A 72,089-nucleotide genomic window follows, 5' to 3' on the forward strand; every position below is an offset into this window, starting at 1 on the left:
TAAATCCACTTCCCTGAAGGGGGAGAGAACAAGTTTTTTTATAATCATGGGGGTTGAGATTACATACCTATTGATGAAAAGGGCAGTAAAACTGATGACTATTCATGAAGAAAGATGGAGAATGTGCATTGAGCAAACATATGTAACAAACATTCCTGGGGTGGAGACTTAACACTAGCAAGGCAAAATTTAGCCCCTCATGTCAGAAAGTTATCTTAGGACAAGGAGAAGAGACTATGGGCATGCTTCGAGAGCCAGTATAAAAATGGATGGGGTCTTGGGTTTCTTATCTCGGGTAAGGAATGCAGGATCTTGCTTTTTCATAGGCTGGAGCCATATCAGTTGACCTTGAGCCCAGGTTTCTGCAGAGACAGAATTCTGCTTATTAGGAGAAAACAGTTCTCTGAAAAACAAGCTTTCAACTGTTAGTTTCAACTTCATTAAACATATGGGGCACAGTTTCACTGCGAATAAAACACAGCCTTATTAAAGCAGTTGTGCCTTACCTTACAAACAGATGCATTTGAATGACTTCATTTCCATGTATTTTCAGCAACAGCTATAGTTTGCAAAATGTAAAATCTAGTATATTCAATAAAATATAATATCTACTATTGTTTTTCCTCAATGTAAAGCACAGTGTACATTTGTTAGTTCAGCAATCTCATAAGTAGGTAGAAAGAACTTTCAGAGTTAAAAATTGATGCCAAGTCCTTTTTTGAAGGATTATAGGTTAAAAACCAACCATTAATATGGAAGTGCCTTGATTCTTGCCATTCCTGCAGTACTTTAGGCTAAAGCAAAACTTAGAAATTGAAAGCTCACAGTTGCCATCTGCTGACACATTTGTGAATCACATGCAGTTAGCATCAACCAATAGCTGATTGATACATTAGTATCTTGTTCAGACTTTTGTTTTCTTCATTTTCAAAACCCATTAGGCAAATTTTATACATGTGTTTCCCGCCTCCCCCCAAAAAAACTATTCCCAAATTAAACATATTTATTTCAAACGATTAGTTTGTACTGAAGACATTTTATTTTTTTATATTTCTTAAAGATTTTATTTATTTATTCATGAGAGACAGAGAAGGCAGAGAGAGAAACAGCCTCCATGCAGGAAGCCTGATGTGGGACCGGATCCTGGGACCCCAGGATCATGTCCCGGGCTGAAGACGGAGCTAAACTGCTGAGCCACCTGGGCTGCCCTGTACTGAAGACATTTTAATCCTTCCTACTGACAAAAGAAATTGCAGGGGGACGTGAGTAGCTCAGATTCTGGATTTCAGTTCAGGTCATGACATCAAGCTCCATCATGAGCTCTTAACTCAGTATGAAGTCTGCTTGAGATTTTCTCTTTCTCTCTCCCCCTCTGTCCTTCTCCCCACTTACCTGTTCTCTAAAATAAATAAATGATTTTTTTAAAAAAAATATTTAAGATTGCAAGTTCGTATCTCAGTAAACATAGTTCTTATCTAGAGCAAATTTTATCAAAATATTTTAAGAGGGTAGTATATTGAAATCTTTCATTGTTTTAAGTTGAATCAAATGTTTGTGTATATAAATTGCTTATAAGGGTAGTACATTGAAAGAGGAGCTAAAATTAATCATGCTAATAACACCAAAACAAAAAGTTCATTCCCAGAGATGAGGCCAAGTTATTCTCCAGTTTTTATTCATACTCTTACATGAATTTTCCTCTTAGGTCCAGGGCCCTGCCTTGCTCTTCATTCAAGGAAGTTATAACCTCCTGCTCCCTAGTTCAGCTTTACAGCCTTCATCAGGCTGACCAAGAATATTCTAATCGATGTGTTCATCATGGACTCCAAAAAGGACATATTATTTAACATTTACTATGGGCCAGTCACTGTGCTTAGTATGACACTACCATTATCTCGTTTACTCCACAGAGCTTCTCCATATCATTATACTTCTACCCTACAGATTAGGAAGTTGAAGTTTAAAAAGACTAGCCAAATTACAGAGCCAAAACTGACACCCATATCACCAGATGCTAGCACCTGGATTTTACCAGCCATGCCATACTGTGAAATACTTTCTGCAAGACCCCGAGCCCTCACACTTTGGCCTAAACTGGTAATTCTTTGACACCTTTCCAAGCCTGTTAGAAAGGACTAGTACTTACCAGTTTTTCTGATTCCTGCTTTCCCATTTGCTTTTAGGCAAAGGCTAATTAAAATAAGCACTCATTTTCTTAACTCTTAAAATTTCTTCCTTTATAATCTTTGGCCACGTGTATAGGAAAAGTGAGGATTTTTAGTGATCCAAAGCATGAGCTATGGAATGAGTCACGCCTGGGTTAAATTCCTTGATTAGCAGCTGTGTATCCTTGGAAAGCTCATTGATTTGCTCATTCAAGAAATATGCGCTAGGCACTAACTAGGTTTCCAGCTTTTTACAATACAGATAGGATTGTTACCTTCATGGGGCCAACATTTTAAAATCTTCCCTCTATTATAGTTTTCTCATCTGTAAAAGTATATAATAATTGTAGTAAGTATATAAAGATTCTGTGTTGGTGATTTGTATAAAGTACTTACCGCAGTGCCTGGCAGTTTTGCCATAAAGTTCAGGTATGATGATCATGATCATGGTGGTGGTTGTGATGTTGATGAAATCACTCATTCCAACAATGTGAAACAAATAATGCATAAAGGTGATGAAACTTTTGTTGTCAAGACTATTATTACTCTATTGTTGGGGGGTGGGGAACGTTTAGGGATTTCCAGTGCACATTTGGTATAGGACAGAAGTAGCAGATCCTTTCTTAGGCAAAGGACAAAGTACTTGAGATCATAAGCATTTCATGCCTTGGATTGCGCTATGTTCTAGAGTCTAGGCAAGAGATTTTGTTTTCTCTCACACCCTCTCTCGCTCAGAAACATGCGCAGCTGCCAGGAAAGCAAACCTACTCTAGCCTGCTGGAGGATGAGACACATGGAGCCACCCACACCTGACTACAGATGCTTGAGTGAGTCCAGCTGAGCCCAGTCCAAATTTGTATTCACAGAATTAGGAACTGGATTAATGATTGTTATTAAAGCCACCAAATTTGAGAATGGTTTGTTATGCAGCAAAAGCCAATTAATGCAATGATATTTTTACTTGCACTGCCCTTTATATAAAACTATTTTATGGAAATCTTTATACATAGTTCAAACTTTCTAATTCCATTTCTTCAGTAAAGTCTACTCTAATAATTTCACATTTTTTTCTTTAAAAAGTAAGAACTTGGCTAGTAATGTTACACAGTTAGTAACTGGCAGAGCCATGATTCAGACTCAAATAATGTAACTTTAGCACTCAGGCTCCTCACCTTGCACTATATTAAACTGAAAAATTGAGGATATCTTGTAACAACCAAAACACCAACAACAGGAATCCTTTCCTTCATTAAGTTTCTACTTTCTAAAACTATAAAAACAATGCACATTCATTACAGTATATGAAAATTCACACAATTTTAGAAAGCCATTAACTCACTCTCAAGAGATAACTAATATTAACACATGGTATTTATACATCCAGATTCTTTTCTAACCATATAAATGTGCATATTTTCCATAAAAATCAGAGCATATGACACAAATTACTTTGTGATTTATTTCAGCAAACTACCAATTATTGCACATTTATATTGCTCCAGGGATTTAATGATTGTGAGGAACAGAAACATAATACTGTGTGTGTGTGTGCACGTACGCATGTTGGAGAGGAAAAGGTCAATGGTAAGAAAAGGATACAGAGAGTTTCAGGGACACTTTTCTCTCTTTTTTGGCAGGATCAGTGGACATGCAGACTAAGTCACGTCCAAACTTCTCTCTTCTCCTTGTAGAAAAGAGGTTTTCTTAGCACATGCTTTACTTTGACTTGACAGGGTTTTTTTTTTGTGAGACAGCGATCACCAATGCCTGACTTCCTGTGCCACTTTGATCAAATTTTAGGCAAAAAGAAAATGGTATGGTTCAACTACAAGCCCTTGATCAAGTAAACTTTGTGAATTTGTGTGCGGTGGGAGATAGGTGGGAGGAATCTCACTGTACTTCTTTTCTTCTTCTCTGGGTAATAGGTGAAACAGGTTAATTTGGTAAAGTAACTCCATAACAGTGAACATTTACACGTAGGCTAAATCACCTTTTCACACTTCCAAATCATGCAGATCGTGGGTAGCAGCTAACAATCAAGCCAGAACTTTAAAAAACTAAAAAGTAGAAAACAATTTTCAAAATCAAACAAGCAAATCTCTTATGAGCACACAAAGGGTCATAAAACTATCCCATATTTAAAATTTGTGAAAAATAATTTCTGGTGTAGTTGATTTCAAGTAAGTTCATTGTGACTAAATTGTCTTGATGTCCAGCTTGTTTTGACTAAATTGCTCTGGACAAATTTTCATTCAATTCACCTGCAGACAATCTACATGCACCTTGACTGCAGGGAGAAGTTTTGATTAAATGGTCTGGAGACGCTGTTAAGGCATAAGATTTTAAAGCTCTTCAGGTGATTTTGATATTTAGCCAAAGCTGAGAACACTAAACAAAGGGGTCCTGCATAGGACTGTTGGAGGACTTTGCAATCAAATCCAGGTAAAGGCTGTTACATTTCCTACTCATGGGCTCACATTTATCACTGGGCTTTGGGAGCAGTTTCATCCCATTATCATCTTATGCTGAATTTGAAATCAAAGACTACTAGAGAAAATGTTTTTCACTTATCTTATTTGAACTTTCTTCCCATTGAGCAGGGTAGGTACGTTATTATAACAGGCAGAAAACAAGTTGAGAGAGGCTTAGAGACTTTTTTGCAATACCTTGGGGAGGTGGAGGTGTGTTAGAAGTTACCTCACTAACTGCTATGCATTTCTCTTGGCATTTATGCAGTGTAATCCTATTGTATATTTATGTTTAGATTCTATTTCCCCATTAGACTTTGAGCTTTTTATAGCCTGTTATTTCTTTCTTTCTTTTCTTTCTTTTCTTTTCTTTCTATTCATTCATTCATTCATTCATTCATATTTTCCCAGGGAGCAGAAAGTGATGGAAAAGAGAGGTTGCAAGGTGAAAGGGAATCAATGAACTCGGGTGGTGGCTAGCAGAAAAGGTAAAGTGGGGATTGTGATAAATGGGACTCCGGGGCTGGCAGCAGATCCCTATATGGTCTTGTAAGTACCTTAGCCATATTAAGGAGTCTGTGTTACCCTGAGAAACCTGGGGCGCCCATGGGAACAAGTCATGGTTCCATTTGTGTTTGGGAGAAGGGGCTCCCGGGGGTCCTCTTGACCATCAGGACTAAGCTTCCACAGGCACTTCTGCGGTTTGGGAAGTGAGGACAGACAGAAGAATCCCCAATAGGCCGATGTTTCCGCCGTGGACCCCACAAGCCGTGGGGCCGACTCGATATTTGAGGGTACAAGAGAGGCTCCTAGGGGACCAGCCGAGCTGAGCCCTTTGGAAAGTGGTAAGATCTCTTGAGTTAGTTGTTACAGGCTGAGCAGAGAATCCAGACGGGAGAGAGAGATGATGGGTTGATTTTCAGATGTCTCGCAGTTGAGGCATCTGGGCTGCATTTTAGGACTGGATTCCCTGCAGAAAATACATGCCCTAAAATTTTAAAGTTTATTATTTGTATTGTCCACGCTGGCAAAATTTACCAGACCACGTTATTACTGGAAACTATCAAAGTGCGAACCCCTATTAAGTCTACATATTAAATCCAAAAAAGACGTTACGGGGAATCCCCTGGGTGGCGCAGCGGTTTGGCGCCGCCTTCAGCCCAGGGCGTGACCCTGGAGACCTGGGATCGAGACCCGCGTCGGGCTCCCTGCGAGGAGCCTGCTTCTCCCTCTGCCTGTGTCTCTCATGAATAAATAAATAAATAAAATATTAAAAAAAAAAAAAAGACGTTAGCGGACATAAAGGTTTGGCTGCCCCGAGGAGAGGAGGTGGTGGCCGGGCCTGTAGCACGCTCCGGACTTGAGCCGCGGCTCTCCGCTCCCGCCGCCGTCCCGCAGGCGGAAAAGCGGCTGCCCTCTGCTGGTCACAAGCGCGTAACGCGACTCAAGGAGAGCAATTTCCTAGGGGCGGGCCGGCGGGTGGATGACGTGGAACCCGGGCGCCCGCAGGAGGCGGCGGCGCGTGCGTCAGCCGTGGGCGCCGCGGGAAAGCTGGCCGGAGCGCATGGCTGCAGGTTGCTGCGAGTCTCCGCCGCCTAAGGCGGCCTCTGAGGGGCCGGCCGGCGTGTTGCCTTGCCTAGAGCTTCCGACCTACGCGGCGGCTTGTGCGCTGGTGAGTAGCCGTTACTCCTGCCTGGTGGCGGGGCCGCACCGAAGACACATCGCGCTTTCGCCGCGCTACCTTCACCGGAAACGCACCGGTATCCGGGAACAGCTGGACGCGGAGCTGCTGCGCTATTCCGAAAGGTACCGGCCCCTCGGGCCCTTCCTGCGTGCGCCGGCGCACGGGCGGGGGTAGCGACGAGGTAGCGGAAGAGGCGTGAGGGGGCAGGAGCGCCCTGGCCACCTGGACGCCTTCGGGACTCTTCTTCGGGCCCGGAAGGCCGGTACCTGCCTAGTCGGTCCATGTAACAGGCAGGAAGGGGGACGGGCTGGAGGAGCTGCTCTATGGCGTTCAGGGGGAAGAATAGAGCAGGGGCCTAGAAACCCCGTCGGCCCGGGTGCCCCCGCCCCTCCCCCCGCAGAGGGAGAAGCAGGCTCCACGCGGGGAGCGCGACGTGGGGCTCCATCCCGGGTCTCCAGGGTCACGCCCCGGGCTGCGGGCGGCGCTAGACCGCTGGGCCACACGGGCTGCCCGAGAGATACTTCTGCTGGGTTCTCTTGCTTGGGACCTGATCAGGGACGAGAAAAGTACTGTGTTTTTATTTATTTATTCATTCATTCATTCATTCATTCATTCATGATAGAGAGGCAGAGGGAGAAGCAGGCTCCATGCAGGGAGCCCGACACGGGACTCGATCCGGGGACCCCAGGATCACGCCCTGGGCTGAAGGCAGGCGCTAAACCGCTGAACCACCCAGGGATGCCCCCTTTGTTTTGTTTTTAAGAGCAGTTTGATTAATCTAACTGGCCATCCTGTTGGGCTTGGGGGTGAAAAACCTTTGTGGTTCGTTTAATGTGTTCAGAAGAAACGAAGCTACAAGAACGGAGGGTCAAAGGAAGGGGGCATGTGTACTTTAATATTGCAATAGGGCTGCTTTGCCTCAAAAGCAAAGGTTCCGGAGCTGGGACAAGTGGAATTCCTGGGGATTCCTTACTGCACTTCAGAAATTTCATGACATCCTCCCCCCGCCCGCCGCCCCCCCCCCTCGGGAAATTTGCTGTCCGTGTTCTAGGTCAAAGTATCCAAAGTGTTCCCTTTCTCCAGGGATCCTGAACAGGTTAAGAAGCAAGCAAGTCTAGGATGTACGGCTCATTCCAAGCACCAGCACCCTTGTGTGGTGGCTGTTTTATGTACTAGGGACTTGGGATTTAAAAACAAAGAAAAAACAAGATCCCTGTTTCAAGAAACTGTAAGCTCTAGTAAAGATATAAATGTCAGATAAATCGAATGAAATGTTAAAATTTGACAGAGGTCTAAAGTTATATTAAGAGAAAGAGTAGTGAATTTGATATTAGGACCTCTGAGATGGTAGTATTCAAGGCATAAAAAGTGTAACGTAAACGGATAGTAGATAAAAATAGACTGCTTTGGTCAGAGAATTGTAAGTACTATATAATTGGAGTAAGATTTATGTTAAGAGGAAAGAAATTGTGTGCAGTTGAAGAGAGCAGAGGCAGCGTGGGGGATCACTCAGGATGTACATTTTGCTCTTTCCTTCTTATCTACTAGGTTTTTTTTTCCTCTTTGCTTAAGCAGGCTTGGCGCTTCGTCCTCCTAGTGCCCTCCAGTTCTGAAATTTGGTGCACTCTGGAGAGAGTAGTGCATATCCGATCTCTGGGACATGATCAGATACACAGTTGAAGAAGAAACCACGCTTGATAGCATTAGCTGATGGCTTGAGTGAGGCTGTAGACATGGAGACCAATTAAGAGATTGTTACAACTGTCCAAGAGAAAATGACTAGAGAGTATGGAATTGAGAGTTATTAAGGATATAAAAGTGGTCATAAAATCTGGAAAGAGGCATTGTTTGATATACTTACTACTTTCTGGAACCAATCAGTGCTTCCACTTGACAGGCTAGGAGGAAGCCACCTGAAGTGTCCCAAGTCCGAGCCATTACCCCAGAGATATAAGGAACCCATGGACAGTGTGGCCTTATGGAGCAGGTTGCGCTCTGAACAAATGAGGACTGCCCACCACACCCTCCCCTCCCCCACCCCCCAGTACCACTCTGGGTAGTGGGCTACCCCAGTGTGATAAAGACTCGGACTTAGGGCAAATAAAGCAGCACACATTGAACTATACATTTCTAATTAGGGACGAAACCTTGAACTGTAATGTCAATCATTTATCGTGTATAGGTAGATTTACAGACTTTGGCGCCATCAGGAGGAATCAGGAAGACTTGTTTCACTTTGTTTGAGAAATGAGGAAAACCAGAGTGTTGGGAAGTGGAGGAGGGACAATAAAGTATCCCCCAAACTGAGAAGGCACTTTGAGATTTGAAAATGAAGTAGGTGACTCCATACATTTTACACACCCTTCGATTCTGGGTAATTTACTGACATAGGGGACTGGACATGTGATTATCCTGCAGCTGCACAGCTATTCTCCACAAAGTTTGGGCCTTAGTTCACATTTACAGAGTACAAAGGGGTGTGCAGAAGGCATTTTGGTTAGGTCAGAGGTCTAACACAACAGACTTTCTGGTGCCACGTGTGCTCCAGAAGAGGGGGAGGAAAGTGTGTTACCTATAGTAGTTATCTAAACAACTTTAGGGAAAATCAGAACAACTTGTATTCTGGTCAGGGCATATGTTAACCTCCAAGGGGCCTGAAACCTGTGGCCCTGAGGGAGGTCATCACCCGGACATGAACAAGCTGGAGGGCGAAACATGGGGTCAGTATTGTCAGCATTCATATACCTTGATGGCTCCTACAGTGTTTACATGCCATTCTTCTCTGATGACCCTAGAGTCAGATATTGGGAGTTGGGTTGCATGCCTATATCATGGCAGTAATGTAAACAGAAACATGAGGTTAAGATACGTATAAGACCAAAGAAAATACTTAGTAGTTCCTTAGTGACCGTCAAGAGATGAGTCATAAGTGAAGGCACCAGCAAAAGCCATCAAAGCAATTGTGAATTTCAGCATACGTGGTGGCCCACAACAGGGAGAGCTTCCTGAGGCAAGAAGGAGGGACATCAGCAATGCAAGGCTGGGGCAATAAGACAATGTTTGACAGCAGTAGACAAGGCAAATCATTTGACAACACAGTAGCTGTTTGGTCTCCATACCACTGTGGCTTTTCATCATTCCCCATTTTGAGTGACAGGAATGTTTCCAGCTAGTTCGTGCTGAAAAGGGGGGCATAAATCAGGATTGAGGAATGAAACTGCCTTGCATCCAGTTGCAGATACCCCCTAATATGAGGTTGAGCCCCCATCCTTCATAGAGGCATTTTTTTGGAACCGTAATGTGTAGTCTTAGCATCTTATGCCACATTTCATAATGAGGTAAAATCATGTCAGTTCAGTTAAACAGTTGTATCATTTCAGGAGGTGGTCCTGCCAGGTGGGTTTTCAAAGTCTGCCTATAGTGTATAAGTAGTCCAATAGAAATCCAGATATTCAAGGAAACCAGGGAATTCAGAATCTGACTCAGTGTTATAGGAAAACAAAAAACATTTGAGGACAATTAGAACTAGAATCTAACACCCGTAAAGATATGTTACTGAAATATGATTTTTTTTCTTCGCAAAATCCCCCTCATTTCCATCAGCAATAGTCAAGACTAATTCGTTTGTAAAACAAGTCCATTTTTTAGCAAATTCGGCCTAAATAATTATGTAAGTACAACTGGCCACATATGTTCTTTCAGCTCTGTTTTGCTGGAACATTGCATAAAGAATTTCACATTGAGCTTTTAATAGCCATTCAAGGCTAAAAGCCAAGCCAAATACTTGCCATCAGACTTTCTTTCAGTACCCAAAGATCTGATTATTTCCTCACTTCTTGGGGTACCTCAAATATCCTGAGGTTCTTGATTCTGTCAGAAAGCAACCTTCCTTGCTTACCTGGTAAGGCTCCTGGAAACCCTGTAAGCAAGGTACCAGCTGTGCCACTTATTCCAGGGGGGCTTCATTGGCTCCATAAAGTCAACCTTAGTTCCTTAAAACTGGCTATATCTGAGTCTCTGTGCTTGTCTTTCTCAAATGACATTCCAGTCAAAGCCTTAGTAATTGAACTAATTTTCCTAATGGTGACCTATTACAAGAAGGGATTCTTAGTGAATTTATGCAAGTAACTATAATTGCCATGGACATAAAAATACTCAGATCACTTCTTGAATTCTGGAGGGATCAGGTAGGGAAAAAAAGATAAATGTTTTCTTAAATCCTGAAGCGCAAACATTAGAGAACCAGTGATGTTTCAAACAAGAGTCATAAAAACTGTAATCATCCTCAGTTAATTCAGTCTTCTGTTACTAATTCTTTTTTTTTTTTTCCTAATTCTTTTTCAGTTTGAATACAGTTTTCCCATTATTCCCAGAAATTTTTATTTGGCTTAGTTTTATGATCTAAAAGGTATCAGAAACCTGTGTTTGTCAAGTCTTCCCTGTGATTCTCCTTGAAGATGAAACATATTTGTAAGAGCATTAGAACAATAACTGTGACAAAAGACTTAAAGGCCACAGTCAAAGATCATATGAGATTTCATTATAGTGCAGTTGACAAGGAAATCTGGTTATTTCTCTGATAGTACTTCAATAATTAGAATTACAAATAATGATGTTATATCAGGATACTAAACCTTTAGGAATTTCATAGTATTCACCCATGCAATATAACCTAAAAAGATTTATCATCACCTATCTCACAGTGCTTCCCATGTAATTTAACATACCAAATCAATAAGCCTTATTAGCTAAAAAGACTTTACTTAGAATTTGAATTTTCATAAATTTGTTAAAAATATGAGGTTTTAAAGCTCATACCTAGGGGCGCCTAAGTGGCTCAGTGGGTTAAGTGTCTACCTTCAGTGTTGATCCTAGGGTCCTGGGATTGAGCCCCACAAGGGGCTCCCTGGTCAGTGGGGAGTCTGCCTCTCCCTCTCCCTCTGCTCCTCTCCCTCCTCATGCACTCTTGTGTGCACACTGTCTCTAATAAATAAAATCCTAAAGCAATGCCTAAAAAAGACCACAGATCATTACAACACTTAATTACTTATTTAACCTAATGGCAGTAGAAATTCTAAAGGCAAGTACAGAAGATTACATAGTTGTTACCAAAACTTAGCTCTTTTGATATTAAGAAGATTTAGATTTATGAAGTAATTAAAGCCCTGATAGCAAACTTTGTTTTTTCTGGGCAGTTAAAGGAAAAACCTTTTGTATTTTTCTATCAAAAGCAGACCAATATTCTAGGAAAACCCTGTCATTTCAACAGAGTGAAAAATGAAACTCCAATCTTAAACCAGTGTACTTTTAAAACTCATTAATTCCAATCTTCCTTCTGACTGCATATTCTTTTGTAAATATTCCTTTTTCACAGACTTTCTGCAACTTTTTTTTAACATTAAGATTTTTTTCATGTTTTCTCTCTTTAAATAAGCCTCATTTTAGGTAGGACAAATTACTTTGTTTTACCCAAACAAAAATATATTCCCATTTCTTATACTTTATTACCAAAAACATATCACATACCTTATTTTCCTTGCATCTGCACTTGCTTCCTTCATTTCCAGTAGTCTCTTTAAAGATGTTATTTATTTTACTTTTTGAGAGAGCATGAGAACGCATGCTCACAGGAAGAAGGTGCAGAGGTGAGGGAGAGAGAGAATAATACCAAGCAGGACTCCATGCTGAGCACAGAGCCCATTGTGGGGTTTGATCCCTTGACCCTGAGATCACAACCTGAGCCAAAATCAAGAGTGGACACTTGACTGAGCCACCTGAGTGCCCCTCCAATAGTCTAAATGACATTTGTTAGAATTCTTAATGCTTAGAAACTTTACTTTCTAGTGAAAACTAAGTAGTAAGCAATATTAGTTTCAGATGTACAATACGGTGATTTGACAATTCTATATATTACTCAACACACATCATAATAAGTGCACTCTTGATCTCCTTCACCTATCTCACCCATGTCCCCTCTAGTAACCATCACTTTGTTCTCTATAGTTAAGAGTCTGTTTCTTGGCTTGTCTCTTTTTTTCTCTGTTTATTTGTGTTTCCTAAATTCCATATCTGACTAAATTCCACTATTTGTCTTTCTCCAAGTGACATTTTTCACTAGCCTTATACCCTTTCCATCTATCCATGTTTTTGCAAATGGCAAGATTTCATTCTTTTTTATGGCTGAGTAATGTTCCATTGTATATATATGTGTACCACTTTTTATTTATTTATTTTTTAAAGATTTTATTTATTTATTCACGAGAGACAGAGAGAGAGAGAGGCAGAGACATAGGCAGAGGGAGAAGCAGGCTCACTTCAGGGAGCCCAACGTAGGACTTGACAGCAGCACTCCAGGATCACGCCCTGGGCAGAAGGCAGGCGCCAAACTGCTAAGCCACCCAGGCATCCCTATATGATGTACCACTTCTTTATCAGTTCATCTGTTGTTTGGACACTCCGGCTACTTGCATAATTTGGCTATTGTTAATTCTACAATAAACATAGGGATGCATATATCTTTTTGAATTAATGTTTTTGTATTTGAGTATTTTGTATTTGTATTCACCCAGTAGTAAATTACTAGATCATATGGTAATTCTATTTTTAATTTTTTGAAGAACCTCCGTGCTGTTCTCCACAGTGGCTGTACCAGTTTGATTTCCAACAAAAATGCACAAGGATTCATTTTTCTTCACGTTTGCCAAAACTTGTTTCTTGTATTTTTTATTTTGACCTTTGTGACAGGTGTGAGGTGATACTCCATTGTGGTTTTGATTTGCATTTCCCTGATGATGAGTGATGGTAAGCATCTTTTCATGTGTCTTGGCAATCGATATCACTTCTTTGGAAAATGTCTGTTAATGCCTTTTACCCATTTTTAATTGGATTATTGGGGGTTTTTTGGTGCTGACTTACCTAAATTCTTTATATATTTTGGGTATGAATTCTTTGTCAGATAGGTCCATTGCAAATATCTTCTCTCATTCAGTAGGTTATCTTTTAGTTTTTTCCTTTGTTATTCAGAAGCTTTTGATTTTGATGTAGTCGTAGTAGTTTATTTTGCTTTTGTTTCTCTTGCCTCAGGAGACATCTAGAAAAATGTTGCTAGAGGTGATGTCAGAGAAATGACTGCCTTTGCTCTCTTCTAGGATTTTTATGGTTTCAAGTCTCACATGTAGGTCTTCAATCCATTTTGAGTTTATTTTTGTGTATGGTAAGAAAGTGGTCCATTTTCATTGTTTCACATGTAGTGGTCCAGTTTTCCCATCACCATTTGTTGAAGAGACTTTTTCCCATTGGAATTCTTGTCTCCTTTGTTGAAGATTAATTGAGCTATAATAATGGTTTGTTTCTGAGCTGTTCCATTCCATTGATCTTATGTGTCTATTTTTGTGCCACTACGATACTGTTTTGATTATTACAGCTTTGTAGTGTAATTTGGATACACTACTATTGTTTTGGCTATTCAGGATCTTTTGTGGTTGTGTAGAAATTTTAGTATTATTTGTTCTAGTTCTGAGGAAAGTTTTGTTGAGATTTTGATAGGGATTGTATTAAATTTATAGATTGCTTTGGATAGTATGCACATTTTAATACTACTGGTTCTTCCAATTCATTAGCATGGGCTATCTTTCCATTTGTTTACTTTGCCTTCAGTTTCTTTTTTTAGAGAGAGATGGTAGTGGGGGCCAGAGGGAAAGAGGGAGAGAATCCCAAGCAGACTCCATGCTGAGCACAGAGCCCATTGTGGGGCTTGACCTCATGACCCTGAGATCACAACCTGAACTGAAATCAAGACTTGGATGCCTTAACCAACTGTGCTACCAGGCACCCTGTCTTTAGTTTTAAATCAGTGTTTTATAGTCTTTGGAGTACAGGTATTTCACGTCCTTGGTTAAGTTTATTCCTGGGTATTTTATTATTTTTGGTGCAATTATAACTGGAATTGTTTTTTTTTAAATTTCTGTAATGGTATACATTATTCGTGTATAGACATGCAACAGATATCTGTATGTTGATTTTGTATTCTGTGACCTTACTGAATTGATTGATCAGTTCTAGTAGTTTTTGGTGGAGTCTTTTCAGATTTTCTATGTATAGTATCATGTCCTGTATAATTAGTGAAATTTTTGCTTCTTCCTTAGCAATTTGGATGCTTTTTAGTTCTTTTCATTTTTATGATTGCTATGGCTAGCACTTCCAGTACTCTGTTGAATAAAAGTGGTGAGAATGGACATCTTTGTCTTATTCCTGATCTTAGAGGAAAAGTTCTTAGTTTTTCACTATTCAGTATGATGTTAGCTGTGGGTTTTTCATCTAAGGCCTCTTATTATGTTGAGGTATATTCCCTCTAACCTACTTTGTTGAGGGTTTCTGCCATGAATGGATATAGCACTTTGTTAAATGCCTTTTCTACAATATTTGAAATGATAGGGTTTTTTTTTTTTTTTAATTTTTATTTATTTATGATAGTCACACACACACACACACAGAGAGAGAGGCAGAGACACAGGCAGAGGGAGAAGCAGGCTCCATACACCGGGGGCCCGACGTGGGATTCGATCCCGGGTCTCCAGGATCGCGCCCTGGGCCAAAGGCAGGCGCCAAACCACTGCGCCACCCAGGGATCCCAAATGATAGGGTTTTTAAAAAAGATTGTCTTTATCTTTGGAGAGGGAGGGTGGGAGTGCATGCACACATGTGGGTGCACATGAGCAGGAGGGAGGGACAGAGGGAGAGGAAAAAGCAGACTCCCCGCTCTGCAGAGAGCCTGACTTTGGGCATGATCCCAGGACCCTGAGATAATGACCTGAGCCAAATGCAGATGCCTGACCAACTGAGCCACCCAGGTGCCCTAAAATGATACTTTTTTTTTTTTTTTTTTAAGATTTTATTTATTCATTCATGAGAGACAGAGAGAGAAAGAGAGGCAGAGACACAGGCAGAGGAAGAAGCAGACTCCATGCAGGGAGCCCGACGTAGGACTCGATCTCAGGTCTCCAGGATCAGACCCTGAGATGAAGGTGGCACTAAACCGCTGAGCTACCCGGGCTGCCCCAATGATAGTGTTTTTATTTTCTTTTTTGATGTGGTATATTACATTGATTGATTTGAAATCAATCAAGTTCAAATATTGAACCTCGGTTTACAGAAATAAATCCCTCTTAATCATGGTGAATATTTTTAATGTATTAATGGATTCAGCTAGCTAATATTTTGTTGAGAAATTTTGCATCTACAGGCATCAGAAATATTGGCCTGTAGTGTGTGTGTGTGTGTGTGTGTGTGGTGTCTTCATATGGTTTTGGTATCAGGATAATGCTGGCCTCTGAATTTGGAAGCTTTCTTTCTTTTCTATTTTTTTTTAGAATATTTTGAGAATAATAAGTATTAAATCTTTAGATGTTTGGTCTTTAAGTTTACCTGTGAAGTCACTTGGTCCTGGACTGTTGTTTGTTGGGAGTTTTAAGGTTATTCATTCAATTTCATTGTTGGCAATCAGTCTGTTCAAATTTTCTATTTCTTACTTAGTTTTGGGTGGTGATAGTTTTCTAGAAAGTAACCAGTTCTTCTAGGATGTCCATCCAATTTGTTGGTATATAGTTTTTAATGTCTTAAAATGCTCTTTATATTTCTTTGATGTTGATTATTGCTTTCTCTTTCAATTCAGATTTTGTTGATTTTCTCTTTCTCTTTTGATCAGTTTATCAATTTTGTTAATCCTTTCAGTGAATCAGGTCCTGGTTTCATTGATCTGTTCCATTGTTTTTTAGTTTCTCTTTTATTTCTGCTCTAATCTTGATTATTTCTTCCTGCTACTTGTTTTGGGTTTTCTTTTTCTAGCTCCTTTGGGTTTGTAAGGTTAGTTTGAAATTCTTCTCATTTCTTGAGGTAGGCCTGTAGTGCTTTAACATTCCTTCTTAAAATAGCTTATATTGCATCTCAAAAAACATTTTGGACTGCTGTATTTTCATTTGTCTTCATGTAATTCTTTATTTCCTCTTGATTTTTTGGCTGACACATTCACAGTTTAGTATCATGTTACTTCATGTAATTGTGGTTTTTTAGGTTCTTTCTCGTGGTTGATTTCTACTTTGTTAGCATTAAATTTGGAAAAGATGCATAGTATGACTTCAGTCTTTTTTAATTTGTTGAGACTTGCTTTGTAGGGTAACATATGATCTGTCTTGGAAAGGATATTCTGTGTGCACTTGAATGTGTATTTCCTGTTTTAGGATGGTGTGTTCTGTATATATCTGTTAGATCCATCTGTTCCAATGTGTCATTCAGAGCCACTGTTTTTCTAGTTTATTTTCTATTTGGATAATTTATCCATTGATGATGGTGGAGTATTAAAGTCCTCTACTATTATTGTATTATTATTGATTACTTCGTTTATGTTTGTTATTATGTTTAGTGGTGATGAGATCCTTTAACTTATTTTGATAAACCCTTTAGCTCTCCTATTCTGAACGATGACCTTGATGGATAGAGTATCCTAGTTAACTGGCTTTTTTCTTTTAATATATCAGGCTACTCCCTTCTGACCTGCAGTATTCCTGCTGAAAAATCCACTGATAGTCTTATTGAGTCTCCTTTATGAAACTGTTTTCTTTTTTCTTGCTGCTTTTAAAATTCTTTATAACACCCCCCCCCCTTTTTTTTTTGCCATTTTAATTAACGTGTGTCTTAGTGTGGACATCTTCAGGTTGCTTTTGTTAGGGGATCTGGATGTCTGTTTCCTTCTCCAGACTCAGGAATTTTTCGACTCTTATTTCTTCAAATACATTTTCTGCTCCCTTTTGTCTCTTCCTTCTGGGAACCTTATAATACAAATGTTATTATATTTGATAGTGTCCTGAGTTCCTTTAATCTCTTTTCATTTTTTTTGTTATTCATTTCTCTCTCCTGTTCATCTTGATTGCTTTCCATTATTCTTTCCTCTAGGTCACTGACTGATTCTTCAGCATCCTCGAGCTGTTATTTATTTTCTCTAGTGTATTTTTTAATTTCATCTATTGAGTTCTTAGTATCTGTTTCTTTTTTATGTTTTCTGTCTCTTTGTTGAAGATCTCACTGATGTCCTCCACTCTTCTCAAATCCAGTGATCATCTTTATGATCATTAATTTCTCTATCAGGCATATTACTTATCCTATTTCGTTTAGCACTCTTCCTGTGAATTTATACTGTTCTTTCATTTGGGACATACCCCTTCTCATTTTGTTTAATTCTGCATCTGTTTCTATGTATTAGGAAAGTCCTCTGATCTGGAAAGTAATGCCTGTATGAACAAGAGCTCTTGTAATTCCCTGCCTGCATTGCAATGTCTCCTGTTCACCAGAACCTGACACTGCAGGGGTGTCTCTTATGTGTGTTGCATGTGTATTGCTTTTGTGGCTGAGCCATGTTTCCCTTCAGTCCAGTCGTCTGCAGTGGCTCTCTTTGCCTGTATGGGCAGGGTTTGGTCCTTGTGTTGTTAGTGGACCAATCTGGGTCCACCTTGGGCTTGAAATGAGCGAGAGCAGTCTTTTGCCAGAGCCATGGTAGCACCAAACTCAAGGGTGCTTTTCCTCTGTGGTCACCTGAGAAACTTTTATTGGTGGGCTGAGTCTGCAGTTAGACCAGATTTCTGTTCCCAGTCCACTAATTGGGGGCAGGGTGCTGCATCTGGACTGGTGTGTGTTGGTATTTTTCCTCTCTCAGGAGCAAGTGTCACTTTGGAGTGCTGCTGGCCCCTGTGGGGGCTACACGCATAAGGCGCAAGGCGTGCGGCACTACTTTGGATGGGCTTCAGCCAAGATCTTCAGGAGAACAGAGAAGCTGGGTGTCCTGCACATGGTGCCAGCAAGGTCTCTTATATACTGGTCTCCCGTGAGAAGGGAGCTGAAGCAGCCTGGGAATACTCCTGTAGGCAGTTGAAGGGGGTGGGTCCACATTAAGTGTGTGGCTGGGGCATGCTTTCAGCAAGCTAGGTGGATAGGTAGAGATGGTTGTGCTGGACCCTGCAGCTGTCTATGTAGTCAGGCTGGGGGCAGGTGCTGGGGAGGGAAATAGCACCCACCAGGTCTTTTGTTTTTGGTGAAATCTCCCAAAGTTCCCTGCGTCTCCAGTACATGCTCTGAGATTATTAAATAAATCTCCTTCCTGTATACCCCAGGCATTTTTCGATCTGCTACTTCTGTGCTGTATCTCAAGCAGGGCTGTTGTGCAGTTTCTTTAAGGGCAGGGAGAGTCAAGTTTTCTATCAACCTCTTGCCTCTTAATGTATTGGGCCTGCTGAGTTTTAAAGTTCCAGGTGTTAAGCCCTGTTGATTGTTAACAAAACTGGAGAAGCCCTCTGGTTTTCAAAGCCAAATGTTATGGGGATTTGTGTTTTAACTGCAGTCCCCCAACCCGGGGTACTGGGGGCTAGGTCTTCTCTTCCCTCTCTGCCCCCAGTGTTCTTTCCTCCCAAGGTCTGTCCTCCTCTATGGTATGATCTTTCAGTAAGGATAAAACATGTTTATGAACAGATCTAAATTTATCTTTAATTTCTCTTTAATAAGACAAAAGTAGATAAATTTATGTGTAGTAATCAATATTTTTGGTATTTTATTTAGGAAAAAATTGAGATGTCTAGTGAAGGGTTTCTCAAAGGTTTGATGGATTTACACAAATCCTTTTGGGTTTAGGCTCTATGGTCACATTCCCTAATTATCAATTTTGAACCCTACAGAACCCAATACATCTCTTAGAGTAAATATTTTGCAATACTATCTTTACTATCACGAAAGTACATCTTTACTGTGAATTGAAACTTAAAGGTAACACAACTTACCTACATAATTGAAAAAAGAATTTGTAAGTGCTCCTACACAATACAATAAATTATATTTCAATGTGATAATGCTTAAGCATGACTACCTAGGAATAGTTGAAGTACTTTGATGACTTCTGCACTGACACAAGAATTGTGAATGTCTCCATTATATAACGGTGGATTGATGCAGGGGTTTTGAGTTGACAACTTAGAGAAGACATACGTTATCTCCATCGGTGAAATGCTTTTCTGAAGTGATGAGCAGTTCTCAGTAAAATTCCCTACTACTCTTGAATTTGCTACTACATTCCTGGAAATTTTAATGTATATTGAAACCGTGGAAACATGCCTGTACACTGATATATGTGTGTGTGCATATATATATATATATGCGCGCACACACACACACATATAAAGTGTGTGTGTATACAGTAAAATTAGATTCTGTGTCCATCTATTTATAAATCAGTTTGTTCCCTCAGAGGTCATGTAGACTTCTTGATTTTCTGTGATGGTGTAGTTCCTGTTTGGGAAAACACAAGCAGACACTAACAGTTCAAAAAAATGCTTTCTGGAATAAATCTCTTGAGTTTTTGGTCTTTTTGATTTGATAGTTATTAAAGTTCCTTTCCAGTGGCTCCTGGCTGTTTTATTTAAGCAGCAGCTATTAGGGATAAATTCTTTCTCTTATGCTATGTGAATAGTTTTAGAAATTTAGTAGAGTTCAACAAAAATGTGCTGGGCTCTGAAGGGCCACTACTCTAGTAGTGTGTGGAATGCAAACATATTTGCAGATAGTTCATAAAATGAGATTAAGTTCAGTGATGATGCTGTGCCATGGAATCTTCTAAGAGTGGAGGAGGAGTGATTTCATCCTTGCCTTGCTGAGTCTAGGATGTTTTCTTGATCAAGTAGTAGGTGTGGTAGTGAAGCCACCAGGTCTGCCTCCTTAGTAGTTAAAATTTGTTAAGTACTTGGAAATGACATTTTCAAATAGTAGTTGCTCCCTAATCCTGTCCCCTATGTAGACTAAAGTGGCAAAATGGGTTCTTAATAATTATAACTATATATTTCATTTATTAACATTAGTATTTGTTACATACAGATGGAGTTTGAGGATTTTTCTCTAAGTCATTGGCTTTAATATTCAGGGGCTTGACCTGTGATTCTGGTAATTCTCTTACTATAGGCCATCCAGTACAGAAATTCAGTAATGGTAGATAATACCAAAATTGTCTTGATTTGGTTATACTCAGAGACATTTTTCATTCAAGTCTCCCCCCACCCCCACCCCCACATTCTAGCATGACTAGAATTCTAATAGGTCAACCTACTGCTCATGTATAATTGGACATTTTGTTTCTGGGTACCTGTCTTGAACAGTCTTTTATTTAGTCAATATATTGGAACCTTTTGGTGAAATTGAATTACTCAAGTTGTTATGGATTAATCATATGCTATTGTGTTTTGGCATGCGTGAGTATATTTAAGAGGCATATAATTTTTGGACTCTGAATATTTAATAATTATGGCCTAGTTTAAAAGAAGATAAAAATAAATTTCTTTCTTTTCTAATAGCCTTTCAGGTGTCCCCATTGCATATGATAACATCAAAGTAGTGGGTGAACTGGGAGATATTTATGATGATCAAGGACACATTCATCTTAACATCGAAGCAGATTTTGTTATTTTCTGTCCTGAACCAGGGAAAAAGCTTATGGTATGTATTTATACACACACTTTTTTATGCTTTCTCTAATTGTATAATTATGTAATTTGGAAAATCTTAAGAGATTTGGGAAGCAAATGGATTGCTGTTGTGGTTTCCTGAAAATTATTTTTAAAAGAAAAAAAATTACTGTCCATTTAATCTTGGTAAATTTTTAAATTCCATTCTTCTCAAACTCACATGTGTATGCAGATAATGTGTCTAATAGGATTTATTCTTTTCTTTGGATAGCATCAGAATGATCTTAGGCAGTAAGAAAAAAATTTTATTTCATAATTTCTCAGTTATACACAATAGTTCCTTCATACTACTACCCTGTTCGAATCCTTTATATCAAATAGGAGTTGAAAATTCAAATGGTTGCAGGACCAGGCAGGTAATGAAAGTGAATGAAGAATGAGGTTAGAGCACCCATAACGCGCCATATGATAAAGGCCCTGTGGGATAGGTCTTTTAGTTTTTCAAAAGAAGCTGAAGTATATCCTCATATGTTCTGCACTAGCCTCTCCTACCAGTTCTGCATGTATACATTGATATATATATACATAAGAATATATATACACGTGTCTATTTTTTCCTTTAACAAAAAATTATGTAGGAATTGCATAATCATTTAAGAACTGTTAACTAACCCTTTATTGCTAATAAAAACACAGGTAAAATTTTACTGTCAAATCTGTAAGGCATTAATAATTTAAAAAAGCTTTTCAGAATCAGTTAAACTGGTAGAGCATCCTGGGCATGACCAGCTGGGATCCTACAACCAGCCTCTATACTTCTAAAGTTGACAATAGATTTGTACTTAAAGCTGGTAACAGTTAAGTGTAGGAATTTTTGTATAAGTTACTGTAAATGTATACATGGAAGTACCACACTATACAGAAAATATGAAATGAAAAAAGAAATCAATCCTTTTACTCTATTCCCTACAATAAGATCCAGTCTTCAAATACATTTGGACCGTGTGTTCAGTTTTTTTTAATATGAAGTATAATTTACATACAATAAAATGAGATCTAATTTACATACAACAGAACGCACAGATCATAGTGTACAGTTAAATAAATTCTGGTGAGAGCATGTATTCTGTTCTATTTCAGAAAGATGCTTATGCCCTTTCCTGGTCAGTCCTCTCTCCATTCCAGAATACAACCACTGTTCTGATTACATTTATTGTGAAAGTAGTTTTGTTTATTCTAAAATTTCATGTTAATGGAATTTTTCATTATACAGTGTTTGAAAATCTGACCTCTTTTGCTCAACATGTTTTTTTTTTTTTTTTTGCATTTCATGCATGCTGTTTGTTGTAATGGTTTCTTTTTGTTGTTCGTCGTATTCAGTTGCATGAATGTATAATTTAATTGCCTGTCTTCATCGATAGACATTTGGGCTGTTTCCATTATGGAGCTATTATGAATAAAGCTGTGAATGTACATTTTCATTTCTCCTAGGTAAAAACTAGAAGTGGAATGCTAGGTCACAGAGTAGATGTGTTTAACTTTATGAAAAACAGGCAAATTTCCCATTCAGCACTATAACTTGCTTTGCATCCTTGCCAGCATTTGGTTTTGTCACTCTTCTAATTTTGCTGATGGGCATATACGAGTTTCCCATCATGGTTTTAATTTGCATTTCTCTAGAGCTCTTTTTCATGTGTTTCAGTAAGGGGCCTATTTAAGTGCTTTACTCATTTTTAATTGGGTTTTTGTATTATTGAAGTATAGTAGTTCTGTTTGTAGCCTTCCTACAGATCCTTTTCAGATCATTTGTTAATATTTTACTCCAGTTGGTAAACTTGTCTCTTTTTAATGGTATCATTTCATAAACAGAAGTTTTTAATATTGATGATCAGTTTGTCTTATTTTTTTGGTTGTTGCTTTTGGGATCCTACGTAAGAAACTTGCCTACTGCTGGATTGTGAAGATACTTTTTATAAGCTTCTAGAATTTTTTAGTTTTAGCTTTGTCATTTAGATCTGTGATAAGTCTTTAATCTTTGTGTGTAATATGAAGTAGATCCTTGAGATATATTTTCTTATTCATATGGTTATTCAGTAGTTCTAGAACCCTGTATTGAAAAGATGTTCGTTTTCCTATTATTTCCTTAATTGATAGGCTTTATTGTTTTATAGCAGTTTTAGATTTACAGAAAAAATGAGTAGAAAAAAATACCTCTGTTCACTTCTCCACCCCAGCATACACAAACACAGTTGCTCCTATTGTTGACATCTTGCATTAGTGTGATAACATTTGTTACAGTTCTTAAGCTGATATTGATACATTATTATTTTTAGGGTTTAGAATTAGTTTTTCCTGTTGTACATTCTAAAACCCAGGGAATGTAAGTACAACTTAATGACCTGTGTCCTGTGTTCCCTTTACTGTATCCTGTAGAATAATTGGGTACTGCTCTCAGAATTCTCTATTTTACCTATTCACCCCTCACCTTCCTTCCATCCTCCTGAATCCTGGCAACTATTGATCTTTTTACTGTCTGGTCTCTATGGTTTACCCTCTCCAGAATGTCATATAGTTGGAATCATATTGTATGTAGCCTTTCAGCTTGCCTTCTTTCACTTAGCAGTATGCATTTAAGGTTCCTCCATGTCTTTTCATGGCTTGATAGTTATTTTTTTATTGCTGATTAGTACTCATTGTATAGATGCAGTGCAGTTTGTCCATACCACCCAGAATGTACCATTGGGAACACCAGACTCCTAATAATGACAGCCAATGAATTTTTTGTGTATAAGGAGTTGCAACACTAACATGTATACAGTTTTGTTTAAAGTTTAAAATAAATGACTTAAACGTTTCAGATGTTAATTTATATACATTATATACATTGATTTGTAGGGGAAGAAAAGAAAACTAAGGCTTTTTTTTTTTTTTTTTGAAACTTTCATATTTTAAGCTTAAAATCATATAGCACATACTTTTTAAAGCTTCCCAAAATGTTTTGTGATTCAGTCAAAATAGCCATGCTCAAGATCTACATTTCACATTTAGGTTATATCAAAGAGTATTTTCTGCTTGGTTTCATTATGGTTATACTCTACTCACCAGGGAATCCTGTAGTAGGAGCAAAGGAGTTGTTTTTATTGGGGTGGGGGGAGTGAGAAGAATAGTTGTTTATCCAGTTAGGCAATTGATATGCAATTACTTAGTAAAGTTGAACTTTTCTCAAATCTCTACAGTGTTTTAAAATGATGGTTTAGTATAATATGTAAATTTTAATCAAAAAAATTTTTTCCATGTCAAATTATACCATATTTTGATGTTTTTTTTTTTTTTTGAAGATCAACTTGAAGCTTATAAAGTTTTATTTACCTTTTAACTCTGGATTTCTTGATGTTAGTTTTTTTTTTCTCTTTCTTCCCAGGGTATAGTTAATAAAGTGTCATCCAGCCACATTGGCTGTTTAGTACATGGGTGTTTCAATGCCTCCATTCCTAAACCTGAGCAGATGTCTACTGAGCAGTGGCAGATCCTGGAGATAAATGTAGGTGATGAACTAGAATTTGAAGTATTTCGTTTGGACTCAGATGCTGCTGGAGTATTCTGCATTCGGGGAAAGTTGAATATCACTAGGTCAGTTCCTAATCACATTATTTTAATTTTGATACTTAGTCATTTGTTTAATTCTCAATTTAGAGAACATAAGTCCCTCTTAAAAAAAAAAAAAATTATTAGGGTATTCATGCTTCCAAACCATAAAGTCAGTGCAAATAGGAATCTAAAGTGTTAAGACAATGCATTGAATATTCTAAATCTCTACACATCTAGCTAACTGTTCTGTATTTTACTAAAACTCAGTCTTACTGAGTATTTTCTAGTTAATTTTTAACTAAAATTAATTTTTCTAGTTAATTTTTAGCATTTTCACAGTTGAAACACAAATTTGATTATTGTCATTATGCCAGGTAGGTAAGTTCTGTATCTTTTGATATTGAAATTATTCTAAGAATTACTCTCATCTTGAGTTTGTTTCCATGGAAGCCAAGTTTAATGGAGTGTAGGGGGAAAAAAAAGGCTTTGGGAATACTGCTGGTGTTAATTCCTTTTTTAGATTTTACCTTGATAATTAACAAGAGTATGGGTTACAGTTTTAGAGCAGTTGTGCAGTAGAACTTTCTGCAATGATAGAAACATGTGCAGCATCTGTGATATCGAAGTTATCTTGTTGAAATTACTTATTTATATGTAGATATTATTACTGTATAGGACTTTGCAGTTCCAGAGTTCCACTGATAACTATTTTTATTTTAGTGTTAACTCATGGCTTTGAAGGTATTATTGCTTCAAGCAAGGGTAAGGGAAAAAAATGAAACAAGGATTGTGAGAGTAGAAGGAAACTCCATTAGTTTCATAGATAATGGAAGTATATATTTTATCACTCATCAGTTTAGCTAATAAGCCTGGGTATTGTGATGTTTATTGTCACCAATTTTTTCTGAACCAAACCAAAATTTAGAAGCTACATTTTGATAAAATTTATGTCATTTTTTTATGTGTGAAAACAGTGTGGAAGAAGTACTTTGGAAAAATTTTAACCTTTCCCAGACATTTTAATGGGTGAGAGATAACAGGATAGAATATTTCAAATTTATGCCATACTTCTGTATCTTGTACTGCTGTCATTTTTTAGAAAAAAATTGGGATAGTCTTTCTCATTTTATTTTTTGTTTATTGCTCTGTAAATTTTTTCAACTGTCAATTTAGTTTACAAACCAAGTGCTCTGCAGTTCCTGAAGAAATAACAGTAACTAGCACTGAAGAAATTATTGAAAAACCTCTCAAGAAGAAAAAGAAGAAGAAAGACCCAGAGTCCTATGAAGTGGAGAGTGATAACAGAGAGCTAGCTGATGTTACAGATGCCACAATGAAGAAAGAGACAGACCTGCAGATTGATAATATGAATGGCCTATGGAAGGATGAGCCGAAGAAGAAGAAGAAGAAGCAGCAGCAGCAGCAGCAGCAGCAGCAGCAGCAGCAGCAGCAGCAAGATCAGGACCAGGATCCTGTTTTCCAAGGCAGTGACTCCAGTGGTTACCAGAGTGACCATAAAAAGAAAAAAAAGAAAAGAAAATACAGTGAGGAAGCTGAATTTACCCCACTTTTGGAACATTCACCTAAAAAGAAAAGGGGAAAGTAATTTTCTTTAGTGTATTTTAAATATTGTTTTTTAAAAATTAAGATACAACAGATGAATAAATGTCAAAATGGTAGGAGATGTTTGTGTATTCCAGTAGTCTACAAAACAGGAAAGATTTGATTAGAAGTTTTTGGTGCTTAAATTATTAAAGTGACGATTACTATGGGAAATACCAATATTATTAAACTGCCATTTTATTGTATACAAAATAAAAAAGAGCTGCTCTCTCGAGTCTTGCATTTTTCCCGTTTTTACATTCTAAATAAAATTATTTCTATACTCTGAAGACTGGCAAAAGGACTTTGTATTATAGTGTTATTCATATCATTGAAGAATGAGTTTGAGCTTCTGTTTGTTTTTTTAAATAGGTTTGCCCTGTAGTCATATTACCTGTGATTTTTAGATTTTGTTGGCTACTACAGTGTTTCTGTGGTTCAACTTAGAAGGGTTTGCCAAAGGAGTTCCATGCCACTATTGACTGTAGTAGGAAACATTGTTCACTATTCTTTCCTTCCAAATGCATGTTCTCTTTTTTTCTCTAAGAGGTTGATAGAGAAGGCTCTTCTCTTGTACTTGTCTGCTTTTGCTGTGTTTGGAGGAGCAGAGTCTAATTAAGACATGATAAACACCATTTGTCCCTAGTGGGGGAATTTCTCAACTCTATAATAATTAGGTTAAATACTAAAAACTGTGTAAGAAAATTTCACTGAGAAAACATGGACTATGTCTTTCTTAACTACTAGAAAACACTGAGTAATGAAATGGCAAGCTGGTTCAGGCTGATTATCAATGCATGGCCATGTTCATTGATGTAAGAGTACCTATGCATCACTGTGTGTAATACCTCTAAGGAAAAGACATATAATGGCAGACTAGGAAGATGTAGTTCGTTCTCTTATGGAATGGCATTAAGAGAAACAGATGTGTACACATAAGTAAGGAAATACAAAAATGAGTAATTCTGGTAAGTACTAAAAAGACTATTCACTGTTCTTGACTATGCAGTGTTACTAATAACACTGTTATTCTGTGTTAATCTCTATAAATGGATGAATGGTTGAAATGAACTTCATGTGGCAACTATTTTGTTGCCATTTTTCTCGTATCAGAGATGTATAACTAACTGGTCTTATATGGTTTAATTTTGTTAATATTTACATCCTGCTAGTAGCATATCCTGATCCAAATCTGTAATTAATAGAATGCAGAATTTGGGGAGGAGCAGACATTCACACGTTTATTCTCAAGTGACTTAGTAATACCAGACAATAGAAAGATACAGGCCAATATTTCTTTTCCTACAATTTAATGTGGGTATTGAGCCCTTAAAATATGGCTAATGCAAATTGACATGTGCTATCAGTATAAAATACAAGATTTTGAAGATGTACAAAGAATGTAAAATATCTCAATTTTGTATATTGGTGAAATTCTATTTTTGATAGTGTGTTAAATAAAATTTAACTTTAGCTTATTTTGTGGTCTTTTTTTGGCTAAAGGATTAAAAGGTTATGTGAAGCTCACTAATATTTTGTTAGATTTCTGCATTTAGATACTGGCCTGTAGTTTTTTGTTTGTGGGATTTTTTTTTTTTTTGTAATATCTATATGATTTTGGTATCTGGATAATCCTCCACAAAATATTAGCAAACAGTATTCAACAATCTCTTAAAACCACTCACCAGGATCAAGGGATTAACTGGTGATTGCAAGTATGGTTCAATATTTATAAGTCCGTCACATGCTCTATCACATTGAGAAAAGCTAAAAACCATATGATCTCAATAGATGCAGAAAAAAATGATGTGACAAATCCGTTCATAGTAAAAAGGGTTTTTAGAGGCAATCATACCTAACATAATATAGCCATATATTAAAAACCAATATCAGGTTTTTAATAACCAATATAAAAATCAATAACAGGTTTTTTAGAGGCATCATACCTAACATAATATAGCCATATATTAAAAACCCACAGCTAATCTCCTACTGGTCAAAGACTGAATCTTTTCTCTAAGATCAGGAAGACAAGGATGTCCACTTTCACCACTTCAACATAGTACTGAAGGCCTCATTTTCTTACACCGTACACAAACTCGAGATGAATTAAAGACTTAAATGTGAGACCTTAAAACCATAAAACTCCTGGCAGAAAACATTAATTAAAAGATTAAAGCATTGGGCAGCCCGGGTGGCTCAGCGGTTTAACCTGCCTTCAGCCCAGGGTGTGGTCCTGGGGACCTGGGATCAAGTCCCACATCGGGCTTCCTGCGTGGAGCCTGCTTCTCCCTCTGTGTCTCTGCCTCTCTCTCTCTCTCTCTCTCTCTCTCTCTCATGAATAAATAAATAAAATCTTAAAAAAAAAAAAAAAGGACTTTGGGGAAGATGGTGGAGTAGGGAGATCCTAACCTCATCTTTTCCAACTCACCGAGATAACAGCCACATGAGCACAGGTAGCTCAGAAAATGACCAGTAGAACAGACTTCCCACAGTTCATGGTAGAGAAGAGGTCACATCTAAAAGAGTAGGAGGGGTGAAAACAAGGTTGAGAATCAAGCCCTCAGTGAGACTAACCAGGAATGGGAGAGACACCACAAGCATGGAGACTGAAGAGGGTTAGACCTCACACCAGGCATTCCAGACAGGGGACCTGCACTGACTGGCAAGACAAGGCTGCTTAACATTTTGTCTTTGAAAACCACTGGCACTTAACTGTTAGTTTTACAGCCATCAGGGCTTAACACAGACTACTTAAAATTTGCATACTTAGCTCTAGGAAAGCTGAGGACCATAGGAAGCTGAGTCCCTGCCCTTAAAGGCCCATCACCTGACTGAGATACAGCACAGAAGCAGGAATTTGCAAAGTGCCTGGAGTATAAATGAAGAGTTATTAATCTTAGTGTGTGCTGAAAGGGCAGGGACTTTTAGAAGACTTCTCCAAGAACAAAATAGTTGATAGGTACCATTTCCTCCCACTCCCAGGCTAGAGAGCCAGACACTTGTTGGAATGAGCACTCTCCATCTATCTTGCTAAAACTAATGCTCTACCCCCATGCACATCTGCCCCATCCAACTCACCCCATTTGCCAGCTGTCTCCAGTGTAGCTTCTCTCTCAATATGCCCCACAAGCAACCTCCGCAGGAACTGGCACCACTCCAAAGTGACACCTGCCTAGAGGAGAGGGGAAGATAACCACACACTTCAAGAGGAGACATAGCTGACTTCCCTAATACTTAGAGACAAAATGAGAAGAATGGACCAAATGAAAGAACAGTACAAAGCCACAGCAAAAGAGCTAAATGAAACAGACACAAGCAATACATCTTGAGATTTTAAAGTAATGGTCATAAAGCTACTGAGTGGACTTGAGAAAAGTGTAGTATCTTAGGATCTATCTTAGGAGGATCTTAGATGTTAAGCAGAAATAGAAAATAGAAACAGATGAACTCAGTAACAAAAAGACTAGAGAGAATTAGTAGACTGGAGAAGCATAATGAATCAGTGATAAAGAAGAGGTAGTAATGGAAATCAAACCGCAAAAAGAAAAAATGAGAATAGATTAAAGAATTTCAGCAACATCATCAAGCATAATAACATGCTTTATAGGCATCTCAGAAGGAGAACAGTGAGAGAGAAGCAGGCAGTAAATTTGAAGAAATAATAGCTGAAAATTCCCTAATCTGAGGAAAGCAGCAAACATCCAGATTCAGGAGGCATGGAGAACCCCAACCAAACTAACCCAAGGGATTACACAACAAGGCACATAGAAATTAAAATGAGAGAAAATACTAATAAAGAGAATTTTAAAGCTAAAAAGAGAAAAGTTACATGCAAGTGAAACCCCATAAATCTAGCAGATGGGCAGCCTGGATGGCTCAACGGTTTAGCGCTGCCTTCAGCCTAGGGCCTGATCCTGGAGACCCAGGATCAAGTCCCACATCAGGCTCCCTGCATGGAGCTTGCTTCTCCCTCTGCCTGTGTCTCTGCCTCTCTCTTTCTTTCTCTCTCTTATGAATAAATAAAATTTAAATAAAATAGAATAAAATCTTTAAAAAAAAAAAAAAGCAGATAAGCCATAATCATGAGTAAGAAAATAATGAAAGGAAAAAAATTTACAGATAAATGCAAACAAAAGTAGATTAAACTCTTATAAAACTATTATGGGAGCTAAAGCACATATGCAGGAAATCAGATCTATTAAAAAGTCAGTCAAATGTTTGACAAAATAAGGACGTCAAGGATGACACACTGTGAGGAATCCGATTAAAAAGTGCTTTCAGAATGAGTTCAAACTTAAGTAGTCATCAACTTGAAATAGACTGCTATATACCTAAGTTGTTTATGAATGCCCACAAATCCAAAACCTGTAATAAAAATAAAAGGGAATCCAAGACAAGATGAGACAGAGTAAGAGGCCATTAGGCTTGCCTTGACCCACAAATATAATTAGTTAACTATCAAATTCATCCTAAGTTCAGAAACTGACCTAAAGACTTGCAGAACAAACTCCACAGCTAAAGGGAGACAGGAGGCCATATCAAAAAAGATAGTAAGTAAGGAGATGTGGTTCAGGGGAGAAATTGATCATGCCCCACCCCCACTCCACTCCCCCAGCCCAGGGGATTGGTCCAAATCTCAGCCAACACTACATTTCCCAACTAAGAGTTTTGCAGGGCCTTGGTTCTGGTGGCAGTGGTGATAGATAAGCAAACCAGAGCACACCTAGTTACAATGTGCCAAATTAAGGCCAGGGACCAAATACTACCCACGACAGGCAAAGACAGCCTCTGCGGATAACTGGCTTGAAGGATAAACCAGCCAAGACAAAACAGCAGAACATATGTGGCACATATTTGAGATAATGCCAAAAGCACCAGGCCCTAGGGAACAGGGGATGCTACATAGCACAACACTATACAACCTCTTCTTCATAAAGCTATTACCGTCAAGAACAGGAAATATAGCTGACTTTCCTAACAAACAGGCACAGAAACTTAAACAAAATGTGAAGATAGAGAAGTTTGTCCCAATGAAAAAAAAGGACAAGGCCACAGCCGGAGATCTAAATGAAACAGATATAAGAAATATGCTTGAGAGAGTACTTAACCAATGATCATAAGGTTACTCACTGGACTAGAGAAAAGAATGGAAGACATCAGTGTGACCCTTAACACAAACATAAAGAATCAATCAGAGATGAAGAGTGCAATAAATGAGATTAGAAATATGCTTGATGCAATAAACACAAGCTTGAAGAAGCAGAGAAATGAATCAATGACCTAGAAGACAGTAATGTAAAGTAAGTAAGCTGAACAAAAGAGTGAAAAAAGAATTAGGCAAAATGAAAAAAGACTTAGGGAACTCAGTGACTCCATCAAACATAGTAGCATCTGCATTATATGAGTCCCAGAAGAAGAGAGAGAGAGAAAAAAAATTGAAGACGTAATAGCTGAAAACTGCTAAAATGGGGAAGAAAACAGATATCCAGATACAGGGGGCATAGGGAACCCCCAACAAAAACCAACAAAAGCAGACTTGCACCAAGACATAGTTAAAATAACAAAATCAAGTGATAAAAAAATTTTTTTAAAGCAGCAAGAAAGAAGTCAGTCATCTGCAGAAGCTGACTTTGCCTGTTGTGGGTAGTATTTGGTCCCTGGCCTTAATTTGGCACATTGTAACTAGGTGTGCTCTGGTTTGCTTATCTATCACCACTGCCACCAGAACCAAGGCCCTGCAAAACTCCTATTTGGGAAATGTAGTGTTGGCTGAGATTTGGACCAATCCCCTGGGCTGGGAGAGTGGAGTGGGGGTGGGGCATGATCAATTTCTCCCCTGAACCACATCTCCTTACTTACTATCTTTTTTGATATGGCCTCCTGTCTCCCTTTAGCTGTGGAGTTTGTTCTGCAAGTCTTCAGGTCAGTTTCTGAATTTAGAATGATTTGATAGTTAATGTACAATAGAAACCACATAAGGCTGCCAGCAGGTTTTTCAGCAGAAACTTCAAGCTAAAAAGGGCAGGATATATTCAAAAATAATATAGCAGCCAAATATGGCTTTATGAGAAAGAGGTCCTATGGGGTTCTGTTGTGTAGCGTTTCCTGTTCCCTAGAGCCTGAAAGAAAAAAAAAAAAATCTGCAGCCAAGAATACTCTATCCAGCAAGGCTATCATTCAGAATAAGAGAGTTTCACACATGAAAACTAAAGGAGTTCATGACTACTAAACCAGCCCTGCAAAAAATAATAAAGGGGCCTGGAAGTGGAAAGTAAAAACCAAAAGTGAGCATATGAATTAAAGTAGGAAACACAATAGCAGTAAAAATGAGTATTTCTATAAATACCCAGTCAAGAAATTTAGAAAATAAAAGGATGTCAAATATGACAACACATACCTAAAATGTGGAGAGGAAAGGAGTAAAGGATGGGTTTAAACTTAAAATATTGTCCACTTACTATAGACTATTCTGTCATACAAATGGGTGCCAAAGAAAGCCAGAGTAGCAATACTTATATAGGACAAACTCGACTTTAAAACAATGACTGTACAAAGACACGATAATAAAGGGGACAAGCCAACAGGTAGATACAACAATTGTAGAACTTTGACTACTTGCAGATTATATGTTACTTCATATAGGAAACTCTGTATATAATACACCAAAAAGCTACCAGTATTGATAAATGAATTCAGTAAAGTCACAGGATGCAAAGTTAGCATAACAAAAATCTCTTACCTGTTTATGCACCAATAATGAAGTAACAGAAAGAGAAATAAAGAAATTAACAATAACAACAAAAAACCATTAACAGTTGCACCAAAAATAATACCTAGGAATAAATTTAATCAAGGAGGCAAAAGAGCTGTACTACCAAAACTAAAATTTTGCTAAAAGAAATTGAGAATGACAAGATATTCCATGCTCATGGATTGACTGGAAGGGTCAACATTATTAAAATGTCCATACTACCCAAAGCAATCTACAAATTGCAATCCCTATCAAAATACCAACATTTTTTTCATAGAGTTAGAACAAATAATCCTAAAATCTGTATGGAACAAAAGAAGACTCTGTATAACCAAAGAAATCTAGAGAAAGAAGAACTTGACATTAACAAAATCCCAGATTTCAAGATATACAGAGCTGTAGTCATCAAAACAGTGTAATACTGGCATAAAAATAGATATAAATCAGTAGAACAGAGCAGGGAGCATGGGTTCAACATCATAAATCAATCAACATGATACACCACACTAATAAAAGAAAGGGTAAGAACTATTTGATCTTCTCAATAGATGCAGAAGAAACATTTGGCAAAATATAGCATCCTTTCTTGATAAAAACCCTCCACAATGTAAGGATAGAGAGCACATACCTTAACATTATAAAAGCCATATACAAAAGACCCACAGCAAATATCATCCTCATTAAGAAAAAGCTAAGAGCTTTTCCCCTAAGTTCAGGAACACAACAGGGATTCATTATCACCACTTTTGTTCAACATAGAACTGGAAGTCCTAGCCTCGGCAGCAATCAGACAACAAAAAGAAATAGAAGGCATCCAAATTGCCAAAGAAGAAGTTAAACTTTCAATCTTTGCCAACAACATGATACTTTATGTACAAAACCTGAAAAGACTCCACCCCAAAATTGCTAGAACTGATACAAGAATTCATCAAAGTTGCAGGATATAAAAATCAATGCACAGATGTCTGTTGCATTTCTATACACTAACAATGAAGTAGCAGCAAGAAAAATAAAATAATTGATGTTGTTTACAATTGCATCAAAAACCATAAGATATCTAGGAATAAACCTAACCAAAGAGGCAAAGGATATGTACTCTGAAAACTATAGAACACTTATGAAAGAAATTGAGGCAAACAAAGAAATGGAAAAAAATTCCATGCTCATGGATTGGAATAACCATTATTGTTAAAATGTCTATGCTACCCAAAGCAATCTATACATTCAGTGCAATCCCTATCAAAATACTACCAGCACTTTTCACAGAGCTGGAACGAAAAATCCTAAAATTGATATGGAGCCAGAAAAGACCCCACATACCCAAAGTAATGTTGATAAAACAAAAGCTGGAGACATCACAGTTCTGGACTTCAAGCTGTATTACAAAGTATAATCATCAAGACAGTATGCTACTGGCACAAAAACAGACATATAGATCAATGGAACAGAATAGAGAACTCAGAAATGGACTTCAACTCTAAGTAAAATAATCTTAGGCAAAGCAGGAAAGAATATCCAATGGAAAAGACAGTTTGTTCAACAAATGGTGTTAGAAAATTGGACAGCCACATGCAGAAGAATGAAACTGGACCATTTCTTTATACCACGCAAAAATAGACTCAAATGGATGAAAGACCTAAGTCTGAGACAGGAATCCATCAAAATCCTAGAGAAGAACATGAGCAGCAACCTCTCTGACTTCAGCCACTGCAACTTCTTGCTAGACACATCTCCAGAGACAAGGGGAAAAAAGCAAAAATGAACTATATGCATTATAATAACACAAGAATGTGTTATACAGCAAAGGAAACAAAACTAAAAGGCAATCTATGGAATGGAGAAGATATTTGCAAGTGACATATCAGATAAAGGCATAGGATCCAAAATCTATAAGGAGTTTATAAAACTCAACACCAAACAACAACAACAACAAAAATCCAGTCAAAAAATGGGCAGGAGACATGAACAGACATTTCTTCAAAGAATGGCTAACAGACATGAAAAAATGCTCAACACCACTTGGCATCAGGGAAATACAAATTAAAACCACAATGAGATATCACCTCACACTGATTAGAATGGCTAAGATTAAGTCAGGAAACAGCAGATGTTAGTGAGAATGGGAAAAATGCAAGCTGGTACAGCCACTCTGGTAAACCGTATGGAGGTTCCTTAAAAAGTTAAAAATATAACTACTCAATGGCCCAGAAATTGCACTACTAGGTATTTATCCAAAGAATACAAAAATAGTTATTTGAAAGGGCACATGCACCCCAGTGGGTATGGCAGTAATGTCTACAATAGCCAAAATATGTAAAGAGCCCAGATGTCCATCAACAGATGAATAAAGAAGTGGTGTCCAAAAGAATGAACTCTTGCCCTTTGCAACAATGTGGATGGAACTAGAGGGTATCATGCTAAGTGAAACAAGTCAGAGAAACACAAAAACATGATTTCCCATTTGTGAAATTTAAGAAACAAAATAGATGAACATAGGAGAAGGAAAGGAAAAATAAGATAAAAAAAAGAGGGAGGAAAACCATAAGAAACTCTTAACTATAGGGAACAAAATGAGGGTTGGTAAAGGGGGAGGTGGGTGGAGGAAAGGATAATTGGGTGATGGACATTAAGGAGGGCACTTGATGAGCACTGGGTGCACTTGATGAGCACTTAATGAGCACTGGGTGTTATATGCAACTGGTCAATCACTAAATTCTACCCTTGAAACTAATAATACAGTGTATGTGAACTACATTGAATTTAAGTTTTAAAAAGTGGGCAGAGGACATAAACAGACATTTTCCCAAAGACATCAAGATGGCTAGACAAGAGGCACATGAAAAGGTGCTCAACATCACTAGTAAATCAGGGAAACTCAAATCAAAACCAGAATGATTTTGGTTAGTCAAGAACAAAAGAAACAAATGTTGGTGAGGATGTGGAGAAAATGGAACCTTGGTTGTGGGGACACAAACTGGTTCAGCCACTGTGGAAACAGTATGGACATTTCTTAAAAAATAAAAATATAATCACCATATGATCCAGTAATTATATTACTGTATATTTATCAAAATACCCTAATTTGAAAAGATCCATGCACGCCTGTGTTTGCAGAAGCATTATGGAAGCAACCCAAGTATCCACTGACCGATAAATGGATAAAGAAGTGCTATGTACATAAAACAGGTTATTACTCACCCATTAAAAAAAAATGAGATCTTGCTATTTCCAACAATATGGATTGACCTAGAGGGTATGATGCTAAGTGAAATAAGAAGACAGAGTAAGAAAAATACCATATGATTTCATTCATATGTGGAATTTAGGAAACAAAACAAGAAACAGAAAAAAACAAAAACAAAACAAACCCAGACTCTTAAATGCAGAGAACAAACTGGTGGTTGTCAGAGAGGAGATGGGTGGGAGAATGGTGAAACAGATAAAAGGCATTAAAAATATACCCAGTGTAATGAGCACTGAGTAATGTATAGAATTGTTAAACCATTATATTCTACACCTGAAACTATGATATAACACTGTAGGTTAATCATATTTCAATTTAAAAATCCTAAAAACACCAAAACTTAACCAGACTTTGACAAAAACAAAAACATTGATGGAAGATTTAAAATATAAAATAAATTTATATACTAATATTCAATGAGACCAGGTATGCCAAAGATTTGTATGTTATTTGCCTTCTTAAATTACCACTGATTTTATTTACCAGGTTTACCAATTTCTTTTTTATCTTCATTAAGTCCTATATTTTGGCCTACTTTCTGTTTTCTAGGATTCTTAGATTCTTAGTTCCAATTTCAAGCTTTCTCATTTTTTAATGGAAGCATTGGACTCTAATAAAATCTTCCTGTGATTTTACTCATATATATCCAAGAGAATATATATGTACTGTTCTTACTGTTTCTAACACTCAGATATTTCTGAATTATTTAATCCACAATTTATTTAGAAGGGTGTTGATAACATTTCTAAGGATTTCTGTTGTTGATGATGTTTACTGCTAGCTTTTTAAAAAGTTTCTAGCTGTTTTTTTGGCATGGTGGTCTTCAAAAGTAAGCTCTGATTTCTACTTCTGGAAATTGAGATTTTCTATGGAGCCCAGTTCATGGCCAGTTTTCAAAAATATTCTGTAGGCATTTGCAAAGAAAATTTATCTTTTAAAAAGTATACGAATCTTTAAATAATAGTCTTAATAGATAGTACAGTGAGAACAAAATTGAAATATAATGGATACTTCTGCATGGGATCTGACTTTTTTGGCATTTCTTTTGGGTAATTCATGGAAAATGTAATAAATATTCAACTTAGGGTGTCATTGGCTCTCCTCACGAAAAGCTAAGATGTTCAAACATTTGGTCTAAACTGTTTTTCTCTTTCAAACCTCTGTTCTGGCAGCAGTAAATAACTATATGTTATTATTTTTTCTTATTTCATGTAAATATTTAGTGCACTGGATTATTTTAAAGTCCAGTTCCCTTTTGCCAGACATTAAATTGATAAACCTATTATTCCCATTTATATTATTTTGGTAACTTGTCTGAATTTGAAAGTTTTTAATAAGGAAAATAGTAAGTTGTAAAATTGGAGAATAGAAGCTAAATCAGCAAATAGAAGTTTGCAACCAAGATTCCAATAGCAAATAAGCTACAGTCTTTGTAGTTGTAGGTAACCAGGTTCCACATTCATTGGATATAAATAGAAAATGCTCTGGTATCTACTGCTCAAGGGAAAAAAAACAGGACAAATGAAATACCTTGCTAATTTTTGTCTTAGTAAACAATTGAAAATACAGCATAATAGACCCATGAAATAGGACCAAGATTTAGAATTAATATTAGAGTGTATTAATACATAAAATGACCCAGAGATTTTTGAGATTATGAACAAGGAAGGAAAGATATCTAAACACAGTGTGTCTAATACATGAAAGAAATTCCTGTTAATTCTGCATCCCACCACATTTTGTTATAGTCTAATGTCTTTCTGATTTGGGTGCCTGTAGGCAAGATCATCAGTTAAAGAGGATTCTTATAAGGCATCCATCAAAAAATTATGTCAGTTCCTTTTGCCCCACAAGTCCCCTACGACAATGCTGATGGCCCCAGGCAGATGCTGTGCATGAAGTAAGTTTGTGGTACACCTAAGAAACCCTATGCTTAGGGATTCTAATAATTTGTAACGGCTGCAAATAAACTTGCCCAACCTTTGCCTCAGAGGAAGATGTTACCATTATTTCACTAGAGAGCAAACCAACATGGTCTCGGCTATGGAGAAAGACACGATTTTTATTTTCCATGACTTTAGCTATGTAAACATCCTTGAAAAGTTAGTCTGGAGCAAAAGCTATGAGTGCCTCTTATTTACAAGATGTGCAGGAATGCAAGAGACTAGTGGAAAACTTTCTCCTGAAATAACCTCTTCTCCAAAGATAAGGTCAATTTATATTCTCTATATAATTTATACATATACTATTTGTCACTACAGATTGATATGATATATGCAAGTGTATATAGTAATATATTCATATTAGAGAACCCATTATCTCAATTTTAATATTAAATAGTAATTTTTATTTTATAGATTTATCTTTTAAAAACTTAGTTGCTTACTGTTTATGTCATTTGTCTTATTTTAAGGCTTATGGTCAAATAAAGGACTAACATCTTGGTGCATTATATGCACACATGCATACATTTATACATATATACACTCACACATGTTGGTGGATATCTACTAATTTTTATGTGCAATATCCCTTTTAGAAACCACCTCTCCTCTATTCCATGGATTAACACGGGGTTATAAAATTGTGGGGCCCAATACTGGGGCTCCATGTGACCCCATCCCAGGAATTATGGCTTCTGACATAACCAACTGATTAAGCAAATGGCAGGAGGAACTCTGGAATATTAATTTTGACATTGTAAGAAAGAAACTTATGTTCTTAGAGATCATTCAACCTCCTTGGGAATAAGCCTTATAGACCTCCCAAACAGGGAGCTTAATTAGCTAACTGCCCTAGCTGTTGCATTCTGAAATCTTTAACTACATTCACATCAAGGCTCTGCTCTCTACTACTGGCAGACAGCATGAATGTAAGGCAGACACATGTCTAGGAAAACAGGAGTTCTTTAACAACCCATAAGAGCCCTAATGGCTCTTCTATGAATATTCTCTAGGTTACATAGCAACCTAGAACACTTCTACCTGAGTTTTCTTCCAGGTCAGACTTACATTGTTGTCTGACAGCTTACCTTATCTTCCCCAGTTCCCTCCCAATTCTTTCTCAGTCACTTTCCCGAAGAAAATCCTTAGATGTTCAGTTGTGCTTAGGTGCCTGTTTCTTGGAGGAGCTAATACAGATCACTAGCTGTTAATACCATCTACCGGTGAGAGTAACTATTTTGACTGTCATGTGGAATGAGCCAATTATCAGGAAAACACAGAGGGGAACAGGGCCACAGAGATTGAGAAAACTGATAATAATCTGAATTCCTACAATCAGTCAACCTGAAGTCAGAACCATCTTCTCGAACGTCTGTAGCCCATAAACTAAGAAATCCTCTCTCTCATCTTCTCCTCTTCTAGGAGAGCAGGAACATAGCCTATCACCCTCCAGGAGAACAGAAACATGGTTGATCCAGATTGCCTCTAAATCCCAAGTGCGGAGTACACTGCTAGTCACATAGTAGGCAGTAAATACACATCTGTCAAATGAATGAAAAAATGGTGGATTAGGCGAGGCATTTACAAATGTATTAAGCTATAGTACCAGAAGTTTGTATTTTAACTATGAAATACACGGTTCATCCATTTCCTCCTTTCAAAAGTTATATTTTTTTAAAAAGGGAAAGAAGCCATTTATTTTTTTAAAATCACTCATTAATTATAGCCATCCCTGGGGCAGCACAGTTTATTCTATTCTTCCCATTCATTTGTTTGATTCTGCATTTATTGCCCTGGAGGCTGTGGCTTGTGGTGCTGGCACAATATTTATTGCTTTCTGCAAGAAAAACAAATGAAAACATAACGGGGGCTGCCAAAGTGCCTTTGTGGGTCTAGTCACTAGATTAAAGACAAGCCAAGAGAAGTATGGTTTTCATTCAGCTAAATGTTGGAAATTCTGTATATTTTACCAACCTACATGTGACAGGAAGAGAGAAGTAATGAGAACACACAGCCTAGGGGCACCTGGGTGGCTCAGCTGGTTAAGCACCTGCCTTTGGCTCAGGTCATGATCCCAGAGTCCTGGGATCAAGCCCATGTCCAATTCCTTGCTCAGTGGGGAGCCCGCTTCTCCTTCTCCCTCTCCTTCTCCTCTGCTCGTGCTCTCTTTATCTCTCTATCTGTCTCTCAAACAAATAAAATCTTTAAAACACACTTGGACAGCCTAGATCTGGGTTCCTTTGTTAATTGTATCCACATTTGAGTTTAAATTATTTCAATATATGGAAAACCTGTAATGCTGACACATTCAAAAACAAATGAAGTCATTGCTGGCAAGATGGAATGGGAGGACCCTAAGCTTACCCTGTCCGAGGGATACAACTAAGTGACACTCACATCAGTATAAATGATGCAGAAAATGACCAAAGGCTGGCAGAACGAACTCCACAAGTAAATGTAGACAAAAGGCCACATGGAAGAGTGTAGGAAGGGTGGAGACACAGTGGGGAACAAAAAGAACCACAGAACTGTCCATGAGAGCGAGGAACCCACAGGCATGGAGAAAGGAAAGAAACAAGACTATCGCACGGGGAAGTCCACACGAGGAAGATGAATCCCCATAGTATTTGGCTTTGGAACCAGAGGGGCCAGATTTCGTGAGTTTTTACAATAGCAGGACTTGAAGCCTGGAATTTTAGAAATCCTTGGGTTTGGTTCTGGGAAAGTCTGGAGGGCCAGAGGAAGCCGAGTCCCTGCCCTTAAAGAGACAGCAGAACAAACAGCCTATGGAGATACAGCAGAGAAGCAGCAGTTTAAAAAATACCTGGGGCATACTGGAGGGAGAATTATTTACTACTCTCAGAGTGTACCCTGGGGGGATAGAGATCCTGGAAGACTCCTCTAAAACTAAAGGAGCAAGAAGGCAACATTTTCTGCCTTCTTTCTTAGCATAAACACATGGCCACCTGCAGGAACCAGCATTATAGACATTAACTTGCTTACACTTTACCCTGCCCCTTGGCATTTGGGATCCACCCATTCAGACAGGCCTGTCTGTCTCAGCATCATGGGTCCCAGAAAATACCTCAAACTTAACCACAACCCTGACTGCCAACCTGTGCTTTATGTAGCCCGGGGCCTGGCAGTAGCAAGTCTCCTCACACTGAGGGACAGCATGCAAATAGATGTAAAAAACTGTGATCCACCCCCACACACATTGCAGATCTGCCCTTTCGAATATGCTCTTGGCCAGAGTCCAAGGGCATATTGGACTATTTTAAGGGGCCACAAGCCTGGCAGTGTGCAAGTAGCCCCAACAAGGATCACCACTACTCCAAAGTGACTCCTGCTCTTGGAAGAAGAAAAATAATCACACAAACCAATCAGACTGTTTCCAGCAGTGGGCTGGGGGCAAATAGCAGGTCTGATTGCAGGCCCCACCCACCAATGAAGCTTCTCAGGGGACAACACAGGGAAGGTGCCATGCAGTTTGGTGCTACTACATCTCTGGAAAATACTTGGTCTGATTCACTTCAAGTGCAAGGCAGCCCCAGTCTGGCCTACTAACACAAAAGAGACCAAATCCTGCCCACAACAGGCAAAGATAGCAGATGACCAGACTGAAACACACACACACACACACACACACACACACACACAAAACCATGGCTAAGCCACAGCAGGACACACACAACACATGTAGGAGGCACTCCTAAAGAACAAGTTTCCAGGAAATGGGATATTGCATTGCAGGGTTCTATAGGATTTGATCTTCATAAAGGCAACTACTTTCAAGAGCACGAGATAGAGCTCACTTTCCTAACACAAGGAAACACACAGAGAATTAGACAAAATAAGATAGATGAATATGTCCCAAATGAAAGAACAGGACAAAACCACATCAAGAGACTTAAATGAAATGGAGATAGGTAGTATTGCCTGATAGAGAATTTAAAGTAATGGTCATAAATATACTCACTGGACATGAGCAAAGAGCAGAGGGCATTAGTGAGACCCTTAGCAAAGAGATAAGAGCCAGTCAGAGATGAGGAACAGAATAAGTGAAACTTAAAAAACACTAGATGAAATAGATAGACTAGAGGAAGCACAAGAATTAATCAGCAACCTGGAGGACAGAGTAATAGAAAATAATCAGGCCAAGCAGATGTGAGGAAAAAAAAAAATATATATATATACAAAATGAGAAAAGACTTAAGGAACTCAGTGACTCCATCAAGTGTAATAACACTCACATTATGGAGATCCTAGAAAGATAAGAGAAAAGGAGGCAGAAAATTTATCTGAAGAAATAATAGCTGAAAATTTTCTGAATCTGGAGAAGGAAACAGAATTTCAGATCCAGAATGCACAGAAATCCCTGAACAAAAATCAACCAAGGAAGTCCATGCCAAGACACATAGTAATTAAAATGGTAAAAAGTAGTGAAAAGAGAGAGTGTTAAAAGTCACAAGAGACAAGAAAACAGTTACATGCAAGGGCAATTCTATAAGGCTATCAGTGAATTTTTCAGCAGAAACATTGCAGGGCAGAAGAAAGTGGCATGATATATTCAAATTACTGAAAGGAGTATCTGCACCCAAGAATATCCAGCAACCTATCATTCAAATGGAAGGAGAAATATAGTTTCCCAGACGAACAAAAGTTAAAGGAATTTATGACCACTAATCCAGCCCTACAAGACATATTAAGGGAGATTCTATGAATGAAAAAGAAAGATCATACACAGGACTCGGTAGAAAGCACAACCACACCCACACACACACACACAAAAGTAAGAATAAGCGTATCTGTAAAAATCAGTCAATCTTCTCACAAAGTGAAAAAATCTAAAGAATGATACCATCTACCTAAAATGTGGGGATAGGTAGAAACGACAAATACCCACCATTTGCTTCAACGTGGATGGAACTGGAGGGTATTATGCTGAGTGAAGTAAGTCAATCGGAGAAGGACAAACAGTGTATGTTCTCATTCATTTGGGAAATCTAAATAATAGTGAAAGGGAATATAAGGGAAGGGAGAAGAAATGTGTGGGAAATATCAGAAAGGGGGACAGAACATAAAGACTCCTAACTCTGGGAAACGAACTAGGGGTGGTGGAAGGGGAGGAGGGCGGGGGTGGGGGTGAATAGGTGACAGGCACTGAGGGGGGCACTTGACGGGATGAGCACTGGGTGTTATTCTGTATGTTGGTAAATTGAACACCAATAAAAAATTAATTTATTAAATAAATAAATAAATAAATAAATGAAAAATATCCACAAGTGTACTAAAGTACGGATGAATCAAAAAATAAATAAATATTTAACAAAAATTACTGCATGGGCATCTAATTTAAATATTTGTTTGAACACATTGTGGCTAGGCCATTTATTAGATGAACTAAAAAGAAACTATGATAGGTATAGCTGAGATCTAGATACATAAAACTTCCTGGACAAATGCTTTGGTTTCAACCTCTTGAAAACTGTCAGAATGAAGATATTTTATTTGCTATTGCTCATATTTTACTATTCTAATTAAATGTTATTTTGGAAAAAAATAAAATAAAATGTGGGGATAGGGAGTAAAGAGTGGGTTCAAACTTAAGTGACCATCAAATTAATATAGACTGCCAAGTGCAGAAGATGCCATATACAAACCTACTGGTAACCACTAATAGATATGCAAAAAATAAAGAGAAAGGAATCTAAGTATGTAACTTTAAAAAACCAACTTATTTTAAAAGAAGAGCACAAGGGAAGAATGGAACAGAGAAAATCTACAAAAACAACCATAAAACAAGTAACAAAATGACAATAACACATACTTACAATAATTACTTTGTTTTTTTTTTTTTTAGATTCTAAATTCTTTTGCTTTAATCTTTTTTTTTAATTTATTTTTTATTGGTGTTCAATTTACTAACATACAGAATAACCCCCAGTGCCCATCACCCATTCACTCCCACCCCCCGCCCTTCTCCCCTTCTACCACCCCTAGTTCGTTTCCCAGAGTATATAAATGAAATAAATGCTCCAGTCAAAAGACATAGGGTGTCAGAATGGATTAAAAAAAAAAAAAAAAAAAAAACAAGACCCTTTTGTGTGCTTGGGACAAGAAATTCATTTCATATGATATGAAAGAAACACGCAAACTAATAGGAGATAAAGAACACTATATAATCACTAAGGGGACAATCCAACGAGGAGACTAAATAACTAAATATTTATGCACTCAACATGGAAGCCCCCAAATACAAAAAGCAGCTAGTAACAACCATAAAGGAAGTAATTGACAATAATATAATCATAGTAGGGGACTTTTTTTTTATATATCTATCTTTTTTTAAAAAAATATTTTATTTATTTATTCATGAGAGACACACACACACACACAGAGAGAGAGAGAGAGAGAGAGAGGCAGAGACACAGGCAGAAGGAGAAACAGGCTCCATGCAGGGAGCCTGATGGACTAGATCGGGGACTCCAGGATCATGCCCGGAGTTGAAGGCAGGCACTAACCCGTTGAGCCACCTAGGAATCCCCGAGTAGGGGACTTTAGCACCCACTTACATAAATGGAGAGATCAAACAAAAATCAACAAGGAAACAATGGCTTTGGATGACATTTTGGATGAGATGGGTTTAACAGATATATTGAGAACATTCCATACTAAAACATATTCTTTATGAATGCATATAGAAAATTCTCCAGAACAGATCACATGTTAGGCCACAAAACAAGCCTCAGAAAATTCAAAATGATCAAAGTCATACCATGCATCTTTTCTGATCAGAACACTGTGAAACTAGAAGTCAACCACAAGAATAAAAAAATCTGGAGAGACCACAAATATGTGGAAGTCAAATAACATGCTTCTAAACAATGAATGAGACACCCAAGAATTTAAAGAATAAATCAACAAGTACATGGAAACAAATGAAAATCAAAAGGCAATGGCCCGGGATCCCTGGGTGGCGCAGCGGTTTGGCGCCTGCCTTTGGCCCAGGGCGCGATCCTGCAGACCCAGGATCGGATCCCACGTCGGGCTCCCAGTGCATGGAGCCTGTGTCTCTGCCTCTCTGTGTGTGTGTGTGTGTGTGTGTGTGTGTGTGTGTGTGTGTGTGACTATCATAAATAAATAAAAATTAAAAAAAAAAAAGGCAATGGCCCAAAACCTTTGGAATGTAACACTGAAGCAGTTCTAAGAGGGAACTTTTATAGCAATATAAGCCTGTTTCAAAAAGCAAGAAAAATCTCAGTCTAATTTGACATCAAAAAGGTGCTAGAAAAAGAATAGCAAACAAAACCCAAAACAGCAGAAGAAATAAAATAAAGATTAGAGCAGAAATAAAAGATATACACTAAAAACAAACAAACAAACCAGAAAAAACAATAGAACAGATCCATGACAGCAAGAACTGGTTCTTTGAAAAGATCAACAAAAGTGATAAAACTCTAGCCAGTCTCATTAAGAGAGAGAGAGAGAGAGAGAGAGGAATCAAACAATCACAAATATAAGAGGAGAAATAACAAACAACACCATGGAATACAAACAATACTGAGAAGAAGGAGAAACAGGCTCCATGCAGGGAGAATATTATTAAAAACTATATTAGAGAGAGAGAATATTATGAAAATTATTATGAGAATATTATGAAAAACTATATACTAACAAATTGTAACCTACACAACTGAAGCAGAAAGAAATAGAACATGTGAACATATGGATTACCAGCAAGGAGTTGAATCAGTAATGAAACCTCCCAACAACAATAAAGTCCAGGACTAGACAGTTCACAGGTGAATTCTACCCAACATTTAAAGAAGAGTTGTTAATACCCATTCTTCTCAAACTATTCCAAAAAATAAAAAAAGGAAGCGAAACTTCCAAATGAGGCCAGTATCCTTATACCAAAACAAGATAAAGACAATACAAAAAAAGATAACTAAAGGCCAATATCTCTGATGAACATAAATCCAAAAATCCTCAACAAAATATTAGCAAACCAAATTCAACAATACATTAAAAAAACGTTCATCACAATCAAGTGAGATTCATTCCGGTGGTGCAAGCAAGAGTAGTTCAATATTCTCCTATCAATCAACATGATACCTCACATTAATTAAAGAAAGGATAAAACCATATCATCATTTCAATAGATGCAGAAAAAGCATTTGACAAAGTTCAACATCCATTCATGATAAAAACCTTCAACAAAATAGATTTAGAGGCAATGTACCTCAACATGATAAAGGCCATTTATGAAAATCTCACAGTTAACATTATAGTGAATGGTGAAAAACAGAGCTTTTTCCCTCAGGTCAGGAACAACACAAGAAGGTTCACTCTCATTACTTGTATTCAACATAGTAATGGAGGAGGAAGTAATACTGTCACTATTTGCAGATGGAAATTTCAAATGGCTCCACCAAAAGCTATTAGAATTGATAAATTAATTCACTAAGGTCACACTATACAAATCAATATACAGAAATCCGTTGCATTTCTATATACTAATAATCAAGTAGCAGAAAGAGAAATTAAGAAAATAATCCCATTTACATTTACATGTTCATACTATCCAAATAATTTATAGGCATAATTCAATCCCTAACAAAATACCAAAAGTTTTTTTCACAGAAGTAGAAAAAATAATCTCTCGTATGGAACCACAAAAGATCCTGAATAGCCAAAGCAATCTTGAAAAAGAAGAACAATTTATTAAAAAAAAAAAAAAGAAAAAGAAGAACAAAACAGGAAGTACCTTGATTCTAGATTTCAAGATCTATTACAAAGCTGTAGTAATGGAAACAGTAAGGTAGTGGCACAAAAATAGACATATAGGTCAATAAAACAGAATAGAGAGCCCAGACATAAACCCACACTTAAATGGTAATCTACCACAAAGGAAGCAGGAGGATAAGATAGGGGAAAAATATTCTCTTCAAGAAATGGTGCTGGAAAATCTGGACAACTGCATGAAATTGGACCACTTTCTTCTATCATACACAAAAGTAAACTCAAAATGGATTAAAAACCTAAATGTGATACCTGAAACCATAAAAATTCTAAGGGAGTGCACAATCAGTAATTTCTCTGACATCAGCCATTGCAACATTTTTCTAAGTAAGTCTCTTGAGGCAGAGAAACAAAAGCAAAAATAAACTATTGGACTATATCAAAATTAACAGCTTCTTCACAGCAAAGGAAACAACTAACAAAACTAAAAGACAAATTAATGAAGATATTTATTTGCAAATGATAAATCCAATAAGAGGTAAATATCCAAAATACATAAAGAACTTATAATACTCAACACTCATAAAACCATATAATCCAGTCAAAAATAGGCAGGAGACATGAACAGATATTTTTCCAAAGAAGATATACAGATGGCCAATGGATACATGAAATGAAGCTCAGTATAACTCATCATCAGGGAAATGAAAATCAAATACACAAGGAAATTTTTTTTTAAGATTTTATTTATTCATGAGAGACACAGAGACAGAGAGAGAGAGACAGAGACAGAGACAGAGACACAGGCAGAGGGGAGAAGCAGGCTCCATGCTGGGAGCCCGACGTGGGACTCAATCCCGGGACTCTAGGATCAGGCCCTGGGCAGAAGGTGGCGTTAAACCGCTGAGCCACCTGGGCTGCCCTACACAAGGAGATATTACCTCACATCTGTCAGAATGGCTAAAATTAAAAACACAGGAAACAGTGTGTTGGCAAGGATCTGGAGAAAAAATGAACTCTTATGCATCGCTAGTGGGAATGCAAACTGGTGCAGCGACTGTGGAAGACAGTATAGAGGTTCCTCAAAAAATTAAAAATAGTATTACCACATAATCCAGTATTATCAGTACTGGGTATTTACCCAAAGAATATAAAAACACTATTTCAAAAGGATTTATGTGCCCCTACGTTTACTGCAGCATTATTTACAATAGCCAAAATGTGGAAGCAGCCCAAGTGTCCATCAATAGATGAATAAAGATGTGATATTCATACACACACACACACACACACACACACACACACACACACACACTGGATTATTCAGCCATAAAAAGGAATGAAATATTGCCATTTGCAGTAACATAAGTCGATTTAGAGAGTATAATGCTAAGTGAAATAAGTCGGAGAAAGACAAATATGATACGATCTCGGTCATAGATGGAATTTAAAAAACAAATGAGCAAAGGAGAAAAAGAGAGACAAACCAAGAAACAGATTCTTAACTCTAGAAAAAAACAGATTGTTAACAAAAGGGAAGTGAATGGAGGAATGTATGAATTAAGAGGATGAAGAGTACACTCATCTGAGGGCACCTGGGTGGCTCAATCAATTAAGCATTTGCCTTTAATTTTCGTTCTTGATCTCAGGGTCCTGGGATCAAGCCCCACATTGGGCTTCCTGCTTCTCCCTCTCCCTCTGCTGCTCCCCCTGGTTGTGCTTTCTCTGTCAAATAAATAAATAATATTTTAAAGAAAAAAAAAGAGTACACTTATCTGGATTAGCCCTGAGTAATATAAGGAAGTTGAATCATTATGTGGTACACCTGATATTTTTTTTTGGTACACCTGATATTAATGTAACACCGTACGTTAACTACACTGGAATTAAAAATAAAATTATAAGAAACTCCTTGGTATCCAAAATGTCCAAATGCACATTTCAGAGACACACTTGGACTAAACTTCAGAAAAGCTCACAAAGAAAATAAAAACAAAAATAAAAAAATAAAGAGTGATGAACTTTGTTTTGAGACACGTTTTTTTAATGTCTTGAGAGGTATTATGTAGCAAGACCATTTTTTTAAAATTGAAGTATAGCTGACATACATAGTGTTTTAGTTATATTGTTTCAGATGAATAACAGTGATTTGACAATTCTCTATGTAACCCCATGCTCACCACATATGTAATATATATATCACATATAGTATAATTACTGTATGTTACTAGCAAGACTTAAATTTTTAAAATATGTTTTCCTATACACAATTTTGTTCTCAGTCTCTTCTATTAGCTGTAAGAACACCTAGACTTAAAGAGGAGAGTGAAGACTGGAGTGTTAAGTAGGACCACTCCACCTGCATTCTAAAGTGGACTTTTGAATTTTTTCCAAGGAAAGTTTATAGACCAAGACAACTCAAATCATAAAAGTGACAGCTCTTTTTTCTCCTTTTTGAAATTACCTCTTTTTTGTCTTATTTTATTTATTTATTTATTTATTTATTTATTTATTTATTTATTTATTTAATTGGAGTTCAATTTGCCAACATGTAGCATATCACCCAATGCTCATCCCGTCAGGTGCCCCCCTCAGTGCCCATCACCCAGTCACCCCATCCCCTCGCCCACGTCCCTTTCCACTACCCCTTGTTCCTTTGCCAGAGTTAGGAGTCTCTCATGTTCTGTCTCCTTTTCTAATATTTCCCACTTATTTTTTCTCCTTTCCCCTTTATTCCCTTTCACTATTTTTTATATTCCCCAAATGAATGAGACCAATGTTTGTCCTTCTCAGATTGACTTACTTCACTCAGCATAATACCCTCCCGTTCCATCCACGTCGAAGCAAATGGTGGGTATTCGTCATTCCTAATGGCTGAGTAATATTCCATTGTATACATAAACCACATCTTCTTTATCCATTCATCTTTCAATGGACACCGAGGCTCCTCCCACAGTTTGGCTATCGTGGCCATTACAGCTATAAACATCGAGGTGCAGGTGTCCCGGCGTTTCCCTGCATCTGTATCTTTGGGGTAAATCCCCAGCAGTGCAATTGCTGGGTCGTAGGGCAGGTCTATTTTTAACTCTTTGAGGAACCTCCACACAGTTTTCCAGAGTGGCTGCACCAGCTCACATTCCCAAAAACAGTGTAAGAGGGTTCCCCCTTCTCCACATCTTCTCCAACATTTGTGGTTTCCTGTCCTGTTAATTTTCCCCATTCTCACTGGTGTGAGATGGTATCTCATTGTGGTTTCTATTTGTATTTCCCTGATGGCAAGTGATGCAGAGCATTTTCTCATGTGCTTGTTGGCCATGTCTATGTCTTCCTCTGTGAGATTTCTGTTCATGTCTTCTGCCCATTTCATGATTGGATTGTTTGTTTCTTGGCTGTTGAGTTTAAGAAGTCCTTTATAGATCTTGGATCCTAGCCCTTTATCTGATAGGTCATTTGCAACTATCTTCTCCCATTCTGTAGGTTGTCTTTTAGTTTTGTTGACTGTTTCTTTTGCTGTGCAGAAGCTTTTTATCTTGATTAAGTCCCAATAGTTCATTTTTGCTTTTGTTTCTCTTGCCTTCATGGATGTATCTTGCAAGAAGTTACTGTGGCCAAGTTCAAAAAGGGTGTTGCCTGTGTTCTCCTCTAGGATTTTGATGGAATCTTGTCTCACATTTAGATCTTTCATCCATTTTGAGTTTATCTTTGTGTATGGTGCAAAAGAATGGTCTAGTTTCATTCTTCTGCACGTGGCTTTCCAATTTTCCCAGCAGCATTTATTGAAAAGACTGTCCTTTTTCCAGTGGATAGCCTTTCCTGCTTTGTCGAATAATAGTTGACCATAGAGTTGAGGGCCCTTTTCTGGGTTCTCTCTTCTGTTCCATTGTTCTATGTATTTTTGTGACAGTACCACACTGTCTTGATAATCACAGCTTTAGAGTACAACTTGAAATCCAGCATTGTGATGTCCCTGGATCTGGTTTTCTTTTTAAATATCCCCCTGGCTATTCAGGGTCTCTTCTGATTCCAGACAAATCTTAAGATTATTTGTTCCAACTCTGAAGAAAGTCCATGATATTTTGTTAGGGATTGCATTAAATGTGTACATTACCCTGGGTAGCATAGACATTTTCACAATGTTAACTCTTCTAATCCATGAGCATGGAATATTTTTCCATCTCTTTGTGTCTTCCTCTATTTCTTTAAGAATTGTTCTGTAGTTTTTAAGGTATAGATCCTTTACCTCTTTGGTCAGGTTTATTCCTAGGTATCTTATGCTTTTGGGTGCAATTGTAAATGGGATTGACTCCTTAATTTCTTTCTTCAGTCTCATTGTTAGTGTATAGAAATGCCACTGACTTCTGGGCATTGATTTTGTATCCTGCCACACTGCTGAATTGCTGTAGGAGTTCTAGCAACCTTGGGGTGGAGGCTTTTGGGTTTTCTATGTAGAGTATCATGTCATCTGCAAAGAGGGAGAGTTTAACTTCTTCTTTGTACATTTGAATGCTTTTTATTTCTCTTTGTTTCCTGATTGCTGAGGCTAGGACTTCTAGTACTATGTTGAATAGCAGTGGTGAGAGTGGACATCCCTGTCTTGTTCCTGATCTTAGGGGAAAGGCTCCCAGTGCTTCCCCATTGAGAATGATATTTGCTGTGGGCTTTTCATAGTTGGCTTTCAAGATGCTGAGGAATGTTCCCTCTATCCTTACACTCTGAAGGGTTTTGATCAAGAATGGATGTTGGTTTTGTCAAATGCTTTCTCTGTACCTATTCAGAGAATCATATGATTCTTGTTTTTTCTCTTGTTGAAATGATCAATCACATTGATTGCTTTACAAGTGTTAAACCAGCCTTGCATCCTGGGATAAATCCCAGTTGGTCATGGTGAATAATCTTCTTAATGTACTGTTGGATCCTATTGGCTAGTGTCTTGTTTAGAATTTTTGCCTCTGTGTTCATCAGGGATATTGGTCTATAATTCTCCTTTTTGGTGGGGTCTTTGTCTGGTTTTGGAATTAAGGTGATGCTGGCCTCATAAAACGAGTTTGGAAGTATTCCATCCCTTTCTATCTTTCAAAACAGCTTTAGTAGAATAGGTATTGTTTCTTCTTTAAACGTTTGATAGAATTCCCCTGGGAAGCCATCTGGCCCTGGACTTTTGTGTCTTGGGGGGTTTTTGATGACTGCTTCAATTTCCTCCCTGATTATCCACCTGTTCAGGTTTTCTATTTCTTCCTGTTCCAGTTTTGGTAGTTTGTGGTTTTCCAGAAATGCGTCCACTTCTTCTAGATTGCCTAATTTATTGGCATATAGCTGCTTATAATATGTTTTTAAAATTGTTTGTATATTCTTGGTATTGGTTGTGATCTCTCCTTTTTCATTTGTGATTTTATTTTATTTTATTTTATTTTTATTTTTTTTAAATTTTTATTTATTTATGATAGGCACACAGTGAGAGAGAGAGAGGCAGAGACACAGGCAGAGGGAGAAGCAGGCTCCATGCACCGGGAGCCCGACGTGGGATTCGATCCCGGGTCTCCAGGATCGCGCCCTGGGCCAAAGGCAGGCGCCAAACCGCTGCGCCACCCAGGGATCCCTCATTTGTGATTTTATTAATTTGAGTCTCTTCTCTTTTGTTTTTAATAAGGCTGGCTAATGGTTTATTTATCTTATTAATTCTTTCAAAGAACCATCTCCTGGTTTTGTTGCTCTGTTCTACAGTTCTTCTGGTCTCTATTTCATTGAGTTCTGCTTGAATCTTTATTAACTCTCTTCTCCTGCTTGCTGTAGGTTTTATTTGCTGTTCTTTCTCCAGTTCCTTTAGGTGTGAGGTTAGCTTTTGTATTTGAGTTTTTTCCAATTTTTTGAGGGAGGCTTGTATTGCGATATATTTCCCTCTCAGGACTGCTTTTGCTGTATCCCAAAGATTTTGAACGGTTGTATCTTCATTTTCATTAGTTTCTATGAATCTTTTAAATTTTTCTCTACTTTTCTGGTTGATCCTTTTATCTTTTATTTTTTTTAAATGGTTTTATTTATTTATTCATAGAGACACAGAGAGAGAGAGAGAGAGAGAGAGAGAGAGAGAGAGGCAGAGGCAGAAGCAAGCTCCATGCAGGGAGCCTGATGTGGGACTCGATCCACAGTCCCCAGGATCAAACCCCGGGCTGCAGGCGGCGCTAAACCGCTGTGCCACCGGGGCTGCCGATCCTTTTATCTTTTAGCAGGATGCTCTTTAACCTCCATGTGTTTGAGTTTCTTCCAAATTTCTTCTTGTGATTGAGTTCAAGGTTCAAAACATTATGGTCCAAAAATATGCAGGGGACAATCCCAATCTTTTGGTATCTGTTGATACCTGATTTGTGACCCAGTATGTGGTCTATTCTGGAGAAAGTTCCATGTGCACTTGAAAAGAATGTGTATTCAGTTGCATTCGGATGTAAAGTTCTGTATATATCTGTGAAATCCATCTGGTCCAGTGTATCATTTAAAGCTCTTGTTTCTTTGGAGATGTTGTGCTTAGAAGATCTGTCATTTGCAAAAAGCACCGTGTTGAAGTCTCCCAGTATTAGTGTATTATTATCTAAGTATGTCTTTACTTTGATAATTAATTGATTGATATACTTGGCAGCTCACACATTAGGGGCATAAATATTCATGACTGTTAGATCCTCTTGTTGGATAGATCCTTTAAGTATGATATAATGTCCCTCTTCATCTCTTACTACAGTCTTTGGGATTAACTTTAATTTATCTGATAAGAGGATTACTACCCCTGCTTTCTTTTGAGGACCATTTGAATGGTAAATGATTCTCCAATCTTTCATTTTCAGGCTGTAGGTGTCCTTAGGTCTAAAATGAGTCTCTTGTAGACAGCAAATAGATGGGCCTTGCTTTTTTTTATCCAGTCTGAAACACTGTGTCTTTTTTTTTTTAAGATTTATTTATTTATTTATTTATTTATTTATTTATTTATTTATTTATTATTTATTTATGATAGAGAGAGAGAGGCAGAGACACAGGCAGAGGGAGAAGCAGGCTCCATGTCAGGAGCCCGACGTGGGACTCGATCCTGGGACTCGATCCTGGGACTCCAGGATCATGCCCTGGGCCAAAGGCAGGTGCCAAACTGCTGAGCCACCCAAGGATTCCCCCCCTGTGTCTTTTGATGGGATCATTTAGCCCATTCATGTTCAGAGTAACTTTTGAAAGATACGAATTTAGTGTCATCATAATACCTATTCAGTCCCTGTTTTTGTGGATTATTTCTTTGGGTGTCCTCTTTCTTTTACAGGGTCCCCCTTAATATTTCTTGCAGATCTGGTTGGTGGTCACATATTCTTCAGTTTCTGCCTATCTTGCAAGCTTTTTATCTCTCCTTCTCTTCTGAGTGTGAGCCTTGCTGGATAAAGTATTCTTGGCTGCATGTTCTTCTCATTTAGGACCCTGAATATATCTTGCCAGCCCCTTCTGGCCTGCCAGGTCTCTGTGGAGAGGTCTGCTGTTAATCTAATATTTCTCACCATATAAATTAGGGATCTCTTGTTTCTTGCTGCTATAAGGATTTTCTCATTATCTTTGGAATTTGCAAATTTCACTATTAAATGTCAAGGTGTTGAACAATTTTTATTGATTTTAGGGGGGGGGCCTCTCTATCTTCTGGATCTGAATGCCTGTTTCCCTCCCCAAATTGGGGAAGTTCTCAGCTATGATTTGTTCAAATATGCTTTCTGGCCCTCTGTCCCTCTCAGCACCCTCTGGAACTCCAACTATAAGTAGATTTTTAGGTTTTTCCTTCTGAGGCTGTCATTTATTTCCCTTAACCTTTCCTCATGGTCTTTTTTTTTCTCTTTTTTCCTCAGGTTCTTTCCTTGCATCAACTTGCCTTCTATGTCACTCACTCTTTCTTTTACCTCATTAACCCTTGTAGTTAGGACCTCCAATTTGGATTGTATCTCATTTAATTGATTTTTATCTTCAGCCTGATTAGATATAAATTCTATAGTCATGAAGCCTCTTGATTCCTTTATGCTTTTTTCCAGAGCCACCAGTAGCTTTATAATTTTGCTTCTGAATTGGCTTTCTGACATTGAATTGTAATCCAAATTCTGTAACTCTGTGGAAGAGAGTACTGTTTCTGATTCTTTCTTTTGTGGTGAGTTCTTCTTTCTATTCATTTTTCTCAGTGCAGAGTGGCTGTATGAGTGGGCTGCATCAAGAATATCAACCACGACCTAAGTAAATTTCACCCTAGATGATTCTGCCAAGGTCAGAGACCAGAAATTGAAAACAAAGACAAGAATGAAATAAAAGAACCACTAAAGTGAAAAACAAATTTTAAAGTAGTAAAAAACTAAAAGGCCAGGAATCCTAAAGAAGAAGAGAAAAAGAAAAAAAAAGAAAAGAAAAGAAAAAGAAGAAAGGAAAAAAGAGAAACAAAAAGAAGATAAAAAGGGGGGACTGGGACATGGTGGTGGTGACGAAGTTGTAGTGGAGGGAGAATGTAGTCTACATGAGGGGTTCTAGAGGATGATCCTCTTGTTTCTGAGTATATTAAGTTCTGTATGTTAGAAGATTCTCAGTCCCAAATTTATTTAAACCAGAAATACTTGTAGAGGGCCCCAACATTGACCACCAAAATATAAATGAGATAAAAGAGGGGGGCAGAATGGGAATGAGGAATCTTACAGAATGAACCAGCACAGTATACCACTTAGTTCTGGGGGCATGCTGGTCATGTTTTAGAAGGTATTTGCTTCTGCCATTGTAGAACAAAATGAGGAAGAGAAAACAAAAAACACAAAACAATAAAAACCCCTATCTTGTATATCTCCCCAAATTAAGTTGAGTATGTTGAAGAGAATCTAGAAGTGGAAGATATATCTAGGACCTGTAATTGTAGAAATATGAAAGTCAAAAAGGAAGAATCTTAAAAATGAAGAGGGGGTAAAATATTGTAGTTAAGGTGGGACTAGAGAAAAAAAAAGGAAATTTACAGTCTGATATAAAAACGAGTTGTACTGGAAAAAGGAAGAAAAAAATAGGAGGGGCACTCTCTGGTTCTATATACTATAAATCCCTCGACTTCCCCTGGAACTTTCCAGCGCTGCTGGGTCAGGAACTTGCTATTCCCCTGTCCTTCCCGCTGATCTTCTGGGGGAGGGGCTGCTGTGCTGATTCTCAGGTGTGTGCACCTGGCGGAGCCTCCCCCTCCCCACCAGGTGCCGGGCTCAGTGGGAGCTGTTGACCCCATGAGGCCCCTGTTTCCTGGAGGCCCTGCTCCATCCCAGGCATAGGGTGAAACCAGGAGGAACAACACCACTGGCGGCGGCCAGCTCTCCAGCCCTAGAGTCAGCTCCCGCAGTAACTACCGCAGCTCCCAGTCTGCAGGGGCCTGGATGCTCCCGGGGCGGGTGCGCGGATGTGCACAGCTTGGGGGCCACCAGCGGCAGGAGCTCCTCACTGTCCACCTGTCCTGGGGGGAGCACAGGACAGGTGGGCTGTGTCCCCTGGGCTGTGTCCCCTCGCGCCCTGGGCTCCGTGGCCTGTGCTCCTGGAATCGCCCTCCCGCGGCCGCGGCTCCCGAAGGCAGCAGGGTGCAGCCCCCTCCCCAGAGCCGCTGCCCGAGCTGCTCCCAAGGCCCCGCCGGGGCTCCAGCCCTTTACCAGGACCTGCCGGCAGTGTGTGGGGCGCTCTCTCCAGGGTGCACCTCCTCTGTTAGCGACCCCGGGATCCTGGAGGCTCCACTGCCCCTCCTGCCGTGCTGCCCAAGTTCCCTGCTAAGTGCCAGTCAGTCCCGGAAGAATCCAGTGCAGATTTTTTTAAAGTTCCCACTTCTCCGGGGCTGGGCTTCCCTGCCCGGGTCTCTCTGTGCCGCTTTAGCCCGGCTCCTCGCAGGGACCCTCTCCTACTGGATCCCCCCTGCCCCCCAGCCTTCCTAGCTTGCTAGAAGTGAAAACCCTTCTCTCTGTAGCGTTCCAACTGTTCTCTCTTTAAATCTCAGGTCGAATTCATAGGTGTTCAGGATGATTTGAAAGTAATTTAGGTGGGCAGCCCGGGTGGCTCAGCGGTTTAGCACTGCCTTCAGCCCAGGGTGTGATCCTGGGGTCCCAGGATCGAGTCCCACGTCAGGCTCTCTGCATGGAGCCAGCTTCTCCCTCTGCATGTGTCTCGACAACTCTCTCTCTCTGTGTCTCATGAATAAATAAAATCTTAAAAAAAAAAAAAAAAAAAAAGAAAGTAATCTAGGTAAGTTGGTGGGGCGGGGTGAGGTGAGGACCCTGCTCCTCCGCCATCATGCCCTCCCCTCAAAAATGACAGTTCTAATCTCACATAGGTATCAGTAAGGTTCTACCAATCATAACTATGGTGTTTACATCATTTTTTTTGGAAGCATATGTATAATCTCAATAAGACTAAAGAGCTTTGGATTTATCATATATATATATATATTTTTTTTTTTTTAACTAAAACTTGTATTTTCTGTTAATTTTGGTTTCAGGATACATATCCTATTTGAGATCACATGATGCTATACCATAAGGCCCAGACTTAGTAGGTCTCTGGTGGCTCTAAGTTATTTTGTGAGGCTGAATGTGAACAAACCTTCACCTTAAAAGGCCATCTGTTGTGTTATATTTAGACAGTTTTTGGTTTTTCTTTTTCCTCTAAGCCTTTCATTCACATAACAAATAGTGGATACCTACTATATGTCACACTCTGATTTAGGTACTGTCACACTCTGATTTAGGGATTTTATCAGAGGAAAAAACAGATAAAACTGTCAATGGAGGGCATGATTTAGTTGCAGGAGACAGACAAAAATGTAAGTAAATAGGTAGAGATCAGACAATGAAATGAAGAAAAATAATGCAGAAGACATTTCAGTGTAGTAAGGATTATAATTACAATTTTAAATAGGACAGTGAATAAAGATGTCATTTAGAAGGTAAAATTAGAACAAATACTAAAGATGATGGAATCTAGAGAATTTTAGAGTTAGGGCATAGAGACTGAAGAGGAGTAAAAATGGGAAAGTGTCCTGGGGTTCAGATTTCTCAAAGACTTCCAGACCCAGGATACCTGTATGGCTACAGCAAAGTGAGCTAGGTGAGTAGGAGACATGATGAGTTCGGAGAAAGGTAATTTTTCCTTTTACATCTTTGTATCTTTGACATCAATTAACCCTAGCCAATAATCTAAAGAACATACTCTGAAGCAGTGAATGGTGTTTGCCCAATCATTATTTGAATATCAATTATATCAAGGTTAAACAAGGACCTCTAATTGGAAAAATCTATTTAAAATATTAAGTGTCACATGAAATATGCGCTATCTGGTTTGATTTCAAATTACAAGAAGAAAATAGTATATTCATAGGTTTTCCACTTGTATACCATAATTAGTAGATTAAATAGCATGCCGTCTGCTTAACATTGATGTAGTGGCTTCCACATGCCAATTTTCAGTGTTTTATCTTCCAGGGAGTTTAAATAATTGACTCAGGTATGCTTTCTTTATATGCACAGAGTCTGTGCTTAAAAGTCTGTGCTTAAAAGTCTGTGAAAATACCTACTCTGATAGTTTGCAATGAAACCAGATGAAAATAGAGTAAGGAGGTGAATGTGTAGTTTAATATCCTATCACAGGTAAGTGATAAGAGAAATGTACTTTAAGTATAACTAGAATTGAAGTTCCTCTCTTCCCACATGCACCCTTTTTAACCCAGTCAGGTCTGGTCCACAGTCCTAATAAAAGTCTTTGTATCATACAACTACAGTTTTCTAGCCACTTTGATTTGATCAGGGATGGATAACGTTCCAAGCTGAAATTATCATGTCTCTTTCTAAAGAATGTGGAATGTAGAGAGACAGAATCAGCATATTTACTGGAGATTCAAGCTGTAAATTCACTTAGAGTAGATAAATAAATAATGATAAATAATGTCAGAAAAACAATCAGGTAGATTCTGGTGCAAGCTACAATTACTGAAAAGCAAAAGTTAGGACATGACAAAGAGAGCTAGTTTTCTGTGAGAAGATGGATTATCCCCAGAAGGATAAAGTTTGAGAGACTGGCTGCAAGCCAAATATCTACATCATGTAAGGCCTGGCTATATTTCCTGCTGTTGGCTTCCATGAGAGTATTCTTCTCTTTATGATAAACATCCTTTTAATTTGAACCCTTTTGAGGGGGTTCTGTTTCCTACAAAGAGCCCTAGACTGTTGTTAGGGACTGGCTATTGTAAGGATTTGACTTATATTAATTAAGTTAAACTTGTTGCATTGTTTAAGCAGCCTTTAAAATATTGTTTAAGGGGAACCCTGGGTGGCGCGGTGGTTTGGCGCCTGCCTTTGGCCCAGGGCGCGATCCTGGAGAGCCGGGATCGAGTCCCACGTCGGGCTCCCGGTGCGTGGAGCCTGCTTCTCCCTCTGCCTGTGTCTCTGCCTCTCTCTCTCTCTCTCTGTGTGACTATCATAAATAAATAAAAATTAAAAAGAAATTTAAAAAAATAAAATAAAATATTGTTTAAGTATGGTAAAAAGTTGCTCAGATTTCTAGTAGATATCCATAACTAGAAGTTTTTCATTTGAATCAAGGTGAGCTTAGTGACTATCCTGCCACATTTGAGCACCTTCAAATTCCATTTATGAGTGTGTATCATGTTCACTATTGGGGGAAATATCTAGGCTTATAACTACTTTCATCTACACGTGAATGGGTCTTATTTCTTTAGTAATTTGAAAATAACTTCCCTTCTAAATACCTTTTTCTCCTTCTTTCCCCATTTTATAACAAAGTAACCTAAAGTAGATGGAAAACATCAGTGATAGAAAATGTTTTGTATATTTATTGTTAAAATTGTGTATTAAAAACTTACTAATTACAGGTTTTATGTTAAATTTACAGAGGGCTACAATGTGATTAACAGGCAGTATTCATATTGTTCCATTTCCTGTATAGGAAATTTTGAGGTAAAGAAAATCTCTTGAAAAGCAATGGTTCATATTCTAGATTGTCTGACTACAATTCAAATTTGTTCACTGTGATGGCCAAATAATGCACATTGGTTAACGTTTTCTTATGGTAGAGACCGATCTTTAGAAAGCTTATTATGTTAACTGTCTCACAAAATGCACAAGAATTATAGGGTAAATCATAAAGCTACTATAACATATTTATAAAACATCAAGTAAGTTTCTCAACTTATTCATCCAGAAACTCTTCACCCAGTGGCAAGACTTAGGTTAGTGTTTTAAAAACTAAAACCAAAAAATAGATAAAACAGATACGTATGGGCAGGCCAAGAGGATTAACAATGTTTTTATGATCAGTCAACTATTAGATTAATGAATGACATTAGAGAAATACTGTATGCTTTCTGAAGTGAAGGATAAAGAAATTATTTTGTAAGATGAAACAATGTTTACAGAAAAATATATCCTCAGTTTTTATTATAACACGGCAAGACAGTCTGTAACATTATTAAATTTTAGTCCTAAATTTTTGTTTTTCAGGTTGCAAATCTATGATATCATGAATGTGGGAAGGGAAGATATTTTGACCTACATTTTGTCAAATATATATATATATATATATATTTGACATATATATATGATATAATATAAATATATATATATATTTCTAATGCAAACTTTGCCCAACCCTGAGAGTCAGTATGAAAAAGACCTTAAAAGCTTTCAAGGAGTTACCATAGTTAAAACTATATTAAATTATAATTATTATAAGTAAATGCCATGCTATTATGGTAAAAGGTATAATGCTATATATCAAAGATATGGATACAGTTAACAAATTGAAGGTGATTTTGAGAAGAATAGAAATAATTAAGGACCAGATAGAATTTACAAGAATAATCTAATAACTCAATAATAGTACTTAATTACTTAATTACTAAAATAACTTGGACATGTTAAAATTAAGGCAGAAATAAAGTTAACTATAATAGTATAAAATTAGGCAAAAAACTTACATGAAACATTAGGTAAAAATGATAAATTTAACTGGACTGACAATCATATATAAGTGGTGTTATTCATGCAAAGACCTCATAATTTTCCTTGAAGGTAATGAGAAAACAAGTCCTAATAGTTCAGGGGTTTTGTGAATAGGATGACTCCAAGAAAAGAGAAGTATGCTTGGGCCCTTCCTACACTTTGAGTCAATGAAGATGAGAAAACATTAATAGGGATGTTTAATTTCTCATATTTGCACTTCTGAGAATGCATTCCATTATTTTTGTTTCAATTTTTTGCTTCTGTAAATAATTTAACATTCTGATTTCACAATTTCCAGGGTACAAAAATAACACCTTTCTTACTGTTCTTATCTCTTAGCTCCTCTACTTCCTCATATTTCCACCAATACTCTCTTTCATCGTATCAACTTTTCAATCCCTCCTATTTTCCTTTACTTCTCCGTATTTGAATCTTTTGTATATTATAAATAATCATTCCTATGGCAGATAATCCCTCAAAATCCACTCTGGTTAATATATCTATAATATAATTATTTTTTTCATAATATCCTTCTAATTTATCCCTTCTCATAAATATACTTATGTTAAATTTAAATATCAGTAGAATCTTAAAAATCAAAAAACATAAAAGAGGACTTCCAGTTTCTGGCTCTACATATAGTGGACTTGCTAGTTACCACTCTATCCTAACAAGTAAAAAGCTGAAAAGACTAAAACATTAACAACTCTTCTTGGATTCATATGAGAGGAGAGGATACAGGAGTCTTCTGCAATATTGTAAGACTTACCTCCAAGAGCTCAACCATGTTCTTATAGTAAACATCCAGGAAAAAAACTTCCTATGCTTCTGGCATCAGGAAAGGAAAGGAACCATTTTGAGAGGCCAGAGCACGTTGTTATTAATAAGGCCTGCTCTTAGGGAAACCCAGTTAACAAGACCCTAACCTGCTAGGATATAATATGGGAAGGAAAATAACAAACACTTATCAGCTCTAGCCTTCCATGTAGAAGAAGGGAAATACCTAACTTCAGCCCATCTAACTCCCACCTAACTACCACTTAAGAGAAGAAAAGAAAAAAATCCCTGAAAAACTTGTGAGGTTCACAATTCAAAGGCACAGGCTCACCAAAACTGAGATCTAATCATAAGACTATCGAATGCTTTCCCTTCTCCCCATATCTTATCACCACGTTACTAAAGACCTATTTATAGTAGGTCTTTTATCGGGTGCATCATGTCTAGATATTAAGAAAAAAAAAGAAAAAGAAAAACTAAGGCACACTAAAACGTAAAAAAACTGTTCTAAGAGGTAAAGCAGCATTAGGACCAGACATAGCATGGATGTTAGGAATATCCACCTGGGAATTTAAAAAAATTACATTAATAAGCTAAGAGTTTTCAATGGATAAAGTAACAGCACACAAAACAGATGGGCAATGTGAGCACAGAGATAGAAATCCGAAGAAACAATCACAAAGAAGTGCTGAGATCAAAAACACTGTCACAGAAATAAAGGTGGCCTTTGATGGGCTTGCTAGAGACTAGTCACAGCTGAGGAAAGAATCTGAACTTGAGAATATCTCAATAGAAACCTCCAAATCTGAGAGGCAAAATAATAAAGACTGAAAAACACAACTGAATACCGAGAACTGTGGGGCAACTATAAAAGGTGTAGCGTATGCATAATGGAAATACCAGAAGGAAAAGAAAAGAGAGAAATGAACAAAAACGTATTTGAAACAATGATTGAGAATTTGCCCAAATTAATACCAGACACCAAGCCATAGATCCAGGATGCTAAGAGAACAGAAAGCAGGATAAATGCCAAAAAATCACCTAAGCATATCATTCTCAAATGACAGAAAATCAAAGAAAAAAAGATTGTGAAAGAATCCAGAGGGAAATAAAACACCTTACCTACAGAGAACCAAATATAAGAATTAACATTTATTTCTCTTCAGAAACCACGCAAATAAGGAGATTAAAGTGCAATATTTGATATGTTGAGAGAATAAAGCCACCAAACTAGAATTCTGTACTCTGTGAAATTATCCTTCAAAGGTGAAGGAGACAAAAAAGACTTTCTCAGACAAAGAAAAATTGGGGAAATTTATTGCCACTTGACCTGTCTTGCAAGAAATTTTTAAAAGAAGTTCTTCAGAGAGAAGGAAAATAATATATGTCATACAGATATACATAACGAAAGAGCATTGAAAAGGAATGGGTGAAAAGTAAAATGAAAACGTTCATGTTACTTATTCTTAATTGATCTAACAGACAATGGTTTGTTAAAAAAATGGCAACAGTGTATTTGATTATGCTAAGCAAAATAAGTCAGAGAAAGACAAATACCATATGATTTCACTCATATGTGGAATTTAAGAAACAAAACAAGCAAGCAAGGGAGGAGAAAAGAGAGAGAAAGGAAAACCAAGCAGTAGACTCTTAAATATAGAGAACAAAATGATGGTTATGGGGGCAGGTGGGCTGGGGGATGGGTTAAACAGGTGATGGGGATTAAGGAGCACACTTGTGATGAGCACCTGTTGATGTACAGAAATACCAAATCACTATATTATATACCTGAAACAACATTATACTGTATGCTAAGAGGAATTTAAATAAAAACTTGAAAAAAAAACACAAAATAATAATGGCAACAATGTATTTAAGTATGCTCATGTTATATATATTACTTACAAGCATATATGTTTAAGTATTTTATCCATAAGTAAAACATAAGCATACCTAAGCAAATACATTGTTACTATTATTTTGTTATTTTTCATGTATATACATGTAAGTTTGCTTTTAATATATGGGTAAAATGAATAAAAACAGAGATATAAAGAATAGAAAGTGGAATTTAGAATTATTTTGTTATTATAAAGTACTCATACTACTCATGCAGTGGAAAGTAGATTATGTTTAGTTTTAAATATATTTTGCAAACTCTAGAGTGATCACTAAAAAAGTAAGAAAAGAAGTTTAACCAATAGGCTAAGAAAGGAGAGAAAATGGAATCAAAATCTCAGTTATAAGAACAGAAGGCAGAAAAAGAAGGGTAACAAAGAGGAACCAGTAACAAACTGGTCAATATGAATCCAACTATATCACTAATCACTTCAAACGTCAATGGTCTAAATGTACTAATTTAAAAATTCATATGGGGCTCCTGGCTGGCATAGTTGGTTAAATGTTGGCCTCTTGGTTTCAACTCAGGTCTTGATCTTGGGGTCATGAGATCGAGCCCCAAGTCTGGTTCTGCACTCAACACAAACTCTGCTTGGGTTTCTCTCTCCCTCTCCTTCTGCCCCTCTGCCCCCAGGCTCTCTCTCTCTCTTTCTCTCTCAAATAAATAAGTACATCTTTAAAAAAGAGAGAGAGAGAGAGAGAGATTGTCAGATTGCATGAAAATACAAGACTCAACCATATACTGTCTATAAGAAACCCATTTTAGATATAAAGATATATACTAATTAAGCTTACTAAATGGATGGCTGGGGTGGTAAGGGGATGGGCAAAATGGGTGAGAAGAAGTAGAAGATACAGCCTTACAGTTATGGAATGAATAAATTATGGGAATTAAAGGCACAACATAGTCTGTGGCATTGTAATAGCTTTGTATAGTCACAGAGAAGAGCCACAATTGTGGTGAGCAGAGCATAATGGACAGACTTGTTGAATCACTGCCATACACCTGAAACCAATGTAACATGGTCTATCAGCTACACTTGAAGAAGAAGAAGAAGAAGAAGAAGAAGAAGAAGAAGAAGAAGAAGAAGAAGAAGAAGAAGAAGAGAGAAGGAGAAGGAGAAGGAGAAGGAGAAGGAGAAGGAGAAGGAGAAGGAGAAGGAGAAGGAGAAGGAGAAGAAGAAGAAAAAGAAAAAGAAGAAGAAGAAGAAAAGCAGAGGTAGCTAAATCAATTTTAGGCACAGCAGACTTCAAACAAGGAAAGTAATCAGGGATAAAGAATTGCATTACCTGACAAAGGGGTCAATCCTCCAAGAAGGTAAGACTGCAGGTGCCTAACTACAGAGCATAAGACACATGAGGCAAAAACTGGTAGAACTCCAAAGAGAAATAGATGAATTCACTATCATAGTTGGAAACTTCAACATACCTCATTAAAAAGAGACAGATCCAGCAGTCAGAAAATCAACAAGGACATAGTTGAACTCAACAACACCATTAATCAGCTGCATATAATGGATATCTATAGACTACTTCATACAACAACATCATAATACACATTTCTATCAGGGTCACATGGGAATATTCACCAAGTTAGACCACAACCTGGGCCATAAAACACATCTTAACAATTTAAAAGAGCAGAAATCATACAATGCCTGCTTTCAGACCACAGTGGAATTAAGCTATAAATCAGTAGCAGAAAGATAACTGGAAAATCCCAAAATAAATTGAAATTAAACAACATACTTCTAAATAGCACATGGGTCATAGAAGAAATTTCAGGAGACACTGAAAAATATTCTGAACTCAATGAAAACAAAAACACAACCTGTCAAAATCTGTGGGATGCAATAAAAGGAATTCTTAAAGGGAAATTTAAAGCATGGAAGACATATATTAGAAAAGAAAATTTCTTATTAAACCAAACATACTTTTACAATACGGTATAGTAATCATGCTCTTTAGTATTTACCCGAGGGAACTGAAAATTGTATCCACAAAAAAACCTGCACATGGATATTTATAGTACCTTTATTCATAATTGCCAAAACTTGGAAGAAACCAAGTTGTCTTTATTTTCAGTGCTAAAAACAAATGAGTTATTAATACATGAAAAGACAGGGAAGAAATGTTAAGTGCATATTACTAAATGAAAGAATCCAATATGAAAAGACTATATATTGTGTGATTCTAACTATATGACATTTTGGAAAAGGAAAAACTATGGAGATGGTAACAAGATCAGTGGTTGCAAGGGGAATGAGTGGGAGCAGACAGGGAGGGATGAATAGGCAAGAGCATGAAGGACTTTTAGGCCAGTGAAAATACTCTGTATGATACTATAATGCTGGGTACATACTATTATGTATTTGTCTCAACCCACACAATGTACAGTACTAAGACTACTCCTTAAGGTAAACTATGGACTTTGGATGATAATGATGTGTTAATGTATGTTTACCAAAAATAACAAGTGTACCACTTTAGTGGGGATGTTGATAATGGGGGAGGTTATGCATATGTGGAGGCCAGCAGTAAATAGGAAATATCTATACCTTCACCTCGATTTTGCTGTGAAAAATTGCTCAAGAAACAAAAAGATAAGGGACACCTTTGAGGCTCAGCAGTTGAGTGTCTACCTTTGGCTCAGGGTGTGATCCTGGAGTCCTGGGATCGAGTCCCACATCAGGCTTCCTGCATGGAGCCTGCTTCTCCCTCTGCCTGTGTCTCTGCCTCTCTGTGTCTCTTATGAATAAATAAATAAAATCTTTAAAAAAAAGTTAAATAAAAAGTTAAAAAGAAAAATACTTATTAAGGAAAAAAGAAACACTAACACTAATTTATCAGATAACAGCTCTCTACCCTCTCTCACTCTCTCTTGGAGACTTGAAGTACTTATTATTTCTTAATCTTGTCATTTACCAGAAGTTATTTTGTTTAGATTAGTCTTTCTACCTGCAAATCATAGCTCAATAAACATCACTATTTTATTTATTAGTATTTCATTACTAAGTTTTCAATATATAAGAAAATTTAATGTATTTTTATGAGAAATCATCACTTACACTTTATTCATTTTATTCTCTTCTATCCTTAGAATTATCAGACAAGGTGTGGGTGAGACAGGAAACTAGCTCATAAAGCACACCTCAAGCCTCTAGGAACATATCCTGACTAAAATGTTGCTAAATTAAAAATAATTATATTTTAAGGTTTTAGAGGTGGTTCTGCTTATCATCAAGATCGAATATGCAAGATCAACCCTATCTGAATTAAATTAAAAATGCTGAAATGAATACATAGGACAGCTATTTGAGGACTCTGGGGAGTAGTGGCAGCTGGTGGTTAGGGGAAGGAAAGCAGAAAGTAATGTACTGTGGAACCAGTAGTGAGTTCAGTCATTTCTGTTTCCCTCACTGTCTCCTGATCTACACTTAAAAGAGTCCTGAAACCAATAACTGTGTATTACATGCTGACAGACAGTTTCAAGAAAAAAACTTCTATTTCTGATCCATCCAAAGAGTAGGAAAGGAGTACCGTGTGAGATAGTTTTGTTTTGTTTTTAATTCTTTCTGGCTGACTTCCAAGCAAACAGATGGTGGCAGGGGAATCTTTTTTCTTTGACCAGGATTGTGGTCTCAAGAGCATGAGGAGAATGCCTATTGCTTTGTTTTCACTCTACCCTCTCATCACTTGGCTCTGGAGGAAGACACTTTCAGGAATGCTTGGCTGAGTAGGGAAACTAAAACCACAGTTTTTATATAAAAAGGACCACTAAGAGCGACCTCTGAGAATCACAAACATTTGGGAGTGTACAGAGAGGAGGGAACTCAAGAAAACAATACCCTGAAGTTTTGTATTAGCTTTTTCTTTACTCTTTAGCTACACATGCATGGGTCTGACCCTCAATAGCATACCAGTCTTCAAGAGCTGAATTGTGGATTTAGACTATTACTCAGGTCTCATATTGGCTATTAAGAAGCACTTTGACACTGGAGTGACATTAAAACTACAGCCCGTGTAAATCAGGTAGGAGCTCAATGCTTCAACCTAACAAATGCTACTAAACATTTAAAGAAGAAATTAAACTATTTTACACGATCTCTTCCAGAAAAAAGGAGAGAGCACTTTCTGACTCATTTCATTGAGATAGCTTTACTCCAAACTAGAGGAAAGTACAAGAAAGTCAAACTACTGGTTAATATTTCTTGTGAACATAGACACAAAAATCCTCAAAAAAAAAAAAAACAGATTGAATTAAGCAATATATAAAAAGTAATCACCATGATCAAGTTGGCTTAATACTAGGAATTCAAGGCAATTTCAATATTCATAAAATAAACGATGTAACTCATATTAACAAACCAAGAAAAGCTACAAGATCATATTATTGCAGAAAAATCATTTGACAAAATTCAACATCCATTCATCATATAAAAAAAATTTCTCAGCAAATTAGGAGGAAGAAGGAACTACTTTCTGATAAATGGAATCTACAAAACATCCACAACTAACATCCTATATAACAATCAAAGAATACTTTCCTCCTAAGTTTGGAGAAAAGGCAAAGATGTTCACCCTGACTGTTCCTAATCAAGGTAGTCTAGAGTCCTAGTCAATGCAGCAATATGCAAGGAGGAGAAACAAAAGACATACAAATTAGAAAGGAAGAAATAAAATGGTCCCTATTTGAAAATATCATGACTGACACACCCCATTTTATTATTTAATCTATCACTACAGTAATCAGACTGTGTGGTATCAAAGGGGTTTATTCAAAATCAATGGAAAATAAGAGTTCAGAAATAGACCCATACAAATACAGCCAGATGATTTAAAAAAAATAATGAACATTTTATTTTAGAACAGATTCCAATTTACAGAAAAAGTTGTAAAGATAATGGAGCCTTCCCATATACCTATATCCAATTTCTCTTACAATTAACACTTCACATTAGTATGGTGTATTTGTTACAATTAATGAACCAGTAGTGACATATTATTATTAACTGAAGTTCACACTGTATTCAGATTTTCTTAGTTTCTACCTAACATCCATTTTCTGTTTCAGGATTTCATTCAGGAGAGTTATCATGTCCCCTTAGTCTCCTCTTCATTGTGACAGTTTTTTACACTTTCTTTATTTTTAATGACCTTGACAATTTTGAGGAGTACAAGTCAGAGATTTTCTAGAAAATTCCTCAGTTGGGACTTTCTTTTTTCAGTTGGGACTTTTCTGATGTGTTTCTCACAATTAGACCAGAGTTATGGATTTTTGTGAAGAAGACTACAGGGGTAAAATATTCTTCTCCCATGATTTACCACTGTTGATTCTGACCTTCATCACCTGGCTGAGGTAGTGTTTGTCAAAGTTTTCTACAGTAAAGGTCCTTTTCTCTCTCACCCCAGCCTCCTCCTGTTTTCCAATTGTCCCCTTAAGAAGGAAGTCATTACATGCAGCTCACATTTAGAATGGGGAGTTACACTACAGTTCTTTTTTTTATTTTTATGTTTTTTTTTAATTTTTATTTAAATTCCAGTTAGTTAACATACAGTGTAGTATTAGTTTCAGTTGTATAATACAATGATTCAACACTTCCATACAGCACCTGGTGCCCATCACAAGTGCACTCCTTAAATCTCTCACCTATTTTACCCATCCCCCTGCCACTTACCTCCCCTCCAGTAACTACCACATTTTTCTTTATAATTAAGAGTTTGTTTCTTGCTTTGCCTCTTTTTTTGTTCCTTTGCTTGTTTGTTTTGTTTCTTAAATTCCACATGAGTGAAATATTTGTCTTTCTCTAACTTATGTTGCTTAACATAATACTCTCTAGCTCCACCCATGTTGTTGCAAATGGTAAAATTTCATTCTTTCTTACAGCTGAGTAATATTCTGTTATATATATATATATATATATATATATATATATATATATATATATATTTTCTTTATCCATTCATCTGTTGATAGGCACTTGGGCTGTTTCTATAATTTGGCTATTGTAGACAATGCTCCTGTAAACATTTTTAGTGCATGTATCTATTTGAATTAGTATTTCTGTTAGTGTTCCACCACTTTAAAGGTGGAGAATTTTTTTTAATATTTTATTTATTTATTCGAGCGAGAGAGAGAGAGAGAGAGAGAGAGAGAGGCAGAGACACAGGCAGAGGGAGAAGCAGGCTCCATGCACTGGGAGCCCGACGTGGGATTTGATCCCGGGTCTCCAGGATCGCGCCCTGGGCCAAAGGCAGGCACCAAACCACTGCGCCACCCAGGGATCCCCAAAGGTGGAGAATTTACATCAGTTATTTGGAATTCTTCTGCAGATGAAACTTGTTTATTCTTCTGTCTATATTTACTTAATTATGAATTATGTCAATATGACCTTATGGCGATTTAATACTCTGGTTTGTAATTCTATATTCCTTTATTTTGTTGTTAAATTACTTCAACTTTGGCTATTGAGGGATCCTTCATTTCCTTTTATTTATTACAGAATGGTATTAGAAACTAGGAGCTGGGTGCCAGTGTGCTCATTGCGACTGCGTTGTTGCATTTATGCCTTCTCAGCTGACGAATCAAGGAATACATGCATGTATACTAATCCATGTATATGCATGTATCTACAAATATTTATGTCTGTACTATATTAGGTAAATATGGGTCCTGACTCATGTCTCCAACTCTAACTTATCACCATGAGACAATTCTAATCTTCTCTCTTGCTTTTCTATATTCTCCCTCTCCAACAGTAAGAAACCTGGCTCACCTACCATTTACTTAATCGTTCCATTTCTGCATATATATATATATATATATATATATATATATAGTATTTTCAGAATTGTTAATCTGTACTCCTGTGGGAAAAACTTGATCAACTAGAGTACAGTGCTATGTGCAGCTTCCCTTTTATGTAGTGTTAAAGGCTCTTCTTACTTACATGGTCAGCACTTTTCCCTCCACTCCCTTCAGTGAAGTTGTTTCATACATTTGTAATACTTAGATTGCTTTGTCACATTCTGCATTCTATCCTAGGACTTCTCTGAACTCCTAAGTGGTTTTTAAAACAAATCAGCATAAATTGAAATGCTCTATTTTTGCTGTTAACCTCTTTGCATTTTGACAAATACATAGTTTCATGTATCCACCCTTATGGTATCACATAAAATAGTTACACTGCTCAAAAAATTCTCCATGCTTCACTTGTTCAATCCTTCCCTTAAACCTTTGATTTTTTTTTTTTGCCATCCCTATAGTTTGCCTTTTTTGAAGGCCATATAACTGGAATTATACAATATATAGCCTGGTTTCTTTCATTTAGCAATATACACTTAATAGTCACCCATGTCTTTTCATGGCTTGATATTCATTATTTTCATTGCTGATAGCATCCCATTGTGTGGATATACCACAGTTTGTTTATTCATTCATCCCTCAAAGGACATCTTGGTTGCTTCCATTTTTGGCAGTTGCATAATGCTGCTGTAACATTTCAAATCAGTTGGGGAAATACCTAGGAGTGCAATTGCTGGGTTGTATGATAGACTATTTTTAATTTTGCAAGAAATTTCCAAATGTCTTCCAAAATAGCTGTACCAATTTACATTCATCAGCAGTGAATAAGAGTCCTTGTTGCTCTGAATCCTCACCAGCAGTTAGTACTGATGGGTTTTTGTCCAGTTTTTTTTTTTTTGTAACTATTATAATAGTTATGTGGTGGTATCTCATTTTTTAACTTGTACTTCCCTAATGAAAAATACTGTTGAGCATTTTTTATTGAGATACAAGTGACATATGATATTATATTGGGTTTAGATGTACAATTTAATGATTTGATATTTATATATATTGCAAAATGATTCTATAATAACTAGTTAACTTCTATTACCACATGTACAATTTTTTCTTTTTGTGGTGAGAACTTTGAAGATTCATTCTCTTAGCAACTTTCAAATATATAACACAAAATTGTTCTCTGTAGTTACCAGTGGTCAAGGGTACAAACTTCCAGTTATAAGATATATAAGTTGAGCACCTTTTCATTTGCTTAGCTGCCACCTGTATATATCTTTGGAGAGGTGTCTGTTTAGATAGTTTGCTCAGTTTGTTCATTGAGAGGTTTTATTTCCTTATTGTTGAATTTTAGGGTTTTTGGATTTTTTGTTTGGCTTTTGAATTGGTTTTTATTTCCATTCTCTTATGTGTTTATCAAAAAGCAGGATTTTTTAGCTTTAATAAGATCCAACTTTGTTTCTTTCATGATTATGTTTTTGGTAATATATCTGAAATCTCATCACCAACTGAAGCTCAAATATTCTCCTATGTTTCCTTTTATAAGTATTATAATTTTGTACTTGAAGTTTCTATGATCCATTTTGAATCAATTTTGGGTAAGGTGTAAGGTCTATGACGAGGTGTATGTTTTTTGCTTATTAATATCCAATTACTTCAGCACCATTTGTTGAAAAATTACCTTGCCCCTTTGAATTGCCTTGCACCTTTGCCAAAAATCAGTTGACTCTATAGGTGTGCATCTCTTTTGGGCTCTCTGTTATTCCATCATGCTCTATCTATGGACGTGTTCTTTCACTGATACCATGCTGCCTTGATTTCTGTAGCTTTGCAGTATGTCACAAAATTGGGTAGCGTGAGTTTGCAAACCTTGTTCTTCTTTTTAATACGGTATTCTAGGTCTTTTGCCTT

The 72,089-nt window shown here is 37.4% G+C and overlaps 1 protein-coding gene across 1 annotated transcript; it reads left to right on the forward strand.

The window, feature by feature from the left end:
• Positions 1-6,148: 6,148 nt before the first annotated feature.
• Positions 6,149-27,474, forward strand: POLR1F (RNA polymerase I subunit F). The gene is made up of 4 exons (XM_077856608.1): positions 6,149-6,439; positions 20,696-20,837; positions 24,228-24,436; positions 25,568-27,474. The coding sequence occupies exons 1-4, from the start codon at positions 6,198-6,200 to the stop codon at positions 25,998-26,000; spliced, it is 1,026 nt and encodes a 341-aa protein (XP_077712734.1). The 5' UTR covers positions 6,149-6,197; the 3' UTR covers positions 26,001-27,474.
• Positions 27,475-72,089: the final 44,615 nt, after the last annotated feature.

Source organism: Canis aureus, chromosome 18, assembly GCF_053574225.1.
Source record: "Canis aureus isolate CA01 chromosome 18, VMU_Caureus_v.1.0, whole genome shotgun sequence".
Lineage (NCBI taxonomy): Eukaryota > Metazoa > Chordata > Mammalia > Carnivora > Canidae > Canis > Canis aureus.

Excerpts from the sequence above, each read along its gene's own strand:
- POLR1F (XM_077856608.1), top strand. The coding sequence starts at position 6,198 with ATGGCTGCAGGTTGCTGCGAGTCTCCGCCGCCTAAGGCGGCCTCTGAG. Across the intron at positions 6,440-20,695 it reads CTGCTGCGCTATTCCGAAAG|CCTTTCAGGTGTCCCCATTG; the intron begins GTACCGGCCCCT and ends CTTTTCTAATAG. Across the intron at positions 20,838-24,227 it reads AACCAGGGAAAAAGCTTATG|GGTATAGTTAATAAAGTGTC; the intron begins GTATGTATTTAT and ends CTTTCTTCCCAG.